The sequence below is a fragment of the Phocoena sinus genome, chromosome 14 (genome assembly GCF_008692025.1).
Source record: "Phocoena sinus isolate mPhoSin1 chromosome 14, mPhoSin1.pri, whole genome shotgun sequence".
In the NCBI taxonomy this organism is placed as follows: Eukaryota; Metazoa; Chordata; class Mammalia; order Artiodactyla; family Phocoenidae; genus Phocoena; species Phocoena sinus.
In genome coordinates, this window is record NC_045776.1 from 17,119,587 (window position 1) to 17,191,675 (window position 72,089).

General features: G+C 44.1%; 1 protein-coding gene across 1 annotated transcript; it reads right to left on the reverse strand.

The window, feature by feature from the left end:
* Positions 1 to 10,340: 10,340 nt before the first annotated feature.
* On the reverse strand, positions 10,341 to 48,532 carry ST8SIA3 (ST8 alpha-N-acetyl-neuraminide alpha-2,8-sialyltransferase 3). The gene is given in 6 exon segments (XM_032654033.1): positions 10,341 to 10,623; positions 13,136 to 13,693; positions 16,095 to 16,214; positions 17,589 to 18,089; positions 18,091 to 18,112; positions 48,424 to 48,532. Coding segments are annotated over 6 exon segments (1,593 nt in total).
* Between the last annotated feature and the right edge of the window lie 23,557 nt (positions 48,533 to 72,089).

The window sequence follows — 72,089 nt, forward strand, 5'->3', positions numbered from 1 at the left end:
TGTGAAGTGTTTTGTTTTGTTTTAGAATAACTTAACCCCTTCTCTTTGAGAGGTGATGGGGGGAATCATCAGCTTGTCAAGTAGTTTTCAGAAAATATAAGCCCTGAGTATTATAGCTGGTGTCTAAAGTTTTTATTGCCTTCACTCGAATTTAATGGGGCATCCTTTACTCTGTTTGCCTCTCCCTTTCTCTCTGTCACCTGCATCCCAACATTCCCTGGAGCTGCATAGGGTAAATGATATTCCCCTGTAATGTGTTGAACTATTTCCCCAGTAAGACTTTTAAGTTCCTTCAGGAGGGGCATTGTGATTTTGCTCATTTCGTATCCTGTTCCTATCCTGCCTGGTGTTATACGTAAGTGACCATTAAGGACTTTTGATTTGAATCAGAGAGTACTGCAACAAACCCTCTCTGATGCAACCCTGTTTACCGAAGGTGGGGTCTTTCCAACCATATTGTATTTTTTTTACCCTACATAAGTTCTCCTTTTGCTTAAAATTACAATCAGGGTGCACTTTGGTGCATTAATATGCTGGGACATTCTTAATGTTGGAGCATAGATATTGAGAAAAACAATTCTGGGACTGTTCATTCGTTCAGTCAACAAATACTTATTCATGGTGCTATCTGAGGCAGCAGAGTCAGAGCAGAGTGAGGACTTTTGGTGTCTGTGGTGTAGGCACAAAGATGGGAAGGGAGATAAAAATAAGTAGAAGTGATATTCAGACTCTATGGTGTATCCATCCATCCATCCAGCCAGCCAGCCAACAAATATAAATTGATAGCCTACTAAGTTCCTAGCACTGTTATGGGCACTGGGGGCATAGGCTGATTAAAGCAGGCAAATTTATCTGTTTTGGAGAAGGTAGAGTTTATAGTATAGTGGGAGACACAGAAAAACTATGAATAAATAAATAAATGCTATCATTTCAAGTGAGGAAAGAAAATACTTTGAGAAAAATAACACAGGATAAGGGGATGGAGGCTGATGGGGGCATTCAGGGCAGATGGTCTAAAGAGTGACTGGAATAGTGTGAAGATGCAAAGAAAAGAGCCCCGGAGTGAGAGTCAGTTTCTCATTTTAACTCTGCCACTAACAGTGCAGCATGAACCAAGTCCTTAAGCATCCCTCTCTCACCTGATTAGTGATGAAATAAAATGATGTATGTGACTGTAATATTCAAGAGTAATGTATTATTATTAACAACGTTAAGGCCTGTTGCATGATTTGCATTTAAAGGACCTAGGGAAAAATTGGGCATGGGGGAGGTATTAGTATTTGTGGCTAGTTCATGGCCGTAGACAGCCAAGCTCAACCTTTCTGGAGTTCTACAAATCTCCAAGGAGAAATCCTCAAAACACAGGGAATGAAGAAAGGAGGATGCATTCAGTGTCTTTGGATGCAGTGTGTTAGTGTGTGTGTGTGTGTGTGTGTGTGTGTGTGTGTGGCTGTGGTGGGGTCTTCCGAATGGGACAGAGACAACGAGCATTGTTTTCCAGTGCACAATAAAACAGTTTATTTAAAAACAACGCATTCAGTACTGTGTTTGGCACACGAGGCAATGAGGCAGGCACATTCACACTTAACAGGTACATTTGGGGAGCTGTTGAAGCAAATCATTGCATTTTCTCCATAAACTACAGTCACAATATACACGTGATTACCTTTACAAAAGAAAAAGATGGTTGTCCTTGTTCACCACAAAGGCAGGAGGTTATTTACATGTTCCTCAGTCCAGCATGCTGGCTTCCTTTAGGTCTCCATGGCCCTGTCAGTCTGGCAGCTTGTTTCTAAGAGCAGCTGAGGCTGCCTCTCACAAGAGATGTCAGCCTGGGTCCTAAGGGTTGAAGCTTCTTCCAAAGAGCAAGAGGTCTTCTGATTTAGCTGGGAAGGAGTGAAGTCTTCAATGCCAGTATTCAGCATAAAATAGCATTTCCAGAACAAATGCACTAGGTGCGTGGGGGGAGGGCTCCATGGTTATGACAGCACAAGAAGCACTTATTTTTCCTGACACATGCTGCCTCCCCATTTCTTTAATAACTTACATTCACTGTTCTCCTACCTTTTGGTTCCATCATTACACTATAAAGAACTTTGTAACTCATCCTACACTGATATAATATTCCTTAAAATGATGCTAAAATGAAATGGTGGAACCAAGTAGTTAAATGAGAGAAGATACCGTAAACATTCTTTTGCCTTGTTTTCTGATTTATGCTTTCACGATGGATTGTCAACTTTCCTTCTAAAGAACGGAGGCAGTATGGTGTGGTGTAGTAGAATCAGTGGTGGGGAGACCAAGACGCTAATTCCAGTTAACTAGCTGGGCAGATAAGCTTCCTACTTTGAACCTCAGTCATCTCATGTCCATGTTCACCTAGAATCTAGACCTGAGTGAGTGTCTAGATCGGTGAAGTTCTGCTATGGACTTAGGTGACTGTCCTATGTGAGTAAATGAAGAAGCATTTGGTAAACCATGGTATTTTTGTTCTGTGTCCTGGGTGAATTTCAGTGCTAATTGCTGATGTTCCGTGTTTGGATCTCAACCCGTCAATAAACCCCTGCCAGGATTCTTGGCTGTAAGGCTGCTTTCTGCCTAGTAAGGGCTTAGATCTGGATCTTGAAACGGGGTTAAAGAGTATTTCTCTCACGGATACCAATTATACTAAGTCTTGCAAAATGGTCTGGATTCTAGATTTCAGAGGGAAATCTCCCCTTCCTTTTTGAAAATAATTAAATGACTTTATTTCACCTACATACATTGACCAAACCTCTGTCCCATTATCTACCAGATTTTCTCCCTACCCTCCCTAGCTAAAGATGTTATGGAGGTGGCTGGTTCCTCAATGCTGGTTTTTCTGTCGATTTATTCATAATAAAATGGGGGCTACTGTCAAATCCCTTCTGTTTGTAACTATGGACTTAACCTCTTTGGTGTCCAGAAAAGAGCCAGAGGATGAAGCCCTACTTTGTGCCCAGGCTCCATGCAAATCGTTCTGAATACAGAAGAAAACATTTTAACATGTACCTGACTCATTTAAAATAAAATGTAGTGTGTTAAGTATAGAGAAACAAGCTCATTTTGGTAACTGTTAAGAAGAACAGAAAACAGAGGCATACCCTGGCCTTTGGAACATAGTATAGAAAATGTCCAAGTTGAGCTTCAAACATTCACAGTCTAGAAAGGTTTTACAGAACCTATAGGATATTTTACTACAGCAAGGAAAGCAGATTTGGTCCTTTATGATCTGTTTTTGATTGACTACATGCAGAATAAAAACCTATGGCCACTTATTGTATGTAAGGAATTAAGTACATTTTTTTTCCAGCATTACCTTCCAAAGGACTTAATTAAACCCACCTAAGAATGACTTACATCAGAAAACCTTTAATTTGCAAACAAAGCTTGTTCTGTGGCTCACTAGGGTATCTGATTTCTAGACACTCAGGAAATAGGGCTTTCACTTATAACTAGTGGTGAGGAAGGAGGAAAGTCGTGCTCAATGCCCAGGGACTGCAGTGGCCAAATGTTTTCTGGTAGAGTTTTTTCAGGGTCCAGCCTTACACTAGCTTAGCTGAGGGCAAGGCATCATATGGTGCCTTCCTTTACAGTTTTCCCAGTAGTATTCTTATTTAGTGGTGTTTTTAGCCCACTAGGAATTTTCTGAGTGCAAATAAAGCCCAGCAGAGTGCATACTCCAGCTCCAGATATGGGCATGATGCTTAGCTGAGTGTCCCCCTGGTAAGGCAGAGACATTTGAACTACAAAGCCTCTCCAGGTGTAATGGGTCCAGGGAAGCATATTGGATGTGTTTTTTCCCCTGCTCCTTTGCAGGCACTAATTTCTGGATGCCTGTCAATCTTGTGCCAGAAGGTTGAGGAGAGGACAGAGAAAATTAGAGAACTGGGGAAACAGGCGATGGACTAAAGGATGTAAGAAAAGATCAGCTAAACGTGGTTTCAACTGGCAGTTAAAGAATGTTTACCTGGAAGCTCAACTTTAGAAATCAGACAAGCCATGGCTAGTAATTTCCTAAGGTTCTGAGGGGTTTGTTGAGTGCTTCCTAAGAGTCATATGGCTAGGGAATATTTTGAACACCTTAGGGTCCTTAGCCTCAAGGACCAATAATATACTAAAAATTAGTAGAACTGATCAAGGTGGAAATGCCTCTCTGTGCGGAGGGGGGGCCCTTGGGAGTCCCTCCAAAGCCACTGCTAGTCGTCCTATTTGGTATCACTGACTCAGAAATTGTTCAGGCAGTGCTGTGCTGGAGCCAGCTCATAGTGGCTCTTGAGAACATATTGTGACATTTTCAGCTGGTTGATCAAGTTAGTAGTTTGAAATTGGCTATGATGAGAGTATTTACACCATGGAAACTGGCAAGTCCTACAGATCAGGGCTTCATCATTCTTCATAGCCAGTTGTTAAACATTTAGCAGCACACCAGAGAGCTAAAGCTGTCTCTTAACCCCACAGAAGGGAACTCAAAGGAGATCTTTAGTATCTCTGATGATTAAAGGCTTTGCATGTGCACAGCTATAGTAAGGAGCCTGGCCACAACTTCATTAGGATGGAGGCGCCTCATTCAACAGAGGCTGGCACAAGGCAGCCAGTGCCAACTGGCCACCTCTCTTATACTCACTTGGTCTTAGAACTTTAGCTTCTTGATTTTTTTTCTTTTTTGACTGGTTTCGTTTTAACCCGAAGATGTGTGCATTTGGGGCATTACCTGGGGGTTGAGAGATCAGACCACTTGAGGAATATTTTAGGCTCTGGGAATGACATCTAAGTAGAATCTGAATGAATCGTTTAACTTCCCTGTTTCTCAGTCTATCTATTTATAAATATGAGTGACCTGAGATCTGTCTCTTAGTTTGAAATATAAAGAGTGAAACATAAAGAGCTGGCCTTGAGGTAAAGTATGTTAAAGCTACGTTCCCCGCTCTGTCTTCAGGCTTGCATCCATTCTGACTAAATTAACCAGTAACTGTTCACTTACGAATTAGTGACTGTTCAGTTTAGCCAAAATAGTTGAATGGTTAAGTCACTAAGACTGTGTCTATATTGCCATGGTAACTCCAGGGAACAGATCTGATATTAACTGCAGGAAGAGTGATAAGCATGCAACTACTTTGGTCAACATGGCATACATGACTTTGCTCTATATTTTTGTTTCTCAAATTGTGGCCACAACAGAATCCCCGGGGAATCTTTGTAAGCTGGGCTTATTCCAGGACATTCTGAGTCAGAGGTCTGGGGTGGGGAGCAGGGATTGTATTAGCTTCTCCTGTCATTCAGCTTTGCTTGCCGGACTGTGAGTCCATTGTAATTAACAACAAGAGAGTGAGCTTCACTGAGGATAAAAACATCTGTTCAAACACATATATCTTCAATAATAAGTCATCACAATAAAAAGAAATTTTAAGAAATACTGCATAATACAATAATGACATTCTAAAATGTTTCCCATTTCAAATGTTCTATCTATGTGGCAAAGCACTCAAAGTGTGAGAGAGGCATATTTAGTCATTTTGGTCCTTGGTATCAACTCACCTGTGGCCTTGATTAATTGGGCCACAGAGCCCAGACAGGTCCAGCAGGTGGCCTAGGGGCTCTAAGTCCCCAGCACCTATGATCCTCCATCTGGGCTTTTCAGCCACATACACATAACCCCAACTTTCTTTGTAAGCAAAAGCATAGTTCTACACATTTAGGGAGAAGTAGAGGCTAAACAGAAACTTTTGCCTGGCACATTCAAACAACTGAGGGGAAAAGGACTTAAGGATCTAGAATTATACAGAAAATTGCTAAGTCTCTCATTTTGCACATGAAGACCCAGCCCAAATTATTCATTATTATTTGCACATCTTCTTAGCGTATTGAACTAAATGCAATAACGTGGAGTCTGTTGTTGCAATTACTTATAATATGGGAGGCATTGACAAAATGTATTTTTATCTCAAGTGGCCTCAACTGAAAATCATACATATGGAGAAGTACATAACCATCTTCAGTATTCAACTTTTAAATTGTGTATACATATTACTAAAACACGATTTTATTAAGACGAATAGATTATTAGATAAGAGTCCATCTGTCAACTGGGAACTGTCAGTAACTGAATTGTGATTTACCAGATTTATCAGAATCATGATTTACCAAGTAGGTTTCCTCATTTTAGGGGAGAATGCAGCTTATTACCAGTGGACTGTTGTATACCTAGGCAAGCATCTCCTTTTCCATTTTTCATTGAGAAATAATTTTTTTTTTGGTGGGGGGAGAATCTTTTTTCCTCTTTTATAACTTATTTTCTGTGCCTTGTGAACCCAAGACCATAATCACTTTCCCTTTGAGCCCATTTTTATTTGATGCTGATAAGCCAAGAAGTACTAGATGAGGAGTCAGAATCCCTCCACTAATTTCCTGTGCAATCTTGGGAAAATCACTTAGCCTTTCTGTTTCTTCATGTCTCATTTGGAAAGTCAAGAATTAGGACTAGAGCTACTCAAAGGCTCTTCCATTTCCAGCGTCCTAGGGCTCTAGAATTCTGTCCCTGCTACCTTTGCCCTCAAGTCAACACCACTTTACTGTCTGTGAGTGTCTAATAATTAGTAATTTGCCCTAAGTCAGAAGAAATGCTCTTCCATTCCTCAGCTTCCCCACCAAGTTAGGTTACTCCTGGCACTCACATTCATGGATAACTGGAGGCCTGGGCACAAGGAGGCTGGGGGAGCCTCTTCTTTTGCACATCCTGGCTGGTAACCCCATGGTCAGTGCCTGACATCAAAGTTACACACAGACAGCACAGCGGTCACAGTCAGCACTGCTAGGCATACGCACTACTAAACGCACGGCACTTGTACAATGATCAAGGACAGTTAAGACACAGGAGCAAAGGTGGAGGAAGCATAGATGTTTAATCGTCAAATATGGGGAATGTTTTCTGGGTTTGGGAGGGATTCAAAATACCACACCTTAAATCTGCCTCACCTGGATCTGCATGTCTGCACATGACACTCAGGACAACTGATGAAAACTGAGGGACTAGCATTAAACAGGTGGCTAAATGTTTGTGGTTTTTTTTTTCCTCTGCAAGTGAATTGGTCATTTGTACTGGTGTCATGTGTAGACAGACTTGGGTGCTTTATGGTGATATTTATTCCAATAGCTGGGGGTGGGCTCTGCCGTGAGTATCTGAAAAGAGGAAAGATTCTGACAAAAGGATGCACTTAACCTAGAACCAATAAAGCAAGGGCAATGCAAATGCCAGGGGTTTGTACCTGTAGCTGAATCAGGAGGGAGGACCCAAAAGGCCCGTCTGCCCAACTCCCTGCTCTTGACCACACAGCCCCGGGAGTTCTGCCTACTTACACCACTGCCTTTCTAACCTGGACTCATGGGACCCACCAACTCTTTTGGTCGTGATAGTGGTTATATAGGTTTAATCTTTGAAGCGGTCTTTAAAAACAAGAAGAGTTTTTGTATGATCAGCTAGAGGCTGCTTTTCTCTATGCTGGAACTGTAGGTCAAGGGCATAACTAACAATAAAAACAACAGTAAAAGCTGCCATGTAGTATTGAGTGCTGACTACATGCCCAAAACTGGGATCAATGCTTCACTCACATATTGAATCTAATTTTTGCAAAAGGAGGATATAGGCTGCATATAAAGAATTTATAATTATGAGAATTGTGGTTAACCACTATGGGAGGACTTGGGATTTTCTTCAGAGTGTTTTCAAGAAAAGGGAAGTATGGTCTTTTTGGATCAGCTCCCGGAAGTCCTACCTGGAAACAGGGGTTGAGCCTGATCTCTTAAGTTCTAGTTCTGGGAGACAGGTCTGTTTCTTCAACATTTTAAGTTTTTTGAAAGTGATGGATGAAATGATGTTGGGAGATGGCAAAGTCCTCTCACTCTAGGTTAAAATGGAGCCAAGAGTGAAGTGAGATTTACAAAATCTCCCTGAACTTAAAAAAAAAAAATCCCCAAACTTGCCATTCTGATATCTAATTTAAATGGTCCACTAATAGACAATTAACTGGTTTTAGGGATTTTGGTCTTTTGCTCTTTTAACGTTCCTGGTTCAAAGTGTCTACATATTTATATTTAGTGAAATCTAATGGGCACATTGGCATTAAAACTCCAGAGGCAGAAGCTGGCTCATATAGTATTGGCATTAATATCACTTAGCTGTAACCAAATGAACTAAGTGCTTAGGAAGAGCCAGCTAAACACTCCTGTCAGTTATCCATCTCTCAGTGACCCTAACAGAGAACAGCATGAGAACTGTAGTACTTTCCTCTCTAAAGTGATAGGGAGCAAGCACGTGGTTTTGGTGCCCATCAAGTTATACCATTGAACTTGAAAATGTTTTAAATAGCTCTCCTTCTAATTATTTCAAGTATCGATCTGTTTTAGTGTTTCCCATTTTAAAACATCTATTCCTGTTTTTTCTTGTCTGTTTGGATGATTGCCGTTCACACAACATTGTGAGATGTGTCACGATTGGTAACACGTTTGCACCTGTATGATTTTTCTTTCACTGGTTAGTACTGGATCTACGTAACCTGCTCTGATTAGCTTTCTGGAAAAAAATTAGAATAAAACAGCCCCCCTTTAGGACCAGGCAGAACATGAGCATAAGGACTGAGTCTTTCCTTACTGAATTTGGTTTGATTTTAGGCGTGATGATACCTTCTCAAGGAGGGGTAGTGAGCTGATTACTGAACTATAGTAATTATTTGAAACGGTATTTGTAACATGACAAGCAATCTAGATGAAGATTTCTGGAAAAGAACAAGCTACCCTGCCTCAATGTATTATAAATGTGCTTGACTGGTATTTGGAAAGAAGAAAGAAACTCTTATTAAAATTTAACATCAACTTGGCCAGGCTTTGGGCTGAACTGGAAGAACAAAGTGCTGCTCACTGTAAAGCCAGGGACAGGAGTGATGGGATTTCTACTCCTAAGGCTGAAATAATGGAAAAGAGAACAGCGAGTGAATTCCTCTGCAGCAGGCCTATACATCTCCAATTCCAAGGGTTTATTTAGTACCAATCTTGCCACTACACAGTGGCTTTTCCTTTCGAAATGCTTAATTTGTAGGTGTAAAGATCCAATTTCCGTGGCAAGAGGGAGTATGTGGTGTCTACGCTTGTCTTGAAGTTCTGGAGCAGTGCTGACGGACGCAGTGATGCTCAGGATGACCTCGCCTCACGGCTATTCACATGGGGACCTGGCCAGCCTCAGAGCAGCTACTCTGCTTTAACCCTGCTGGTTCTCAGAGGCCCTAATCATAGTTACAACACTTTAGGGGATATGGGACCCATAGCAACTTCTAAGTATTCTCCTTCCAGGTTCTTAAGCTGACTCCTTGCCTCTATATTCTGCGAGAATTCCCAGCCCAGTGCTCGGGTTGGGGCTGTGGGAGGCACTAGACCCAGGCTGCAATGCCCTGCAGACGTGGCAACAAAATGATCTGCCATAACAGCCCTCACGCCAAGAGATGAGATGCTGCCCACGGCCTAGGCTTTCTCCGTGGTAGTGAAAGATGTACTGTATTATACACCTCTCGCCAGAGGGGAACCACGCTGCTGCAGGGGGACTTCACGGAGCGGTGAGCACTTCGTGAGAGGCATTTCTTATAAAAGTAATCATAAGGGGATCCCCACCATGATTTGCTCAGTTTGTCATGAAATATCAAAGTTACCCAGAGCCTTGAACATATCAGTTACAGATGCAAGACATACAAGCAAAGCTATTTCAATAGGATTCCTAGCAAAAATATTAAACTCCACGGTGGGGGGGGGTGTCAGGGGAGTGGTTGGGGGGGGGAGAGAGAGGGAGAGAGAGAGAGAGAGAGAGAGAGAGAGAGAGAGAGAGACAATATACGCAAGCCAGTCTTTTATGTTATCATTTTAAAGAGTCTGATCCCACCCAGGCAAAATTGAAATCCTGCTCAAGTTGGCCAGAGGCCTCTGATTACGAGGACTGTATCTGAGCAAAGCTGCAGAAACTACAGCCCTAATCCTCATAAAAAACGGGAGGCAGTTTATTATTAAAATACAAACATGAAAATACTTCAGACCATTTCGTTAGCAGCATAGTTCCAAACGCAACATTCCCTTTATCGATCAGGTTTAAGTCAGGTGGCTTCCAAGCATCTGTCCTGCTAAGACCCTTAAAAGAGCAGTGCAAAAGGGGGAGAGAAGACATCTTTCCTTTCAAGTGGCAGACCATCCTTATAAGACATTCTCTAGGGCTCTATTCTGTCGACTATTCAGTGTGAGTTGGGGCACTTTTAAATCAGCCATTTGGCACTTCCTGTTCGCAGTTCCTAGGCACAGCGTGACAGAGTCAGCTTGGTGAGCCCTTCCCCGTGCATTCGGTACAACAGCTGAAACTCAGCAGGCAGCTGGTGGGACTCCTGCCACTTGGTAGTAAATTTGGTTCCTTTTTTGTCATAGTAATGGTATGGAAGATCTTCCCTTGTGTTGGGGTCAAATCCAAAAGGCCAAAATCCATACAAGTGGATCTCTTCACATATTGCTGACGCAAGGGTGTACATGAGAATACCTGTGCTCAGCCGTTTGGGTGACAAATGTTTGTTTTTCCAGTACCTGTGGAACAATAAGTACAGGTGGATTCAGAGGCCAGTGTTGAAGGTTCTGGTCAGACGGGTCACTGTGACTGGTTTGGGAAGTGAATTTATCCAGGTAACTTAACCAGTACTTGCTTTGAATCTGTCTTTTAGACCACGGAACACCTCAGGGTAGGACCGGCTACATAATTTGTGAGACCCCGTGCAAAATGAAAATGTGGGCCCTTACTTCAAAAATTATTGAGAATTTCAAGAGGGCAACAGCAGAGTATTAAACCAAGCGTCGGCCTTTCTAAGCGTGGGCTCGTGTGTTACTATAGAAGTCACACATGTTTGAAGCCATCCCTGCTCTGGGTTGTCCTAAAGAGTGGTGTCTCTGACTCAGTGGTGGTGCCATAAAAGCCCACCAGTGAGAATGACTATGCATCTCACACATAAAGGGCCCTTGGGCTAGGGAGGATGTTGTTTAGTCAAAGGGGACCTCCTCTGTTACTTCCTTATCCAAACTTAGAGATTAAATCTGTCTTCTTGGGTTTGGAAAGATTGTAGGGCCTTATTTTTTTTCTACCCGCTCGTAAAAAAATCACATTCCCTGTTCCTTTGTCTTAACCAAATGCTCCCAAGCCCTTCTTTGGCGTGCCAGAACCTAAAAAAAGTATTTACACACTTTCCGAATTTTAAAAAATGCTAAATTATGGTTGTTCCTTCCACGTTCAGATAGTAATTTGAAGCCTTCCTTCCTAAACTGCCAAATATCTGAGACTGCTGTGGAGTGAGTGTGTGTGTGTGTGTGTGTGCGTGCACACACACGTGTGCCTTTATGACTGGCTGTGCAGGCATAATCAAACTGTTCATGAATCAGGTTTTCATGGACTGTACTTCCTCCAAGTTTTCATTGAACCAGCATGTTCAAGCCCGAGCTGTTGAAAGGCTGGGGGCCAGGTGGGCCACACAGGCCGCTTCCTGAAGGTTCTATCACATGCAGTTCCTTCTTCACTACCTGAAGGCTTCATGTGGCCATTTCCATTCCAGGTGAAATTCAGTTCAGTCTTTGTTTTAATATTCTTACCTAAGGAGTTAGAATGGCTTCTGATGTTTCTTTTGGTACAGCTGTACTTAAATAGAACAAGAGGGGAGCAAAACGATGGTCAAAAGACCACAGGGCAGGTTGGCAGGAGGCCTGGCTTCTAATTCTGGTTCTGCCCATTTTGGGCAGTGATGTTGGGTAAATAACTCGTTCTTTGTACCTCAGTTAATGTATCTTTAAACTTAGGAGTTGGGTTATATCACCTCTAAAGAAGGTAACCATACATCCTGCGAAACTGGAACAGTCCCAGTTTTTGCCTATTGTCTTTGTTGTAATTCTTAATAGTGCCCTTTTTCTTTCAAAGAAAAGGTTCCAGTGAGGACTGTAAATTCTGGCATCACCCTACCTGTTAGACACATACCAGCTGATTACACAAGAATTCCTCCTTATATGAGAGGTCAACTACACAGATCTTAAATTTGGAAGACTTTAGAGGACTACAGGATACACTACTATGTACCCATCTACCATGGGATACAGTCCTTGTTTACCAGACCTCCTAGAACCCACTCTAACTTGCAGTAACACCTGGACAGGACGTTAGGACACTGGGGCTGCTCGCATAGGGGAAATTAGAGTTGAGGCAATTTCCTCAGATTATTTAAAGAAAAAATTCTGCAATTAATCTTCCTTTATAAAACGCCCTGCATTTTACAAATGCCTGCTCCCAATTCTGGCTGCTTATTAGAATCAGCCGGGGAGTTATTAAGACATACCAAGTGCCTGAGCCTCTCTCCTCCCCCACCAGACAAATTACATTAGAATCTCTTGAATTAGAGCCCAGGCAAGAGTATTTTTTAAATCTCTCCAAGTGATTCTAAGGTACAGCCAGAGTTAAGACTCATCGGACTGGACGAAAATATTGCATCCTGGTTAATCTGTCTTTCAAATTACAAGGGATAACGATGAACTGATAAAATACTTCTCACATGTTTTGGCACTCAGATCTTGAATTATAAAAGCAGATTATACAATTTTGATTTGTCTAGGTGGTTTTCTAATCTTGGACATCTAACAAACACCCTAATATCGAATAAAAAGGAACATTTAAAGTCGATTCATCTTTAAAAAAAACCAATTGATTTGTCCACTTTAGTCATTGGCATTATTGGGACATGGCTATCCATTCAAAGAAAATTGCTGATTTGTGGTGATTTCCATGACTGCTTGTTAGGCTTACCACCAAGGAAGGGGACAGGGAATGGAGAGGAGAAGCTGACGAAGCACCAGTCCCTCCATTTGACACTTGGTTACCAGCTGGGGTAGGAGACTGAACTTCTTACCTAGAATGATCCATTCATTCATTACAAAACATAAGCGTTCATTCTAAGGTACTAAGCTAACCGCAACAACTAACTAATCAGTTCGCTACCACCCCCAAGAGATTACAATATTGATTTGCCATCTGGTAGGGTATGAGTTAAAGGCAATAAAATATACACACCTGTTGACATGTTGCATTATATTTCCAGGCCAAGCCAGTTGGACCTTTAACTGACCTCTGTGTTCAACAAAAAAGTCAACTAGTGTCCTGGTAACAGTTGCTGAAGTGTGGAAGAAAAATGCAGGGATCCAAAGAATGGCCCCATCGAGCTTTTTTAAACTGAGAAAAAAGTTGTTACGGTCCTGAATGGTCAAAAGATTGTTGTAATATTTTTCCAGGATGCTGGGGTTGAAGGTGGTAAGGTTGGTTTTCCTTCCAACATCCCTTTGGAAAGCCTCCGTAGGGGCAAAATTGCAACGGAAAACAAAATCTGACTTATCTATTTGTTGTCCACACCGGCTCCCTGTCAGGATCCCACTATTTCCAACCACAGCACAGATATTATAATGCTTATTCACAATGGGTGACACATCTGGAAGCAGCGATCGGAAGTTATTGCTAATAGAGAAAACATATTTATGGCTGGAATAATCATAGTGCATCAGTTGTCCAATCCGAACACTATTCTTGGTCAAAGAAAAATTTTTTATTACATCGACATGCTGAAGAATTTCTTGCCTAAAATAAAAAGAAATTCATTAAATATATCCCATTCAAAAGAACTGATTTTCCATCTTATGTCTTATGCTATTTCATTTAGACAAGAACCATAGGCACTGAACCCAAGAAAGATTATGCATTCATAATTGAAGGAAGAACTGCTTCAGAATTTACAAACATGTGCTAGTCTCTCAAATTCTGGGTATAGTCCTTTGAAGCTTGTAAATGTTGTAATTTATGGTTTTTAGCTGCCAATTCTTTGGTTTTCTGCTCTACCTGAAAAGTGTATTTGATCAAGGGGGAGGCATAGGCTAAACTGTGTCAGAAAATACAGGGAGACAATTTACACAGGCCCCAAAGAGCTCACATTAATGCACAAACATTGGTGGCTAAGAGTTTGTAACTAGGGACTACTTGTTCGCTATTGGACTGCAGCATTCAAGGAATATCAAACATCACTGGTGTCCAAATAAGAGCCAAACAGATATGAGTCAGTATGGTCCTAACTATTATTAAGATATGAAAATGGTAGTAGCAGTGGGTGTAGTTGAATATTTAATAGAAATGAGATGATAATCTCATTAATGTCCTTTAAATAATGAAAAAGGAACATTTTTCTACTTGATTATATAGAAACCCATTTAAGTTAGAGAAACCTAATTCTTAGAAAAAGAAGCTATTGTAAATCCTGAAAATGTGTGCATATTCTAAGAATTCAGAGGATAAACAAGGCAAGGGTGATACTTAGTACTAATTTCTGGTTGCTTTCATGTTGAGCATTAAGTGTAATTAAGCGTATCCTCTTAAAGTCTCTGCTATTTAAAATATTTAAGAGACACCGGTCATATGTTACTCTTCTAGTAGGTTCTTCAGTTCTAAGAAACCACATTGAACCTCCTGGGTCTTTTGCCTAAAAAAAATAGCAGGAATGAAACTAAATGCTTTGCATATCATCATTTTACCTGGAATCCTATTTTTTAAAAATTACTTCATTTGACAAAATACAGAGAAACATAAACTGAAAGCTTTAAGCCAGAACTTCCAAAGTTACTAACAGTGTTCATTACAAACTGTTACAAAGGTAAAGTAAGTTTAAAGTGATACTGGGGAAGTTAATTAAAGCTTACCCAAACGGATTAAAAGGAGGCAAGTTTTGAGAAGGCAATATTGTTCTAACTGGTTATTTGGGTCACATGGCCTAGTGTGGGAAGAATATTTTTATTGAGTCAGAAATATGTTTGGGGAAAAGGTATACTGTATTCGACCCATGAAAAATTTCTGGGCTGTCTATAAAATTAATATTGGATTAAAACCACAAAAGTAAAAAAAAAACTTCAGAGTTTTAGAATTAATCAATTATTGTCATGGACTAACTTCTAATTAATGTTTAAAAATTTTTAACCATACTCATGTGACTGTGTGTCAACCTTTCAAGTAAATATTTTCATGACACCATGGATAGCTACTGAATTTGTTTTAATTCCATCATTAGATTAAAAGAGTGCAATAACTAGAAATTCTATGACCAAAACCCAACACCCTAAATAGAGTGGTAAAATAAGTATTTGTAAAATAAGTATTCATACCCCTAATGAATACACTAGATGGCTCACATTCCATTTAGCAGCATAATAATCCCACCAAAGAGGGAGGAGAAATGACTTATCTGGAATTGCTAAGAGTTGACCAGATATCACTGAGGAGAATAAATACTTTTGTATAAATCTCATCCTTCTTCCCCCACCTCCAAAAAACAAAACAAAACAAAAACCCACACACATAACACAAAAACTCCTTCATGTATAAATGAAGCTGCTACAAGACAATTAAGAACAATGTTGGGTAGCTTTTACAATATGTTAAAAGCTATAAAAATTTAATGAGAAGAAACACGTAAAAAACCCAAACCATAAAATACCGGCATATATTTGGGCAGAGATTTTCACTAGTAATTTGTTAGGGATGAAGTGTAGTGTTTTCTGTGCTTCAGTGGGACAATACTTTTTTTACTTTATTTAAAAAATTTTATTTCTAGTCAGGGAATGAAAATGCATTGTGTGGTATTTTTGTACTTAACTTTTTTTTTTTTAAATAAATGACTTTGGCAGTATTAGCCATAATGTTAACTATACATCATGGTGCTCAATTAAGCTCAAGTTAGGGAGGATACTGGAAATATCTTTTTTCCCTTCCATTCAAATTGGCCTTTTTGAAGTTTTCTTTTTATGAGAGGGTACCACATATTTAAATTAAAAAAGATTACTAATCAGCCTGTGTTCAGTCAGGCCAAGAAGACAATGCAAATACATCTCGGGTTGGGGGGGGGTGTAGATTTTTGTTGTTTTGTATTATTTCGTTTTGTTTTGTTTTTGAGCTCCAGAATTCAGAACACCTTTTGGATCTTTTCCCCCTATCCTACCTTTGATGTAAAAACGCTGTCCGATTAAATGTCCACTTAGGTCTGGCTTGGAGTTCATGAGTCAGAGAATGCGGAAAGGGCACAAATGACGGATCTAGAAGCTTCAGCGCAAACTGTGACCTGGAGAGGAGTATGAGTACACAGACAAACGTGCTGGCCTCAGCTAGGGGAAGCCAAGGTAGCCATTAAAGTCCAGCCGGTTGGGAGCGGGGCGGGGATGGGGGGCGGCTGGAACACGTACTGGCTACATCCCGCCCCAGAGCCCCTTCTCATCTGGTCCACCTTCTGTCCCCACACACACCCGGGAGGAAGAAAGAAAACGAGGGAAATCCGTCTCCATTGTCCATCCCTGCGGGTGCGGGAAAGACCATAAAATGGCCGTCTTACGGAGAGCAGGGGCGGGAGCCCGGCGCTCTGCTAGAAACGGATGCGCAGAGAGGACCAGGGAGTCAGCACCGCGGACAGCGGCCGCACCACTGCTAGCCCTACCCGCGCCGCCCCCGCGGTCCGGCCGGATTGATTTTTGTAGAATGGACAGATGAACCGGAGACCTAGGGGAAGGCTGGGGGTGGCTCCGTCCTTAACCTCTTCCTTCCCGATCCTAGGTCTGGTTTCACTCCCTGTCCCCTGACTGGGGAACCCCCTGGAGGCCGCTGGCCAACTCCACTCCTTTGCCCAGGTGGGGTTTCTCTAGGTTTCGCGTTCTGGCCTGGCCTGGACCACAGGGTGCACTCTGTATTTCCTACCCGCCCCTCAGAGGCTCTGCTGGGGGAGCTCCTAGTGGGGCACACTGGGGCAGAGGCTCTCGACGAGCTGCGCCAAGCTTCGCCCGGAGCCTTCTCAGTCCTGACTTGCGCCCGTTGGTGACTTGGAGCTGGGATGAGGGTAGGCGGCCCTTAAGAGGCTCGCTTCCCGCAGAGGGCGGGGGAATTGCAGAAATCCCGGAAAGGCGGGGGGGTGGGGGGGCGATGGCGCGGTGTGCGGGGGAGGGAGGGAAGGATGGAGGTCGAATACCCCAGGGGCTTCCGGAAAACAGACCCGCGCATCATCTGATGGGGTGAAGGGTTGGGGAGAGGAAAGGAGGAGAGCGCAAGAGGAGTCTGGCGCCTGCGCCATTAAATCGCCCCGGACCGCCCGGACCCCGGCCGTGGAGTCTGCGGACAGGGGCGTGGGGTAGGCACTCACCTAACGCATGTCCATCTCTCCATGCCCCTTCCCAAATACACACAAGGCCTCTCCCTCCACCATCATTCTCCTTAAACCCTTCCCCCATTTTTGAAATGGGGGAAGGGATGCCGAAGAAGAATACGATAATGCAATCACATTGATTAGGACAACGGCTTTTAGGGGCTCTGGGTTAAAAAAAAGCACGGGAGGGGTGGTGGTGTAAGAATCAGAGAGACGAATGGAAGGACCACGCAGTTTTCTTGCCCAAAGTGTCTCGGAGAAGGCAAAACACCCTCCTCTGACCTCCCGCCCCCATAAACCAGATACCTGAGGGCACTCAGAGGCCCGCACTCACCGGAATCCGCGTGGAACATGTACATTCGGGGCGCCCCCGGGTTGGCATACTTGGGAGTGGTGAAGATGTTCTCCTTTTTCAGGGACACGTAGCTGATGAGCGATAAAATCAGCAGGGCGACGCTGAGCATAACCAGCCCCAGCACACTGGCGACCCGGGCCATTTTGCAATTTCTCATCCCGGGCTGTGTTGGGATCAGGAAAAGCGGGGAAAGCGGTCCATTGAGCGGCCAGCAGCTCGCTGGCGTGTCAGTATGTGTGAGTGTGTGTGTGAGTGTTCGCGCGCGCGTGTCAGCGTATGTGCCGGGGGGGTGGGGTGGGGAGGGAACCGAGCAGGGGAGCCGCGGAGGGCCAGGGCGTAGGGGCGGGCAGGAGCCCCAGAGAGAAGCCAGGCCCCCAAGGCAGGGGCAAGCGGGCCAGGAGGCTGAACAGGAAGATGGAGGGTCTGCGCGGCGGCGTGGCGATGTAGCTGCGCGCCGTGCGTCTCCGACCGCCGGCTCAGGCTCCCCAGCGCGTTTCCAGCGAGGCTGCCGTCTCCTCTGCAGCCTGCAAGATAAATGTGATTGGAATAACGTTACAGTTCGATCTAAGCACAGGATTTAATTAATGAACTCTCATCTCCCAAATAACCGGGGGAGGGGCGGAAGAGGGAGGGATGAAGGGGAGGTGGCAGAGGGAGGGGAATTGAGGCTGGAAGGCTGCAGCCCACGTCAATGGCCTTCCCAGCTGAGGGTGCGGGCGAGGAGGTGTCTCTGGCCAGACAGAGGCCCAAACTTAGTTCAATGGACAATTCATTACTTTATAAGTTAATCGTGGAATATAGAGATAAATAACTGGAGTTGCTGTCCTGGAGGATCACAGCAGCTGGGTGCTTATGAGATGCAGGGAGAGTGGTTTTAGGAGTAGAGATTTAAAAGCTTCTCTCCTCACCACAGAGCACAGCCCCGGGCCCCACGGATCAGCACCTGCCCCAACACCCCAGCAAGGAAGCCCTAAATAGCGGCTGGGCCTTGTGAGCGCTTAAAACCTCCTTGGAATCTTCTGTAATCTCTCCCGTATCTGCTTCCTATGCCCAGTGCATGCTACGCTTCTCTCTAAAAGATGGGTGGTGCCTAGCAGAGTTGTAAGGTGAGCTGTGAGTGTGGAGGGCCCGGCTTCCCCTCCCTTTCCTCCCAGTGTCTGACTCCCAGCACCCTGTGCGTAGACAACCAGCATGCCCCAGAGGTAACCAGGATGGAGCAGTTCCCTCTGATTAAACTCTCCATTGCCCACTTTTCTGACTCATCCTGTGGCAGGCCTTCAGGATGGGCCACTCAAACTTTGCCCTGAAGCTTAGCTTAGCTTAGACCAGGAGCTGGGGCATCGTAAACCTCTGTCCATTATAAATGCCCAGAACTCTCTTTTGGAGGAACTTAGGAACCAAGTAAGAGATGCCTGCCTCCGAGGGTGGAAGGAAAAGCTCACTGCCTAACACTTGTGTTGCTGTTTCAATTTGTTTTAGCATATTCCCATGTTACCTGTTTTAATATACATTGGAAATAAAAGTTTAATTCATTTTCGGTCATGCTGTTGGATGCTCAGAAGGCAATCTACATGTTTCTTTAGCTCTGTCCTTTGCAAGTAACTTGTGAAGTCTTTCCCCATAGCTTTACCCTTGGCCTGGTCCTCCCAGGACAGTAAGCACTAAGGAAAGAAAGAAGCTGGAGGTGAGAAATCGGCCTTCGGAGCCTTTTCCAATAAAGCAAGTTGATGTTTTCCAAGGTGGCTATGATTTCTTTCTCTCTTGAACTTCTGATTTTATGGGCTTTGGTGGACCTGATGTTATGGTCTGTCTGTGGGCTATGAATTCTTCAAAGCAGTGAGCTCCTGGGCTGTAAGCTCCTGCAGATCAGGACCATGTCTCTTCTGCCCTGTTTCTGCATACTCCCTGCATACTGTCTATGGAGAGGCATGCTTAATAAGTGTTGAGGACCTAATGAGCTCCCTGTGAAACACGTTCTGGTTGTGGACAGCAGTGCACAGAATGCAGCTGTCTTTTTCCATTGGAACAGAGAGTTAGAATTTTGCACCTACTCAAGGATTTTTATCAAAATCTAAAAATGTAGGTAAGAGAACACAATCTAGTTCCCCATGGGACCTTTTAACTATGTAAAAATTTTAGGAAGTCTTACATGTCCACGCATGATGAATACTTGAAGCATATTTTTTGAATAAATACTATTTTTTTTAAAAGAAGCTCATATGAATATTAGTGTAAAATGCCAAAAGGGAATAAGATCTTATGAGAGCTGTCTGGGAATTACACATATTGGAAAAACTCTTCTTGAACAAGAAGTAGAGGGACACACCATGGAGGCCAGAGTACTGGTTACAGCTCCAGGCTCTGAAGTCAGCAGACTGGACCTCAAACGCTGACTCTGTGACCTTGGATAAGTTGTCAGCACCTCTGTGCTTCAAGCTCCTTATCTACATAACTGAAATAAGAAAACCTCCAGGATTTTTGGGGAAAATTAAACAAGGCATGTAAAGTCCTGGGTACAGCTCCTGGCTTGTATTAAGCAGTTAATAAATACGAGCTAAACAGCTTGGGCAAGTTGTTAGTGTCTTTCTCTGACCCCCCTAAGTATCCTGCTTCAGAATGCATAGAAAAGGATGTACTTGGTGAGGCATTTTTCCTACGGAAAAATGACAAAGATCGAGAAGCTCTTGGGTTCTCATTACAGCATTACAGGCTTTCCTGGAACGTATTGATATGGGACTCATTCTGCCTGGATTTAAAACTGATGTATTTACCTTATGCTCAGCACACCTCTGTGAGCCCTCTAAAGAAAGTCCTGCTAGGATAATTCCCATATTGCATATGGATCACTGAAGGTCATGTGATGTAAAGGAACCAAATTAGCCAGAAAGTAAACAGGCACGCAGGAATCCTATGCCAGGCCTGAGGGTGACGATGGATTGCTCAGTAATTACCAGAGGAAAACATCTTGGGAATGCTGCTTCACAGAGTAACAGCAGCTACTGAATATGGTATTTTTCAGGCCTGGGATTATAGCTACTTAGTAAATTAAAAAAGAGGGTACTTTTACAAAATATCACTTTTTCAGATTTCATTGGAAACCAGACCTCTATAGTAGTTCAGGAGGGCAAATACAAGAAATACAGAAATGGAAGACTCCTTTGACTTAATATTTTCTAGGGGAGTTTTCTTTTTTCTTTTTTGCGGTACACGGGCCTCTCACCGTTGTGGCCTCTCCCGGACCGGGGCACGAACTGGCGTCCCCTGTATCGGCAGGCAGACTCTCAACCACTGCGCCACCAGGGAAGCCCCAGGGGAGTTGTTATTTTTGGATACAAGTACTTTCCCACTTTTTGTTTGCAAAAAGTACCCACATTTTGCAAACGTGGCTCTGTTGCCCTGTGTAGTTCTTCACCAACCCATGTGTAGTTCCTCACCAACCCATACCTACCAAGAATAATTTATAGGCACCACTTGGATGGGAAAGCTGGGAGGGATAGTTGTCTTTGTTAGAAATGACATCATTCATTCATTTATTTCTGGTTTTTTTTCATCAATTCATTAAATCAAATGTGTTGGTTGTCAGACACTCTGATATGCAGACTCAGGGCTTATAAAATTATCTTGACCTCATAATGCTCACGGTCTTTGTGAGGGGAGAAAGGAGGAAGCATTCTGGCAGTACTATGTAACTGGGTTATAAACTGTGTCTGGAGAGGTGGTGGTGGGGTTCTTCATAGAGGGCAAACTCTGAGCTGGATTTTAAATCATGAGTGGGGTTTCATTAGGTAAAGAACTTTAGAAAGGATGTCCCAAGTAGAGGGAAAACAGGAGGCAGGGAAGATTATGGTGGCTTGGGGAACAGCAAGAGTGTGAGTTGACTGCCACAAAGAAGAGCCCACGAAGGCTCCTGATGAGATGCCGTATCTTCAGCAGTGCTGTTCAGAACTGTCCAAAGTTTGTAGAGAGGAACCAATCAATCGCATTTGAACCGAATGGGTGTAGGAGCAGCTGGAGTCAGGCCCACGGAGAGATGGAAACAGCGACTGCTCATGTGGACGTCAGCTGATGTGTCCAGTGGCCCGCCAGCCTGTTTTGTGCCTTAATTTATGAATGAAAAAAATTGACCATTTTCTGTTATGAAACATTCTTTTCTTTTTTAAAATTTTATTTATTTATTTATTTATGGCTGTGTTGGGTCTTTGTTTCTGTGCGAGGGCTTTCTCTAGTTGCGGCAAGTGGGGGCTACTCTTCATCGCAGTGCGCGGGCCTCTCACTATCGCGGACTCTCTTGTTGCAGAGCACAGGCTCCAGACGCGTAGGCTCAGTAATTGTGGCTCACGGGCCTAGTTGCTCCGTGGCATGTGGGATCTTCCCAGACCAGGGCTCGAACCCGTGTCCCCTGCATTGGCAGGCAGATTCTCAAACACTGCACCACCAGGGAAGCCCTATGAAACATTCTTGAATAAGGCATCATGGAGTTGACTTTTGGAAGGGCAAGTGACCCCTCCAGATGACAGTCCACTGGGAAACTCCCAAAGAGCAGTTTCCCAGTGGACTGTCCCCAAGCCACATGTGATGGAGTTCTTTCTGTACACTGTTGCCTGACTCCTTCATTTCTACTAGGTCTAACAGTGGCCACAGAGGAAAGATCTTGGGGTCCTCTGGATTTCTACCTCCTATTTCCCCACAGAAGATAAATACTTCATGAGTTCAGAGGTGGGAAAAGCCATTGTGGTCAAAGAGAGCTTCATGAAAGCTCTCAGATGGAACTGAAACTAGAAAGATACATGGAAGTTTCCAGAGATGGAGATGGTAACAGGGGCAAGGCAGTCAGGGACAACGAGGCTGAAAAAAGATGCAGAGGCAGAAGAGAGAAAGGCGTGTTGGGGCCAGTGAATAAATCAGCCCCCTTGGAGTAAGGTGAAAACAGCCAACATGTATAGAGCACTTCTTAAGTGCCAGGTGCTTTTTATACATTTTCTGTAATCTTTGCACCAATCTGGTGAGGAAGGTATAATTCTCCTCACTTATAGCTGAAGGAACTGATGTTAAGGATTTGCTCAAGGTGAAACCTCTTTGACTTTAAAGCCCACCCTTTCTACTGCTGCATACTGCTTGTAAGCAGGTCCAGAGACAGACAGCTGGAAATATGTGCAGGCCTGGGAAGTTTGAAAGCATCATCCTTCGACAGTAAGAACCAGTTAATGCTACTACCATTGAAGATGATGATGATTTCGTCATCTCACTTTTATTGCACACCTGCTATGTATTGGGTATTATACTAGGCATTTTCACATAACTAATCTCATTCAATCTCCGTTCCATCCCTCTGATGGTATAATGACTGCCCCATTTCAAGAATGAGAAACTGAGGTTCAAGAAGTTTAAGCAACTTGCCAAGGTCACACAGCTACTGACTTTAATGTGTCCACATGGTATTCCAGGGCCAAGAGGAAGTGGGCTTTAAACCTCCTCCCTTGGTCAATTGTGTCTCAGGGCTACTGAGGAAGAGGATGCATACTAGCCTCTTTAAAAAACATTAATCACAAGGTTGGGGGGGGGCGGTGCGTGGCAACAAGGAAAAGACCACAGTGATTACATCTGAAAGGCAGTGGCCTGCTCTGTGGCTGGGAGAAAACTGAGTAGGGCTGGAGCCTGGGCACAGGGGTGGGGGGAGGTGCCCAGCCATCCCGTGGGGACAGTCAGGAGACAGCATCTTATTTTCATTGTGTACTTTAGTGGCAGCACAGCACCCAACACAGCTGATGCCCAGTGTGGAAAGAAGGCAAGGAGCTTCTCTGCTGTATAGCATACCTGAGGTGCAGGTTAGGGAGAAGGTCGGTTTCCAGTACTGATTGTAGGGAAAGATCATTCACCTTGAATGGGATGCACGAGTTGGCTTGCTTACTGAAGAGAACACGTTTAATTAAATACAAAACATAAAGCACAGGAGGGATGCACTGAACAGTGAAACGCCCTCCTACCCTTATCTCCCTAGAGACAGCTACTGTTACCATCCAGAGATGCTCTGTGCATTCATAGGCATTTGAGTATGTATTAATTTTTATTTTATTCTTTTTAATATATATATTTTAAATTTTATTTATTCATTTATCTATCTATCTATCGTTGGCTGCGTTGGGTCTTCATTGCGGTGTGCGGGTTTCTCATTGCGGTGGCTTCTCTTATTGCGGAGCATGGGCTCTAGGCGCACGGGCTTCAGTAGTTGTGGCTCGCAGGCTCAGCAGTTGTGGCTCGTGGGCTCTAGAGCTCAGGCTCAATAGTTGTGGCACATGGGCTGCGTTGCTCTGCAGCATGTGGACTCTTCCTGGACCAGGGATCAAACTCGTGTCCCCTGCATTGGCAGGCGGATTCTTAACCACTGTGCCACCAGGGAAGTCCCCTGAATTAATTTCTAAAACATAAATGCTGAGACCAGTTTGAAATGATTTTTGTTTCAAGGTTTTTATCTGTATCTTTTACAAAAGACATTTTGCATAAAATTTTAACACTTCAGATGTTTGCAATGATTACATTTTCCAGAAGCTGAGGAGTTACTCATTTTGCACCTACAGACTTCTCATAAAGCTCAGTGAAGCATCTCTATGTGAAAGGAATACAAGAACTTCAAATAGCCTTTTCTTCAATGAATAAATAAAATATATTTGGAAAGCCGTCTTAAGGCTTTTTGCGGTCCAATCCCTAGGAAATCGTTGGGAAGAGCTATTACGTTCAATTGTGTTAATCTCCTGGGTCCTTGTATAGAATTTCGACTTTTCAAATGTTTGCAGCGATTACTTTTTCCAGAAGCTAAGGTATTATACTTGGAGAAGCTACTGCTTCTTGAAAAATAATCTTACAGTTAAGCTTTAAGCTATTCTTATGTCTATTGTGTCTCTTTATCGCACTGACTGTGGGTACAGGAAATCATCCATGGTGAGAGCAGCCACAGTGACATTTCCTAGGTACCATCAGGGGAGGTGTTTTTTAAAAAAAATCTCATTTTAGCCTTCATCTTGAGTTTTGGGGCAGTGTTTTGTTCCTTGTGCTTCTGAAACTGTAATTGTCAACAACATATCTTTGAGAGCAGGGGGAAAAACACTTGTTTGTATATTATTATAACAAAAAGCGACAAAACTTCCACGTAATTAAAAAAAAAATGCACTACCACGTGCTGATTTATTGATGAGTACAGCTTCCACAGAGGAAGTGGTAGGAATTGTTGAAGGATGGACTGCTAAGTATCCCCTCCCCGGTCTGTGGACCCCCCTCTCCCGATTATAAGCGCATGCCTCTAGCTGAGATTTCTCATATTGTGTTCACAGGAAATTCACAGGAATAAGTGGTCACTGGACTTCCCAATATTGAAAAACTCAGTCTCAGTAGGGCAGTGGGGAGACTGAGCTACATCATGTTATATACTATGGGCCTCCACGTTCTGTGTCATGTTCACAATAATGCTATATGATAGTATTTTATTCCTTGCTGTAGATAAGGGAAAAAGAGACTAAGGGGGATTAAATTACTTGGCCAAGTTCACAGCAGCTATTTTAAAAATGGGATTTTAATATAGGACTGAATGACTGCATAGTTACTCCTCTTTTCACCAATCCTCCTTGCCTTCCATGCCAGAAGCTTAGGGTCTATACACTGGGGCATGAAAGATGCTTCCTCAAAGTGAATATTTCTCATTTAAAAAGGAGTCAAGGATATAGTATCCACCTTGGCTTCTGTATCCCTTTCTCCTCATGGTCAGCTTTTTACAAGGATGGTTGAACATGAGGAAAGTGGCTTCTCAATGGATGAGATGATCAATGTAAACTTGGGAAGAATCCTTTATATCTTTATTTCAAAATTCTATTTTACTTGGTAGTTTGACATGCAAAGACTCTAAGTCCTGTTGGAGGTGGTGTAAGATGAGGGAGTGTCTAGCTTTTGGTGTCTGTACTTGTGTTTGGGGGAGGGCAATTTTGACGTAAGCCTTTTTTGCAGGTAGAAGAGGTTGGGTGGAGACTTGCAGGCAGATGGAGAATGTAATTACCACCTTCTCCCTAACAGCAACCCGAGTAGAAGGAGCCAGGGCAGGCTCAGAGGCGAGAGGGAGGTAACTGATCTTCCCCAGCATCTCTCCCATGCTTACACCTGTTACCTGACACCTGGCTGAATTCCCATGGAGGAGCTTTATTCTTGCTCTGAGTTCAAGCTGCTCATTAGAAAAAAGAAACTCAACCATTATGTATGCCATGTCCTTCACAAAGAATTGTATTGATCTTGTATTTTTCCCAAAGGAAAATGTCCAACAAAAGTGAGTAGAGAGCATGTTGTAATGCTCTTTTTCTCCTCTGTGATCATCTAGGATTACAGAAAGCCTCCCAATTGGACCTTAGTCGCCATCAACAGGTACCACTGCTCACCTGGGGACAGGTGCTACCTCAAGGGCAATCAGACTCCAAGGTGGTTACTGAATTCTGCTGGTTTTGGCTTAGACTTTGGACAATCTTTCCCCATCTTCCGGGGGAATTAGGCTTTTCTGACCCTGCAGCATTGTCTGCACTCCCAGATGTCCCCCAGTCTGTTCTCTGCCTTCCCCATTCTCTATGAGAATTAGGACTGACAACTCAATGGGGACCTTGTAACATCAAATTTTTAATCTTTACAGCAATATCCTTCAACTCTTTAGTTTTATGTTGGATGGCTGTGCATTTAGCAATTTTAGGTAGGATTGCAGAACTGTGGAACTTCATCTATCATAGATCTGGTGTAAAGACGAGCTGTGAAAAGTGAGGGGTTGCAGACAGCATTAGACCTTTAGATAGTGGCTGTGAGCACTTATCAAAGGATGCTCTCTTTGTGAGCTCAGAGTGGAAAGGGATGCTGGTTCCACGTAGGTCATTACAATTGATAATCGCGATCATTGGGGCAAAAAACTGACAACCATATAAATCTTACATTTTTACAGCACTTCAATCTTTTTTCAAAGTACTCTCACATCTATTATCCCATCTTGACCTCCCCAGGAAAACTGTGAGTTGGGCACAAGCAAGTATTTCTATCCTGATTTCATATTGATAAGACACAGGAGGTTAAATCCCACAGCAAGGCGAAGGAGACTGAGACTAAACATCCATGTCTGATGTTAAGGCTGCTAGTCTCTCCACTATAAAAAACCCTCTCCTTCTCTATTCTCTGCAGTCTAGCCTATATGGTTGAAATCACTTTATTTAGAGCAGTGTTTCTCAACTCGCCCTGCACATTTAGGTCACCTGAGCAACCATTAATACCATGCCCAGACCACATCCCAAACCAGTTGCTATGCACCTGGATCTTGGCAGTAGCTCCCAGGCATCTGTATGTTTTAAGGTTCCTCGGGTGATTCTGATGCACAGTGAGGACCAAAAAACCATTGCTAGAAAGCTGCCCAGTGGCACCCTCCTGTCAAATTCAGTGGCTTTTCCTTCACTATAGCCGGTGAGCCAATGATGTTAATTTATCTTTAAACCTCACTCCTCCTTCCATAAATGACATTCTCTCGGTTCCCTGTTCTTCTCTGAGGGCGCCCCTCCCAGTCTTATTTCTTCTTCACCATCTGTATTTTGTCTTCCTCAATTACATGACTTCACCCTCTCTCTTTTCTCTGCATGGTCACACAGGATACGGGAACAGTGTAGGGTTTGTGCAAAGGGTCACTTATTTTCAAGGGCTTAACATATTAGGAAGCAAGCCAAACAAGAGCAGAGGCCTCATTCTGATCACTGCTGCAGCTCTAGAACCTAGGACAGTTCTAGAACCTAGGATAGACACGTGCCCAATAACTGGATGATCATCTACTTGACTGAGTCTCGTATCTGTGTATACAGTCCTGACCTGCATTCCAGTCTCGTCCCTCTAATGCATCTCTTGGATGTGCCATCTTCTTAAACCTAACTTGTTCAAAACTGAACACATCATCTTCTTTCCTCCTACAAATTGGTTCTTTTAAATGTTTCCCAACCATTTCGTCACTCCCAAGGGCCTCATCCTTTTCAACCTGTAAATCAGCCTTGAATCTTCTTCCTCCTTTACCTAGGCTTACATCATGAACACCCCATTTGGCTGACACTGCCCTGCCTGCAGCTCTGGTAGGGAAGCAGTTCGAGGCTGTGCTCTGTGTCACTAACTGGAGCAGAAGTGGGTCCACACCATCCACTGGCTGGTTGCCCCTATGGTGACCAAGGAGAAAGGCTCTCAGTTCCCTTGGTAACGTGGAGGGAGAACATGGGGAACATTGACTGGAAGAGACTGAGGAACTACCAGAGTGACTTTGGCATGCCAACTTGCATGGACACTGAATGGCTTTCTAGGTTTGGTTCTATGTCCTGTGAATCCTTTATAGACATTCCATTTTCTTAAGATCTGCTGGCATGAACTTCTGTTCTGGTAATACCCATAATCAATTATATCAGTGTTAGTGATAGTATTTCTTCCTTTGAAAATTGTATATTTTTTTCAATTTGCCTCTTCCTTTCTTTTTGTACACCTAACCAAATTCCTAACCATCTCCTACCTGAACCAGGTAATCACTTTCTAGTAGGTGTACTTGAACCTTCTTGTCTCCTTCAACTCATCTTATTTGCTGTTGCTTCTGCCTAGACTTCCTACTTCAGTGTAAACACATGGGGAGCTTATGCTTGTCCCCTTTGGAAATCTTTCTCAAGATTAAGGAGAACGAACAGTCCCGGGGATTGAGTAAAAGAACGGGTCTGGAATCAGCCTGCCCGGACTTGAATCCAGAGGCCAGTTAACTAACTTGGTGACCTGGGAAAAGCTATTTAACTTCTCCACGCCCTCAGTCTCCTCACTCAAATGAGAAAGAGTGATACATATGTCATAGGGCTATTGAAGGGATTAAATGAGTTAATTATGTAACGCACCAAGCTCTGTGCTGGGCTACAGTAAATATCAAGATATCTTGGCTTTGTTATTGGCATCGTCCTCTGAGAAAGCATCCCCAGTTTCCTGTTCATATCCCCACTCTCTACCAAAGAGTTAGAATTAGGGCACTTGTTTTCTCTGTTCTCATCAATGATATATTTTTCCCATTATTTTATAGGCTAGCAATCTTATGCATTCTGCATTTCACGATGGTCATTACATTGAAATTTGGCTAACTATGCACCTTCTACCTAATACCTCAGAATGGCGTGAGATTCTTGGCTGGTACCTGGAATAGGCACTTTGGCAAACTCCCCAACCCTCATCTCTTGCTCAAGAACAATTCTCGATGAGTCTAATCTCACTATGGTGATTTCATTCTCTTGCCACATTTGCTTTGCTCTGGCCAATAGGATATGAAAGGAAGTGTCTGGAGAGTTTCTGAGAAAGATTACCTCTGTTTTAAAATGAGACCTGAGGGAAAAGCAGTCACTCTTCTTCCCCTGGACATTGTCATGTTTGTCATGAGGTTTGGAATTTGGAATGGTGGCAGCCACCTTGTGACCGTGAGGGGAGATAGCTGAGGACAAATCTAACACTGGGGATGATAAGGTAGAAAGTCAGAAGGAACCGGGTCCTTGAGGATATTGCAAGGAATTGATTTAACTGATCTTGCCGCTTCCCTTTACCAGGACCTCTGGCTATATGTGAAATAAATCTTCTTTACTGTTTAAACCAGTTGAGTCTGGGCTTAATTTGACCAAAAGGCATCTTAACTGACATAATATGCCATGCCAACAATTGTTTAAACTCTGATGTTTATTTTTTTAAAAAATCTGGTCCCTCCTCTGATGTCCCTGGGTACCTCCTAAAGAGAGACTTTTGAAGTCTTAAGAGAGGCAGTAGTGCTAGATGAGGCCAGTGTTTCATTACCCATGGGAGGAGATGAAGGAAAGACTGAAAGAGAGAAAGGAAAATAAAGGGGAGTGGGGAGAAGAGAGTGAAGTGGCTCTGAACAGCTCCTTGCCCCCACCCAACCTATATGAAGGACAGAAGCTCCCCAAAGTTTCTTTCTTTTTTTTTTTTTTTGTGGTACGCGGGCCTCTCACTGTTGTGGCCTCTCCTGTGGTGGAGCACAGGCTCCGGACACGCAGGCTCAGCGGCCATGACTCACGGGCCCAGCCGCTCCGCGGCATGTGGGATCTTCCCAGACCGGGGCACGAACCTGTGTCCCCTGCATCGGCAGGCGGACTCTCAACCACTGCGCCACCAGGGAAGCCCCCCAAAGTTTCTTATAAGGACCCCCAGGGGCATAGCCCAACACCTCCCCTACATGTGGACTCAGCTCTTCCTTTCTGGCTAGTTAGCTCTTGTCAGTAACCTGCCAAAATAACATAAAGCGTCAGGTTAATTTCCCCCTTACTTTCACTTAAAGAATTTTATGCTCCTAATACATTCCTCCAAAGCTCTTTGAGCTCATCTGAATAGCAGGCCCTTTACCCACTCTTATTAATGAGAACATACTCTGTGCCCAAGTTCCATGCTCTGGGGATCTAGTGGCGAACGACACGCACAAGGTCCCACTCTCATGGTGCTAATACTGTGGGAGCATATGGTGCTAAGTGCGATGTAGAAACTGTAAGAGGAGATGTGATCAAGGGTGTGAGTTTAAGCTGATGCCTAGAGTAGAGCAAAGAGCCAGCCAGGCGTTCCAGGAATAAGGAAACAGCAAGTGCCAATGGGCCAGGGGTCAGACTTAGCTTGGCTTGTTTGCGGAACGGAAAGGTTGGTGTGGTTGGGAACGTGGTGAGGGTGAGGTTGGGCACCAGATCCGTAGGCCCCTGTAGCATGTGGAGTTGGACTTTATCCTGGGTGCAGGGGAAGCCCTTGGTGGTCTTAGCAGTGGAGCAGCAGGATTAGGATGTGTCATTTTGGAAGCCATTCCTGTTACCACGTGAGGAATAGTTAACAGGACAGGGACAGGGGTTGAAGCAGGGAAAACGGTTGGGAGCCCAGCACAGTGGTCCAGAGGAGAAGGGTATGGTTGATGAGAGGACTGGGGTCCCTGTGTTCACAGGGCTCATTGTCTGGTTGGGGACATAGATAAACAAAATGGACATTCTGATAGAGCACGTGCTGCAATAGGAAAGCTTACAACCCGGCATCCTGTTGTTCCTCTATTACGCCTCCCGGTTCTGTGGGGACCTGGTTTGTAGGGGACCTAGTTTGGCAAGAGGCCCAGGGGCTGAGCAACTGGAAAGCAAATTTCTCCTTCTAGTAGGGAGGGAAAGAACTCAGCTTCATCAAGCATGTGTGAGGCACATTTCGTGCTTTTTGATGTGCACATGCCTTGACTTTCAAGTGAGATTTTAGGTCTTTTGCAGTAAGTGATGCTTTTTACTTTTTGTAACCTAAGTGGAAGCTGGTATGTGTTAACCGTTCAATAAATACTAGTCAGTGTTTGTCAGTGATTCCTGCACTCAGTCAAGAGATGATAAGAGAGTCTGGACCTTACTAGAAAAGGAACTCAGTCAAGGTCCCAGGAGGAAACAGTAGATAAAACCAAACGAGGCATTTGAAGAGAGTTTAATAAAGATGTGGGCAGGGATTAGGGAGACCAGTAAGGGATGGGGAAGCATCACAGGGCTAACGGCCGTGGGGAGCTCTTACTCCCCTCCTGAAGGGCAGGAGAGCAAGGGGCCACCAGAATCCAGGGAGGGTGGGTGATGAGGAAGCCAGCCTGCAGGAGCCGTGGCCTCCAGTGACCAACTCATGGCAAAACAACTGCCTGACTTCATGCTGTTGCCCAGTCTCTGGTCTCCAGCTGGGGTCTTGCCTTAGCTGAACCTAAAGCCAGAAGGCAAGTGAACCCACAGATGCAGTCCAGATCCAGGCCCGCATCCCTGGGCACGAAGCAGAGTGGATCAGAGTGGAGAGTGGCTGTGGAGGTGCAGACAGAAGACAGCTGACACAGGAAACTTGCCCCTTCCCACTCCACTTCCTTTTGTAGCACCGACTTTAGAAACGGCAGGGACTGTGTTTTGTTAGAATCAGAGTAAAGCCGTCATCCCCATCGTCATCATCATCGTCATTCCCATTTACACAAAAAGGAACCTGAACAGTTCAAGGTAATGCGATGCATCGGGACAGAGCGAGGATAATATCGGAAGCCTTGGGACTCCTGGTTCAGAACTTCCCACCATCGCACCCAGCATCTCCCCAGCCATCCTGCTCTTGTCGCCACGTGGACGTCTCATCGTCATCTTCACAGTTACCCCACCTCGTGCCTGGCAGGTCACCACAGGGTCCCCCGAGTCTGCACACCAGGCAGCTATTCGCGATTTCGTCTTTGTACCACAGGCAGCATCACTCTAGGCCCCTGGGAACTGGGAGCCCAGGAACCGCACCAGGTCCTAATGAAATTCCAAGGCAGGGACGGTAATGACCAAGGAGCTACCTGATCGGAATGGTCTCTCCTCTCAGCAAGCGGGACACGGTGTTCTGTGGCCGTGCCCGCTGCTGGCCAAGGCTGCCTTCCAGGAGAGACTCCTCCCGGGCATGTGCAGGGGGTTGGCCTCAGCGGGCGTGGCTCCATTGGTTTTGAGGTGAAGGGGCTGTTTTCTAGGCTTTCATCCTAAGAACTGTAAAATGGAGACACCGTGGGACTTCACTCAACCCTGTCTGTTAGAAATAGTGACAATTCTTGAATTAAGAATTAAGAGCATTTAGGAGAGTGGCCTAGTAATGACAAATGACAGGCTAATATTTATTGTGTTGATTATGTCAGGCACTATTCTGAGCACTTTTTCATGTGTCATCTAACTGAAGTTTCTCAACTTTGTGCCGGAGGTATGGGCATTATTCGGGTGGTCCATCTGTATTTCCCGGGTCCTTTCATCTGCTCCACTCCTGTGGATGCCTGGCACACCTTCTCCTCTCTCCCTAAGCCTCTGCACCACCTTCCTCATTCCAGCTCTCACCCGATGACTTCTCTGAGAAACTAAAAGCAACCAGAGCAGAGCTTCCGCACCTGCATATCTTCTACCACTGTGTTGCGTCAACACGATACCATCTACCCTCCCTCTCATCCATTCCCCTGGATGAGCTGCAGCCCTGGAACTTGTGCACTAGACTGTCCCTGGCCTCGCCTACTCCAGGGCAGTGGTTCAGCCCTGCTCCTCTCCTGCATGGTCAAAATGTTGCTCTCTGCATGTTCCCTCCCAGCAGCCTGCCAACACACTTTAATTTCTCCTACTTTAAAAAATTCGTCTCTTCACAGATGTAGAGAACAAACGTATGGACCCCAAGGGGGGAAAGCGGCTGGTGGGTGGTGGTGGTGGTGGGATGAATTGGGAGATTGGGGTTGACATGTATACACTAACATGTACAAAATAGATAATTAATAAGAACCTGCTGTATAAAAAAATAAATAAAATTCAAAAATTAAATAAAAGTAAAAAAAAAATTCGTCTCTTGACTCCATTTACTCGTCCAGCTGCCACCCCAATTTTCTGTCCTCTTTTTTTTACTATACATTTATTTATTTTTATTTATTTTTGGCTGCTTGGGTCTTCGTAGCTGCGCAGTCTTTCTCTAGTTGTGGCGAGTGGGGGCTACTCTTTGTTTTGGTGCGAGGGCTTCTTACTGCGGTGGCTTCTTTTGTTGCAGAGCATGTGCTCTAGGCACGTGGGCTTCAGTAGTTGTGGCACGCAGGCTCAGTAGTTGTGGCTCGCGGGCTCTAGAGCGCAGGCTCAGTAGTTGTGGCGCATGGGCTTAGCTGCTCCGCGGCATGTGGGATCTTCCCGGCCCAGGGCTCGAACACGTGTCCGCTGCGTTGGCAGGCAGATTCTTAACAATTGCACCACCAGGGAAGCCCTTCTGTCCTCCTTTATAGCAAGACTCCTTAAAAAGAGTTGTCTATCCTTTTCTTAGAAAACTTCATTGAGGAATGATTGACAAGTATAATTGTATATATTTAAGGTACACAACGTGATGATTTGACATACATATACGCTTGGAATGATTGCCAAGATCAAGATAATTGATATACCTATCAGCTTACATAGTTAACATAGTCAGCTTCCTCCCCCCTCTCTTTGTGGTGAGAATGCTTCAGATCTACTCTCAGCAACTCTCAAGTATACAATACCTTACACTTAACAGTGGTGTTGTATACGTGAAAAAAGTTATATGCTTTGATGTCTCCAGTTCTCCCCAGAACCCACTCTAATCAGGCTTTCCTATTGCTAAATCGAATGGTCCATCTTTAGTCCTAAGCTTACTGGGCCATTATCATCATTTGACACGGACGATCACTCCCTGCTTGGAACACTTTTGTCTCTGGATTCTGGGACTTCATGCTCCTGTGAGTTTTCCTCCTTCCTCACTGATTTTTCTTTCTCGGTTCTTTGCTGGATTCTCCTCATCGTCCTAATCTCTCAACTGCGGGGAACCCCAGAACTCAGAACTCAGACTACTAACTTGTATCTACACTCATTCCCTGGATGGACTAAACCGGTCTCATGACCTTAAATACCTACATGTGCTGACAATGTTCAAATTTACGTTTCCAGCCTGCACCTCCTCCTATATTCCTGGCTTATTTCTCCTCCGTAACACTCATCACCATCTACATATTTTACTTATTTGTTTATTTTCCCACAGTCACATGTAAACTCTGGGAGGGAAGGGATAATTTTTTTTTTTTTTAAACATCTTTATTGGGGGTATAAATTGCTTTACAATGGTGTGTTAGTTTCTGCTTTATAACAAAGTGAATCAGCTATTACATATGTTCCCATATGTCTTCCCTCTTTGCGGGAAGGGATAATTTTTTAGAACTTTGTATTATGAAACATTTCAATTATACAATAAATCCCTTATATCCATCATCCAGCTATGATAATCACCAACTCCTGCTGAATTTTATATCATTTACACCATCCCTCCAACCCCACTGGATTAATTTGAGGCAAATTACAGCCATCATACCATTTAATCTATAAATAGTTCCATATGTATCTCTAAGATATAAGAACACATAAAATACAACTATAGCAATTCCTTAATACTGTTGAATATCTAGTCAGTGTTCAAATTTCTCTAATAGTCTCAAATGACTTTTTAAATTGTGGGAAAAATATACATTACATAAAATTGACCATTTTAATAATTTTGAATTGTGCAGCCTGGTGGTATTAAGTACATTTACATTGTGCAACCATCACCCTCATCCATCTCCAGAACTTTGTCATCATTCCCATCTGAAACTCTGTACCCATTAAACACATAAGTGACTTTTTACTAGTGTGTTTGTTTGTATCAGAACATGTAAGAGCCATAGATTGCATGTGATTATTTCTTTTAAGTTCATAGGTTCCCCCTCCCTCTTTCTCACCCCTCTCACTTGGTAATTTTTGTTGAAGAAACTGGGTGGTTTGTCTTGGATCTTGCTGGTTATATTCCCATCATTGTCATTTAACATGTTCCTCTGTCCCCTGTATTTCTTGCAAGCTGGGAGTTAGACCCAGAGGCTTCTTCAGATTCAGGTTTGGTCTTTGGCTGTTTGACAGGAGTACTTCATTGGTGCTCTGTGTCAGGAGTCACGTGGTGTCCGGTTATCTCTTTTGTGGGGTGTGAGAGGCCATTGACGATCATGCCCAGATTTATGGACTCAGTGGGCATTGTAAGATGGTGATATTTTATCATTTCTTTACTTTCCAGAACATTCCTGTAGAGTGAAACATCCCCGCATCAACTGTTTTTTTTTTTTTTTTTTTTTTGCGGTACGCGGGCCTCTCACTGTTGTGGCCTCTCCTGTTGTGGAGCACAGGCTCCGGACGCGCAGGCTCAGCGGCCATGGCTCACGGGCCCAGCCGCTCCGCGGCATGTGGGATCTTCCCGGACCGGGGCACGAACCCGTGTCCCCTGCATCAGCAGGCAGACTGTCAACCACTGCGCCACCAGGGAAGCCCCCCGCATCAACTCTTGAGTTACCTTGAGATACAGCTCATTTAGGAAAGTTGAATTAAATGCTTGATTTTTTTCAGTTTTCAGAATAATACATCTAGCAGCATCATAATGTAGCCATTTAGAAATACCCATGAGTATGAACTGATGGAGTTTTACAAATGTGATGCGTTTCAATCCATTGCCAGCGTTAGTCTTATTGATGCTGTTCCTCAGCTAGCGGAAGCCCCTTCAGTTTGGGTCCCAAGATCTTTTGACAGGACTTTGGATGGCTGCCTTATTTTCTGGGGTGACAAGATGATCCAGGCTCATCTTGCACATATTCTGACCTGGGATCTTTATCTGTTTTGTTCGTTGCTGTATCCTCAGCATTGTTGTATGTGCCAGAATAGTGTCTGGTGCATAGCAGGTGCAAAATGAATACTTGTTGAATGAATGCATCCATCCCCATTTAATAAGGAAGCAGGCTGAGAGAGTTGGGGCTTGTTCACAGGCGTGCAGCCAGCACATGGGAGAGCAGGGTTTGGACTGAGGGAGTCTGCTTTCTGACTTTGTGTTCTTAACTGCAACACATGGTCACTCACTGGGCCTTAAGATGGGCCAGAATGAAAATACAAATTGGTCAGGAAGGTGTGGCACACATTCATGAATGGTCAGTCCAGAGGGGCTCCTGTTTCCGTGGGCATCCCCCAGCACTGCTCTCTACAGGGACCTCACATTCACTGTGCACCGAAGTGGACACTGATACGTGTGATTTTCTTTGCACTTCGCAGCAACCCTGAGAGCTATAGTATCTGAATTTAACAGACGAGACAGCCGTGGCTCAGGGGGTGAAGTGGCTTTCTCTGGGTCACACAGCCAGAAGGTGGAAAAGCCAGCACTGGAGTCCAGGCCTGATTCAAAGTGGTGGCATGTTCTTCCTGTGCTTTCCTGTTTCCAGCAGACTTTGGGACAGGATATTCATTAGGGCCGTCCCTTAAGGCATATCTTATTAAATGTTTGGAGACATTTAGCCCCTCTGCTGGGAGTCTTATTTCCCCCTATCCCACATGTCAGTGTCCTGCCCATCCTTCAGAGACTGGCTCAGACCCCAGGACCTCTCCGCTCTTCTGTCATCGCCCTGTGGTCCATCACTTCTCTTGCTTCCTGGCTGCTCCAAATCTGAGTTCTGGGTAGCGGAGGGCAGTGGAGATGGAGTGCTCCGGAGAGCAGACTCTGTGCTCGGGCTGGCCCACCGTACCCAGCACAAGGCCAGTGCAGAGCGGTCACTTAGGCACTTGGAATTGTTGTAGAACGTGTAGCTGGTCCTTTGAGTTGAGGGCGATAGTTAATCCTCTCATCTCTTCTTCCCATTCTCAGACACATTCATCCAGGTGACAAAGACATTCCCATCTAAGATTAATGGCTGAACAGAAGCACAGCACCTCAAACAAAATGTAAAGAACAAAAGAGTAATAGACAACGAGGTTGCTTATAGCTGTGGCCTCCAACCTGGATTGTACCAGACAATTGGCTGGAGAAAGAAACATTAGATCTTTTATTTGTATTTAATTTTCAACTCATCCTTCAAAGATGCCTATTTTTGAATACGCTTTATAATGTACGAATATATAGGTACCATTGTATATAATTTATAAGTTTTTAGATACACATATATTAAGAGTGCATCTAACATATTTACTAACAGAGATGAATGATCAAAAAACTTTGGAGACCACTGATTTTTGGAAGTTCCTGGCTGAAACCATCAGGAAAATTCCAGGCTGTCCCTCCTGGAGTAGAGGGGGAAGGAAACATTATTCTAAGGCATCAGTGCTTTGAGCAAATGTTTTTGCAAAATATGCCGATAGTTGGTTTTTCCCAAGGGCCCAAATAGCTGGGTTGGCTTCTCTCTGGAGAGGTGGGTCAGCTTCTGCCTGGACCAACATTAGTGGGAGGTGCCAGCCCTTCCCCACCGGAACTGAACACCTTGGGCCCCTGGAGAGACAACCGGCACAGGTATCGGGGCTGCTGGCTGCCTGCCGCGCGGTTTTGCCACCACACCTCTCCCAGCAGCATCCAGTTCGTAGTTGTTCTTTTGTTGCTCTGCTCAACCCTCTGCCCCACCCTACCCCATTTTTCATCTCTCCAGCTGCCCTAGGTGTTCTCTTTGGCCAGATTTATCTACATACAAATGTTGGGGGGAGGGGTCTGGCCAGGGTATCCTGATCCAACATTGTCCCCTGGGCACTGAATTTTGGGAGGTGGTGTCAGAAATGCCCCCTCCTCACTGGTGCTGGGAAGTATGGTTCTGTGGGTCTAAGGACAGCAACAGGGCGTCCTTTAGAACTAAGGGGGTGCGTGTGTCTGGGTTGAAGGAACTGCCAGGGCTGTGAGCCTGAGAGACGACCAAGTATAAACGCAGGAGTGACAACTGGGGACCAGAAGCAGGCGCTGAGAGCCAGCACAGAGGGTGGGGGGAGGAGTCCTGAGGGACCCCTGCTTCGCTGACTGAGCTACGTGTACCCTCCATGGGAGGTGTCGTATGTGCTGGGGGTACTTAAAGCACAAGAGGAATGCATTTTCCTGGGGTACCAATTTTACTTGAAGAATGAGGGAAAGATTTTTACACTAAAATAAATATGGAAAGAGTATGGAATAAAATACAAAAAGCACATGCATTTTAAAGGTGAAAACAGATTTTTCCTGCAGATCTTTTTATGCCTCTTCCCAGACCCCAGAGGATTTGCCTCCCTGGCATCTGCTTGTGGGAAGCACTGCACCAGAACATCTGCCCGTGGGTCTGTTTGGTGTGAAGGGCCAGAGGCGGAGACAGGCCGTCTTCTGCCCCAGGATGTGAACTCGAGAGGAGCTGCCCTGGCCTCCTACACAGCAGCCCAGGCCGTGAGCAGAGCCTGGGCGTCAGGGTCAGTCTTTGCCAGGGAAACCCGATCCCACCCAGGCGTGTGGTTTCAGTCTCACCTCTCTGCAAGCAGCTCTTGCTTCTTGGTGTCACTTGGCCGGGGAGCTGGAACTAGGGAGAAGTTTCCACTGTGTCAGAGCCAGGGCCTTTTCTAGGGGAGGGAAGAGTTCTTTCTAGACAGGGTCAGGGCTGCTCATTGGGCTGTAGAATCACTGAAGGTCAGAGCAGTGCGGACCTGATAAATCCTCTGCCTAACGCCATTGTCACGTAGGAGCCTCCTGGAGCCCAGGGAAGCAGTTGGCTGGTTAGTGGCAGAGGCAGATTCACAATGCATCTTTCTTTTTAATTAAAACAATGTAGATTGTATTGTGATAAGAACACTTAACATGAGACCTATCCTCTTAACAAAGGTTTAAGTGTACGACCACAGTATTGCTGTCTTTAGGCACAATATTGTACGGTAGGTCTCTAGAACCTATTAATCTGGCATGACCGAAATTTTATGCTCATGGTTAGCAACTCCCCAGTTGTCTCTCCCTCCAGCCTCTGGCAACCAGCATGCCTTTCTTTGTTTCAGTGAGTTTGACTATTTTAGATACCTCATATACGTGGAATCATATAGTATCTGTCCTTCTGTAACTGGCTTATTTCACTTAGCATAATGTCCCTCAAGGTTTCATCCATGTTGTCACTTATTACAGGATTTCCTTCTTTTTAAAGGCTGAACAGTATTCCATTGAATATACATGCCCAGTTTTCTTTATTCATTTGTTGATGGACAGTTAGGCTGTTTCTATATCTTGACATCGTGAATAGCGCTGCTATGGACATGGGAGTGCTAATATCTCTTGAGATCCTGATTTCAATTCTTTTGGATGCATACCAGAAGTGGGATTGCTGGATCTTATGGGAGTTTTTATTTTTAATTTGGGGGGAACCTCCATGCAGTTTTTCCATAATGGCTACACAATTTTGCATTCCCACCCACACTGCACAAGGGTTCTAATCTCTCCTGTAATCCTCCACAGCGCTTTTTGTCTTTTTTTTTTTTTTTTGATAATAGCCATCCTAACAGATGTGAGTGATATCTTCCTGTGGTTTTTATTTACATTTCTGTGATGATTAGTGACATTGAACATCTTTTCATATACCTGTTGTCCATTTGTGTGCCTTTTTTGGAGAAATGTCTGTTCGGGCCCTTAGCCCACTTTTAAATCAAGTTATTAGGTTTTTTTGCTGTTGAGTTATAGGAGTTCTTTATATATTCCGGAAATTAACTCTTTCTCAGATATATGGTTTGCAAACATTTTCTCCCGTTCTGCATGTTGCCTTTCCACTCTTTTGATTATTTCCTTTGCTGTGCAAAAGTTTTTCAGTTAGATGTAATCCCACTTGTCTATTTTTGCTTTTGTTGCTTGTGCCCTTTGTGTCATATCCATGAATTTATTGTTAAGATTAATGTCGTGAAGATCGTCCCCTATATTGTCTTATAGGAGTTTTGTAGTTTCACATCTTACATTTAAGTCTTTAATCTATTTTGAGTTGAGTTTTGTGTATGGTATTAGATAAGGGTCCAATTTCATTATTTTCCATGTGGATATCCAGATATCCCAACATCATTTGTTGAAGAGACTGTCTTTTCCCATTGTGTATTCTTGGCATCGTCATTCCAGGGCTGTTTGCACTTCTCCAAGGCCTTTCATTTGAGAGTAATTAAAGGGTCCATCTGCTCCAACAAGGCAGTGGTCAGAATTTCCTAGAAGAGTCTTTGCTAGAGATTTATCATAACGAAAAGTGACTCATAGAAAAATATATGCACACGGATCTTTATAGCAATGTTATGGAAAAAGTAAAATAGAGACAAATCAAAAGGCAGATTGGTTTTATCCATTATGTAACAACCTTCCAATGTAATAATTTATGTCATTTAAAATATTCTTGGGGAAGAATATGCACCGGCTTAGGGCGTCAGTGATAATAAATACAGGGTCAGTGGAAACAGTGATGTGACCCTCTGGATGCTGGACTGTGGGTGGTTTCTACTTTCTTTAGAATTTTCTGTATTTTTCAAGTTTTCTGCAATGAACATGAATTATATTACTTTCAAATTATTTTACCTTTTAAAATAAAAGGGAAATGTCTCTTTGACTGACTATAGTTACTCCTTAATGAAAGTTGCCAATGTGTTCTATAATTTCTGAGTTCATTGGGTAGCCCACATCTTACCTCTAGTTTGATTTTTCTTTTTGCTGAAAAACACCTGTTAAGTGATTTATGCAGAGAAGGAGCGTGGGTGGTAAAAACGTATTATTCATTTTTTGTACACTTAGGATGTGTTTATCTTGCCCTTACTCTTTCATGGTCATTTAGCAGAGTGCATCTTTTTTGTTACATTTTCCTTCAGCACTTTGAGAGATATTGTCCTGCTGTCTTATGGCATCCATTGCTGCTGTTGAAAAGATTGAGGTCAGTTTAGTGAGCATATTTTTGTAGGTAATCTCTCTCTCTCTCTCTCTTTCTACCTTCATCTCTCTCTTACAGCTTTTACGATTTTGTCTTTAATATCCTATAGTTTCACTATGCTGTGTCTAAGTGGAGATTTCTCTTTGTTTATTCTGCTTGGCAGTTGATATATACTCTCAATTTGAGGATTCATCATCTCTCACCAATTCCTAGCCATGTCTTCTTTGGATATTGCCTTGCCATCGGTTCCTCAGTTCCCTTCTTCTAGAAGTTTGAGCACATGTATACTTGAGTCTTTCAATTTATTCTCTAAGTTTCCTAACTATTTAAAAAATTGTTTAATTGAGGTAAAATTTATATACAGAGAAATGCATAGACATTAAGTGTACAATTTGATAAATGTATGCACCTGTATAACCACAACCCCCATCAGGACTTGGAACATTTCCATCACCAAGAACATTCCCTTATGCCTCCGTCAAGAAATTCCCACCTCTCATAGACACTTGTTCTGATTTTTTCCACCATGTATTAGTTTTCCTGTTCTTGAACTTTTTATAAATGGAATCATGCAGAATACAGTTTTTGTGTGTGGTTTCTTTCACTCAAGATATTTTTGAGATTCAATCATGTTGTATGTACCAGTAGCTCATTCTTATTTATTTATCTATCTATTTATTTTAGTCAGAGTAATACTTCATCATAGAAAAATACCAGAATTTGATAAATCTATTTTCTTGCATCATCTGGGGAGAATGGGGTCCATTCTATTGAGTACTTTTCTCCTTGAATATTAGTCATGTAAAATTAGGAAAAAAGCTATTGAAGTCAACACTGTGTCACTTCCACCTCTCATTTCCTCACTCTCTACCCCCTGTTAGTACCTAATGTTCTTCTCTTACCCAGCTCTTGAGTGTCTCCCCTGATCTCCCCTGTCACCTAGCTGGGGAGAAATATGATTGCATCATTCACTCATATGAAATATTGGGGAATGTGGTAGATAGAATAATGCCTCTCCCCAAATGTCCATATCTTAATCTTCAGACCCTTTGAATCTGTTACTTTATATGGCAGAAATAACTTTGCAGATATAATTCATTTAAGGATTTTGAGATGGGAAGATTATCCTGGATTATGGGGTGAACCCAATGAAATGACAGGAGTCCTCATAAGAGGGAAGTTAGATGGTCAAAGGCAGAGAAGGAGACAAAGGAAGCAGAGTCAGAAAAGGCAATGTGATGATGGAAGCAGAGAGACAGAGACAGAGGCAGAGACAGAGAGACAGAAAGAGACAGAGACAGAGATTGGAAGATGCTACGATGCAGTTTTCAAAACGGAGGATGATGGCCATGAGTCAAGGAATGCAGGCAGCTCTAGAAGCTAAAAATAGCAAGGAACAAATCCCTTCCTAGAGCCCCCAGAAAGAACGCAGCCCTGCTGACCCACTTTAGACTTCTGACCTCTAGAACTGTGAGAATAAGTTTGTGTGGTTTTTAAGCCATGTTTTTGGTAATTTGTTACAGCAGCAAGAGGAAACCGGTACAGGGACAGAAGGTTTGACCTCCCTAGAAATGTTTTGAAATCTAAAGAGACCCAAAGGAGAAGAGTATTACTTAATTCAAATGAATGACTCTGTAATGGTGGGTTTCAGCCACACAGGTGGCCGCCATACCTTACCTACAAGGCCTGCGTCTGGGATGTTCTTCACGCGTTGTAATGCCTACACCTCCTTCATCAATGCCATTGCTTTGGAATATGGCTTTATTTCTCTAAGAAGGCTCCTTCCTTAATGCTATTGAGCTGGGAGGGTCCTAGCACTGGGGTAGGTTTTAATTTATTAGCATCCAGACAGATACAGTGAAGGGAATAGGCTGTGAAACTATGAGAGGTTCTCAGCCTAGAGGCTAGAGGCCTTGTGGGGCCCTGGACACTTCAGAGGGGATGCCAGGTTGGTGGGAAGGAGGCACCCAAGTCCTCAGCTTCATCCGTTGAGGTCTCGCCCTTCAGCCCTACAGGCCTAGTGAGGTCACATAACTCCTCTAACAAAGCGTACAGAGGAATGAGTTGCAGGAAGAAACAAAGGTGATTTTGCTTCCGATTCTTCTGAGACAGCAATATGTCAGCAGCCCCCAGAGAGGCTGAAAGTAAATGAATCAGTGCTAGAAAGTGAAGGATTACCATCCGTGCTGAATGGTGAAAAGGACTCCTGAACAGTATCTTCATTGATTTTTTCTATAATTGACACAGCATCTTGGTTTGCCTTCGGGCTTCAGGAGGAGAAAACGGGGAGCCTGTGTACACAGCTTCCTTGGGTTGGAATTTAATAAAAAAAATTCCCCTGAATGAGCTTCCTTCCCTCCATAATTTCTCTTTCTCTTTGTATCTTCTCTCTACTCTTCCCTTCTTTCTGCTTTCTTCCTTCATTTCTCCTTCCCTTTCCAACCCCCTCCTTGCCAGTTAGCGTCTGCCCCGACCCCCGCATTTCCTTTTGTACAAATAAGCGTTTAGACAATAGGTACCACAGTACGAGTAACCTATTTTTGCTGGATGTGACATGGAGAACCTTAGGAGAAAAAAAATAGTACATTCCATCTTTTGTCTGCTTAAATCTCATTGGGTCAGAAGCTCATTTTCTTGTGGAAAAATCTCTCTCTCAAACATTGCCATATCTGAGCACTGCCACCCTGGGGTAGGATGCAGGAGAAAGTACCTGGGCTCCCTTCAGGGCTCCCAGGGGTCCACTCACAGGAGATGGAAGGATCATCTCCCAGCTGATGGGGCAGGCTCCCCACCCACCACCCAGGCCTCGGTGGGCAGAACCTTGTTCCTGGCTCTGTTACTGGTTATGGATTTTACAAATAGGAAGAGCGGAGGTCAGCCAGATAATTTTCAGGAGAGCTTCCTGAAATGAGTCCCTCCGTAGGGCAAGTCTGGCTCCTAAGCCAGAGGGAAGAGCTGTCAGCAGATTTATCAGCAGCCACCGGGAAGATCCAGGGAAACAGGATCGGGTGCTGGGGAAGGCAGATCATCTGATACCCTCTCTCTGTACCAGACATGCTTGCCTGAGTGTGCTCAGAGGAACGGGAGAGCATTTCAGACATTGTAGCATAAAGATATTCCATCAGGCACCAAACTAGTCTTGGCCCAGAAGAGGTTCAAAAATTATTTAACACGGCTTCCCTGGTGGCGCAGTGGTTGAGAGTCCACCCTGCCCATGCGGGGGACGCGGGTTTGTTGCCCCGGTCCGGGAAGATCCCACATGCCACGGAGCGACTAGGCCTGTGAGCCATGGCCGCTGAGCCTGCGCGTCCGGAGTCTGTGCTCCGCAACGGAGAGGCCACAACAGTGAGAGGCTCGTGTACTGCAAAAAAAAAAAAAAAAAAAATTATTTAACAAAAAGTAAAAATGAACCTGAGGGTTTGTTGTTGCTTTTAAGAGTTGACTACAAATTCGCCTTTGTGAACCATGTTCACTCATGCAACAAATATTTATAAAGTTCCTGCTAAGTGCCAGGCACTGTGCTTCATGTTGTGAGCACAATGGTCAGCAAGAAATCAGAACATCCTCTTTTACAAGAAAATATAAAACTTTCAGTATGCTGGGTGCTATGGAGGAGAGATGGTGGTGGCCACAGGAAGGATAACAGGGGGGACTGACTTGGTCAGGGAGGTCAGGAAACAGCTCCCTGAGGAAGTGGTGACTCGGTGCTGGGAGCAAAAATCTGCAGGAAGAGCAGGAATTAATCAGGGGAAGGGAGTGGAGTGTGTTCTAGGAAAAAAAAGGAAGGCATGTGGGAAGGCCATGAGGCACGGTGGTTTCTAGGAATGGGAAGAAGCCCCACCTGGCTGACCAGTGCTGAAGGTGGAAAATGGTAAGAAACAGAGCTGGAGATTCAGACCAGGGCCCAGGCTGCGGTGAGGATTTCTTTGGTCTTTATCTCAAAAGCATTTGGAGCCCTTGTTAACAGCTTTAATGTGTGTGTGTGTGCGTGCGTGTGCGTGTGCGTGTGTGTGTGTGTGTGTGTGTGTGTGTGTGAAAGAGAGACAGAGAGACAGAGAGAGGGGGTATCATGAGATCTCAGTGGTATTGGCTGGGACTAGGGTGGTGGTGGAGAGGAGTGGATGGAGTCCATAGACTTAGATATTTTTAAGGGAAAATTGGCTGTATTTGGTGATAAGCTGGATGAGAAAGGTGAGCGAGAGGAAAGAGTCAATGACTTCTGGGTTTCTGGCCTGAGCAACCATGTGGACGGATGGATGGCGGTGCCATTGGAAGATGCAGAGATCCACGGAGAAGGAGTGGATTCAGGATGGGCATGCATTTGGTATTAATCCTGTTGGGTTTGAGGTGCCTTTGAAAAATCGAAATGGAGATGTCAGGTTAACGTCCCCACGTTCTCCATGGTTCTTCATGACACTGACAGAGCTACCGCCATACGCAGTTTCATCTGACCCGCCATAATATGCAAGTGGGCAGAGCAAGGTTTATCATCCTCACCCTTAGGCTCAGAAAGGTGAAGTTGTTTGCCTGAGGTCATGCAGCTAGAAATTTGTAGAACTGGGGTCAGTTTAATTCTTTAGACCCCGGTGTGGGTCCCCTCCCACCTTACAACGCTGCTTTCTAGTCCCACCACGTGAGTAACGACGGGCTTCCCGGCACTGTGGCAAACTGCTGGGAGAAGATATTTTGGCAGATGGGTCTTCTGCCAGGTGGCCCCGTAGACTGCCTACAAATGAGGCTGATGCCACAGGACACCCTAAGTGCTAGTGGTAGAAACTGATGGTGTCAAACTGCTATCACAGAACGTTTAGTGTGTAGTCAGGGTTCGAGGTCAAAAGTCACATTCAAGGTTCAAAATTCAACTAAGAGGACTAACATTTATTGTTGACTCATTTATTCTTCACGACCGCTCTGTGATGTGGTGGAGGTGGGTGTCATGATCCCCGTTTTACGGACAAGTAAACTGAGCGACCTTTATATAAGTTACATGTCCAAGGTGGCTCAGCTGGAAAGTGGTCAAGCTGGGACTAAAACTCAGGTCGGTCTGATGGCCAGTCCGTGCTCCTGGAATGAAGCCTCACTGATTCCTCATGGAATGGAATTCCCCATTTAATGATTTGAATCATGAAAAGACTGTTAGGAAAAAAAGTAGCATCGAACATGATTCTAATGTGAACGGTCTGTTGCTTTATGTTATTTTTCCTTGAATACCAAGGGTCACCTCTGTGGTTGTGTGGAATACTAATGACCATTTTTGCCTGATCTTATATAAAAAAATCAAGCTCCAAATAAAGCAATAAAACAATTCTTATGGTGCTGTCTTACCAAGGAGAAATTGGGCTATTCTACTCCCTTTTTCCTTCCTAGCAGCCTGCTTTGAGCTTGGTGCTTCCCTAGGATTTACTAAGGAAGAGTTAGAAGTGGAAAGATTTAGAAGTGGCTTAAGGAACCAGAAGCAGGACAGATATCAGGCACCCGCTTCGAGTGGGGGTAAAGTTTCCCCAGCCTCTTCTGCCTTCCTCTTGGGACTTCCTCTGCCCTTTCCTCTTACCTGAGTGTGTCCCCAGTACCCCCTCCTCCAAGATGTGGAGAGTGTCTTATATCAGTGAGTTGCCACCCCAGCTACACATTAGAATTGTGTGGAGGACTTTAAAAAAAAAAAAACATATGATGGGCGCATCCCAGACCAATGAATTCAGAGCCTTTGGCATTGGGGTGGATGATTCTAATGTCTCACCAGGGCTGAGAACCACTGCCCAAATGTTTGTGCCCAAAAACCTTCTTGGGATTTTGGGGAAGAGCTAGTTAGGAGGTGGGCATAGGAAGAGGAGCTAGTGAAGGCGACTGAGGCTAAGTTTCCGAGAGGTAGAAGGGGATGTAGGTGTGACCGATGATGGAGGAAGGTGTGCCAAGGTCAGGGGTGGTCAGTGATGTCTCAGGAGAGAGACGGAGAGAGCGTAGGGCGACTGGGGAGGAGGGAGCGCTGGTTCCAACCCTTAGGAGTTCAACTGGAGTCATCGTAAGGGTGTGATGGGGGGATGGAAGCCTGCGTGAAGTGACACGGTATCAGGAGCCAAGAAAGCAGGAATGGGGAGGATTTGCTTCTCTTTCAAGCAAGTTGGTGGCAGAAGGAGAAAATTCTTGAAGCAGTAGCATGCTGTGGACAAGGTGAAGGAACTCTTTCTATTAAAATGGAGCACTTGAGCACGTTTATGCGCTGAAGTCAGCACCAGCTAGGAGGGGAAAATGTGAAAGTGATGGACAAAGCTTCTTCGATCTTCCTAGGCCAGGATCTGGTTTATTTTCAATCTTGTTACTTGTCTGTGCCTCAGTTTCCATATCTGTGAAATGGGGACAATAACAATAGCTGCTTCAAAGGGTTGTGGAGAGCAGAGTGCGCCTGGCACATAGTTAGCAGGATATGACACGTGCTTGTTATCGTCCCTCCCCCTCTCCCCCCACCTTCTCCATCATGCTCTTCTGTCTGCTCTTCTGTCCCAGGCCACATCCACCTGGGAGCATGGCGTGGGAAAGTGATGGTGGATGGGTGGCCTGGATGGGTGGTCTGGACGTGCTGCAGAGCACAGGAGGACAATTTAGCTGCCCTGCCTCTAACTCTGGCTTTTTGATGATTTCCTTTAACAGTCTTTAGTAGCCTTGCTAATTTTGTCACAAAAATCTATACTTGGTCCTTGTGGCATATGGTGCAATGACAAAACTCTCAGTGTAGCAAAGTGAGGGGGAAGGCTCACCGCCACGACTTTTCATTAAAAAAGGTGTTTTAAATGTGGTTAATGACACCCCTAGTCCTTGTCTGGCTGTCAGTTCCCGAGTCTGTCCCTGAGTGTGGGGCTGTGGAAAGACCTCAGGGCTGGGCAACAGATGACCTGGTCACAGCCCTTGCCTACCAGCAAGCAGCTGTGTGACCTCCGGCTAGTGGCTTCACGTCTCTGTGTCCATGTGACTTCCTGTAAGGCCACTGGATCTCTGTTCCAATGGCCGACCCCCATTTCTTGACCTTCCGGGGCTACTGCCCACTGCTGCCACCCACCCTGGGATCAGGGGCTTCACATCTGTCCACCGAGGCTGCTCAGCAAGGCCAGTGTTGGCCATGAGAGGAAGCCGTGAGGAAAGGCGGGGCGGGGATTTAAGGAGATTATAGAAGGCCTGGCAGCATCCCCAGTGGACCCCCTTCTCATCAGGGAAATCCATCATTGGTACTTGATTCCTTTTGTGTCAAAGCCAAGGTCTGAGGGAACAAGGCATCCTATTTCAAGTCCTTCCCATCTCAGCAGGGATAAACGTCAGGTGCTTTCCCAAGAGCACCAGGGCCTTGAGGGGAAGGTCTGCTGCGTGGAGAGGGTGTCTGATCACAGAGAGGGGAGAAGGGGGCAAAGGACTCTCAGCTCACAGTGGTTGGGCCAGGGGAGCGTCACGTCTGTCACCTGTGCTGACTGTAACTATCTTTCATTATCATCTGAGTAGTGTCTCCAGTGCTTCAGAGCTGGACAAACTGGGTTTGCGGTCCTGGAACAACTTACGAGCTGAATGACCTTGTACTGCTTCATAAATGCTGCTCTGTGCTTTGGCGTCCATATCCACAGCCTCCCTCATAGTGACAATGACAAACACCTGGGTGGCACTCGCCATGGACTGGGGTCTGTTCAGTCCTCACAACCCCATTGTGTTTCAGCTTGATTACTATCCTCAATTTACAGACCAGACCAGGAGACTGAAGCTCAGAGAGGTCACATGACTTACGGCAAGTCACACAGAGAATCACCGTCCGGGCTGGGATGCAAACCCCGGCAGGCTGGCTCTGGCCTGTGCGCTTGGCTGTTAGGCTTGTTGCCCCCTAAAGTCCCGGCATTGATCTTGCGCCGTCTTCCTCTACCACCCCCTTCCCCTCCACGTTGCTGACATTCACCAACCCTGCAAACATCCCCTTGTTCTTGAAGCCCTTACCTCCTGCTGGCCATCACCCTAGCCGATCTTCCTGCCATAATTCTTGGTAGAGGATCCTTTCTACCTTAGCCCGCCTGCTCCTTGACCTCTCCGCTTCCAATCCATCTCACCCCACCCTACCATCCTCCCAAGTCATACCCTTGACTGTCATTACCAGTCACCAGCCCCTCGTCTCCAGTCATCTTACTCTGTGACCTCACATCTCATCTACTCATTTCACTCCGTCTGTTCCCCAAATCTAAGAAGTAACCCTGACTCAGACCCTGCAGTTGACTGAGCCTCTCCCATCCTCTCTCTGGCCCTCATCTCCTCCCATCATGGCCGCACTCCCTCCTTACCCACCTTCAGTTCTGTGGCCCCATAATTATATTTACACCCTTACGTATGTGCTCCCCTTGCTAGCTTCTCTCTCAAAATTCCAACCCTGGTTAAATCCGACGGTCCCCTTGCCCTGTAATTGCACTCATGCTGCTGAACAGGACGGGAGAGATATACACAGCCCCTGGCCTTGAACTCACGCCCACTAACTTCCAGTGGGCAGTTCTGCTACATCTCTTGGGTCCACTTACACTTTCACATTTGATGAATTTCTACTTTCTCTCTCCTCAAACCTTCCCCATGTACACTACAGTTGATGATCTTGGCGCGCTATTTCACTGAGAAGGTGGAAGCCATCAGAATAGAGCTTGCATGCATTCTCACTATCAGATCCATCCACCAACACGCATCTGTGCCCAGAGCGAAAATCAGATGCAACATGGAGACCAGACTTGAAAACTCCCTGAGCAAACAAAACCATTTCAGCCACAGAAGCAAAACTAAATCTAGCTTATGGACACAAGCAAAACTTAACTTAGGTTCTTTCTTTAAATGCCTCTGATCATCATAAAAGAAACCTGATCATTTTCTTAAAAGGGTATGAGATACTCACTTCTAAATAATTCCCTGCTGTCCCCAACCCCACGTGTAATAGCCTGTCATTGTAAAGGTTAAACAACTTCCTCATTTTTACTTTATAAGTCGTGCTGTAAAGAAACTTGCCATTTTCCTAAAATGGTATGAGACAATCACTTTTAACCAATCCCCTGCTGTCTGGAAACCCCCACTGTGATAACCAAATATTGTAAAGGTTAAGCAACTCTCTCATTTTCACTTTATAAGCCACCCTGTAACATCACGCCCTGAGTTTCATGCCAGTTTTGAATTTGACAGCTCCTAGTTCACGAACTGTTCTTATATGCATAATAAACTCTTACTCATACGGTTTTCTTGAGCTGGCGTTTTTAATTTTGCTACTTCTGGATTTTTGACAATTTCTGACATCAGAAGTAGGAGTCAAAAAAGGTCGCCAATGACTCCAAGGCCGTTGGGCCACCAGGTGCTGGTTCCCACGGAGCCCCTGAGGTCACTGCTTTCTCACCGACCTGAAGTTGGGGGCAGGTCTCTCTTGGATCCGAGCTCTGCTCCCTTTGCGTTTTGAGTGCCCCGACTTTATTGTGCATACTTATGTTTTGTTGGCTGTAGCTTCTTGGTAAGTCATCCTATTCTGTTCAAAAGGCAAGAAACACTGATTCCCTGTGTTTTGGAGTGGCTGTTGAAAAATAGGGTCTCTCATAGTTAAAACATCTTAGGGAATCTAAAGACAAAGATGGGTTCCTCTGGATCCAAACTCTTTCTCCCTTGAAAACTCCTGCTTCCCGTTTGTACACTGAATACGACAGGGTCCTGTGGCTTTTTGGAAAATGCATTCTTGGATCGGTGTGCAGAAGCTTCTAAAAGACAAAATGACTCCAAAAACAGCTTCTCTAATTAAAAAAAAATCCTTACAGCATGCAAGTAAAAAATCTGTAGTAAAAATCTTTGGCATCTGAGCAGCTAATCTTAACTTAGTCCTTCTGCCAGAAACACGATTTGGATCCAGCGATTCTTCTGAGTTTCGTATTATTGTACTTGAGACATGGCAAAAAACTTTAAATGAAAGTTATAAGGTCTCTGTGTCTGTTTATATGTTTGTGTATATATATTTATGTATGTATATTACATATATGTGATGTTTTTAAAAGAGCACTACTAAATTGGCTTGAATACAAATAAGTACTTATATAAATTAAGTATTCCTAAAACTCTTAGAAATGTAGAAACTAACCCAAATGTTTTTCAAGTTTACACAATCTAGGTGTTTTTGTTTGTCTGTTTCTTTGTTTTTTACGACTATGTAACTTTCTGTATTTGCCTTTGAAATCTTTTGTCACTTTGGTTGAATGTATAACTGAGTATTAGTTCAGTTATCTGTGATCCTATTTGAACAAGTGTTTTAAATCTTTTGACGTTTTTGACGAACTTCCCCAAATCAAATTCTGAATTCTTTTTGACTTCAAACTAACTTGGGTTTTCCAGAAGATTTCAAAAGATTTGCTCTCTCTTCTTATAAAAGAGCAATATATGTATTTATATAAGTTCAATAAGAATCTGTTCTCTTTGTAACAAGACACAATTAGACAAATCCTTAACTTGGCTTCTTAGTCTAAAGAGACTTTTTAAGATCTAATCTGAGATTCCCTATTACCAGGCAATTTTAGGGGACTGAGGTTGACTTTATGCCAATAAAGCCCCTTGGATAGTACCAAAGCTTTGAGCGGAATGTCATATTTGAGAATATGAGTAGAATCATTATGATTGCTAAATTTATGTAAATAATCAAGCCACATTTAATAGATCTAGACTTATTTTACAGACAAATTAGTTTCACTGTAATTATCTTTGATAAAAACGGGATGACTATAGAAAAAATTTATGTTTTAATAGAAAAACTATAGTGTACCTGTTATCAGATTCTAGTCCTGTCCATTGTCTTTGAGGTTTTGTCATCTACCTGTAAACCTCAGAGAAACCACCACAATGGATCGTATATGGACAAGCTTCATGCCTGCTGCTGTGTGGGCCACTCAAGAGAGTTCACCAGCACACACATCAAAGACAGTCAAGCTGCAAAGAAGGAAAATCCATCAGATTGAAACGGCTTTCCTCATTCCACCATCTAAAGATGCTTCGAGCTCAAATCTAGGAATGTTCTCAACTGGCTGCTCTCCAAACTCAGAAACTGAGTTTATAATTTGTTCCAACTACTAAGCCTTGTTTTTCTTTCATTTCCATAGAAATGCCTTTATTAAATTACCTGATTGATCACACCATATAGTGGCCTTATTTATGTGGAAGCTCACCTGTAAGATCACCTCCTAAAATAAAATATCCCCTCATGTTTATCCTGTCCCAAGTAGTCATGAGGACAAGTGACTACTCGTATATCATGTGTTCCTCTCTAAATAACTCAGAAAAAAAAAGAAACCCGGTTACACGTTACCTAAAAAAATGTAGGTTGACTTAGAAAGATAAAGCCTGAATCTGATTGTAACCTATTTGGTTTATTTAATTGGTTAAATACTGGCCCCTGGGAATCTCTGTTCCAGGGAACTTTTCAATCCCTGGCTATTATTCTCTTTATAGTTGTCATATTAACCTCTCTAGTACGTTGTATTCTTTCAAGGGTTTTAAATACCTTTAGGCAGCCACTCACACACCAGGATCAGACAACTGGAAGAACTCAACAATGACCGTACCAATGATGGTAACAGTGATGACGTGACCCTCTGTCCAGATGAGTCAGCTCGTGGAAACAGTGATTATGTTTTTCTTCGGCCTGACTATATTGGAAGTGGTAACTGAGAGTAACGCCCTGCTAGTTGGTCATACTTTCAGCCTGCTGAGAGAATGGCCAAAAGGGGGGAATTATTAAATTTAAATACAAAATGGAGACCAGACTTGAAAATTCCCTAGCATGCAAAACCATTTAAGCCACCTAAGCAAAACTAAATCAAGCTTATTTAATGAACAAAAGTGGAACATAACTTAGGTTATTTTTGTAAATGTCTCTGATGATCATAAGAGAAACCTTAGCCATCTTCCTAAAGTGATATAAGGTAATCACTTTTAACCAGTCCCCTGTCATCTGGAAACCTCCGTTGTAATAACCAATTATTGCAAAGCTGAAACCACTTCCTCACCCTCTAACATCGTGCCACTGAGTTTCATATCAGTTTTTTTTAAAGACATCTCATCATATATTTGTATTTATTTTTTTATTTTAAATTTATTTATTTTATTTATTTACTTCTGGCTGTGTTGGGTCTTTGTTGCTGCACGTGGGCTTTCTCTAGTTGCAGTGAGCAGGGGACTACTCTCCATTGCGGTGCGTGGGTTTCTCATTGCCGTGGCTTCTCTTGTTGCGGAGCACGGGCACTAGGCACGCGAGCTTCAGTAGTTGTGGCACATGGACTCAGTAGTTGTTGCTTGCAGGCTCTAGAGCGCAGGCTCAGTAGTCGTGGTGCACGGACTTCGTTGCTCCGCGGCATGTGGGATCTTCCCGGACCAGGGCTCGAACCTGTGTCCCCTGCATCGGCAGGCAGATTCTCAACCACTGCGCCACAAGGGAAGTCCCTCATATCAGTTTTTGAACTTGAAAACTCCCAGTTCACAATGGGAGTTGCAAAACTCCCTGTTCTTACGTGCACAATAAACTCTTAGTACTATTTTATTTTTTTTGGTGCTTTTAATTTTGCTGTTTCTTGATTTTTGACACCAGAAAGTTCTGCTTTTCCTCCTTTTGCTATGGATGAGCAATCTGTGTTCCTTTTGGTCCCAAATCTCAACTTTTACACTAGATCCCATCATCTCTCTTCTATTCAAGGACATAGTTCCTGAAATTAGCCTTCTCTCTCCTGCATTATTAAAATTCCCCCTCCTTACTGGGTCATTCCCATCATCATGTAAACAAGCTGTAATTTCTTACATTCTTACTAAAACACAAAACTCTTGTCCATCTCTAGCCATTGCCTCATCTTTTTGCTTCCATCCATGGCAAAATCTCTGAAAGGTTGTCTATACTTGCTGTATTCAGTAGCTATCCTCCATTCTGCCTTGAATCCACTATAATATGGCTTTTGCCTCCAACAATCCAAAGGTATTGCTCTCATCAGGTTTGCTGATGATTTCCATGTTGCTAAAACCATTGAGCAATCCTCAGTCCTCATTTTTTTTTTTTTTTTTTTTTGCGGTACGTGGGCCTCTCACTGTTGTGGCCTCTCCCGTTACGGAGCACAGGCTCCGGACGCGCAGGCTCAGCGGCCATGGCTCACGGGCCCAGCCGCTCCGCGGCATGTGGGATCTTCCCGGACCGGGGCACGAACCCGTGTCCCCTGCATCGGCAGGCGAACTCTTAACCACTGCGCCACCAGGGAAGCCCCTACTCAGTCCTCATTTTATTTGCCACAGAACTAAAGTGTATCCCCTTTGCTCAGTGTATCCCTCTCTCCTCTGTGACACGTTTTCTTCACTTGGGTCTTTGTCACTTCACTCTTCTGACTTCCTTCTTACTTTGTGAACTACACTTCCTCACAATCCTTTGCTGGTCTCATCATTCCTCCAGCCCCCAAATGTTCGCATGCCCCAAGGCTCAGTCCTTGGACCTCTAATCTTTTCTGTCTTCTCTCTCCCTCAGTCATCTTATCTAAGTTCCTGGGCTTAAATATCATCTATATGCTGATGTCTCATAAATTTCTATTTCTAGCCAGGTTCTCATCCCTGAACTTCAGACTCGTATATTCCGTAGCCATCTCAACGCCTCCACTTGTCATCTTCGAAACTGAACTACTGACCTTCACCTCCAAACTTGCTCCTCTCACAGGCTTCCCCATCTCAGCTTCCACATGGCAGTTGCATCTTCCAAGGGTCCAGACCAGCCTGGGTCAGAGACACAGTTAGATAAGCATCCCTTCTCCAGGTTACCTGGATGGCCCTGGGGAACTGACACATACTGTGACCTTGAACTAAGCAATGGAGGTAGTTCAAGGCAGCTAATTTAGGTGCTCCTGAGGGGAGAGAATGTATAGCAAATGAACAAATGAAACCCAAGCCAAGAGCAGAGGCCAGCTCCCAGGCCAGGCAGTCAGGAAAGTTCCCATTCTGGGACCTATTCATGATAATTCCTATTGGAATTCCAAAAAAGATCAGGAAAAAGAGGCTGGTCCTAATATTACTTGTGTCCCTCATTGACAGTTTTGAGACCAGGAGCCATACCTTATTCATCTAGCATGGTGCCCAGCATACAGTAGGTGCTCAGGAAACCTGTAAAAGATGAATAAATTATTCAGAACTGTGTCTTTGCCAGGGAGCTAGAGAAAGTGAGAGATCTGAGTGCTTATTTAAAAGGGAGTATTGGGATGCAGAAGTGTTGTCTCTATGAATCTGGTTTTGGGCAGGGGTGGTTCCACACCTGAAGATAGTTTTAAAAAGTCTATTTACCCAGAGCCTGTTTGTGTGCTGGGGTGTGAAACTCTATGAATGCACTATCACCAGGGCCTTAGGTGGGTTGTATGATTTGCTTTGGCTAGAAGCAGGCTACTTCTTCACACAATCCCTGGGGGCAGAGAGACTAGCCAGACCACCTGCTACTCTAATGATCCACACACACGTCCGCAATTAATGCAGGAGATGTTTTGGTCTTTAAAGGAACAGTCTTAGCTTGCTCCAAAGGTGCAATGTCCAAAATGGTAACCTCTAGCCACATGTGGCTATTAACACTGGAAATGTGGCTAGTCCAAATTTAGATGTGCTGTGGGTTTAAAATAGCCACCAGGTATTTAAGGCTTAGTACAAACAAAAGAGTGTAAAATCTCTCATTAGTAATTTTTATATTGAGTAGACAATGAAATGATAATATTTTGAGTATGCTGCATTAAATAAAAATTTTATATTACAATAATTATTATCTTTTATTTATTTTATTTATTTATTTATTTTTGCGGTACGCGGGCCTCTCACTGCTGTGGCCTCTCCCGTTGTGAAGCACAGGCTCCGGACGCGCAGGCTCAGCGGCCACGGCTCATGGGCCCAGCCGCTCCGTGGCATGTGGGATCCTCCCGGACCGGGGCACGAAACCCGTGTCCCCTGCATCGGCAGGCGGACCCTCAACCACTGCGCCACCAGGGAAGCCCTATTATTATCTTTTAAATGTGGCTACATAAAATTAAAAATTTCTAAATATGTGCTCACATTATATTTCTATTGTACATTGCTGCTTTAAAAGATACTTTGTCAGGGAGCCCATTCCTAGAAAGCTTGTATTTCATTTAGGTCTGGAAGAAATTATAAACTCTGAATAGATAAGAGGAAAATAAGATCTTGCACGGGAAAAATGCAGATACCTGACACCACAAGGTGTATTTAGCAAAAGAGAATAGCCCTGTTGGCCACAAACCCACCCCTAGTTTTCTCTGTATTTGATCTTGTTTTCTGAGGACTCAAGTGTCAGTTTCACCATCATTTCAATGTGCAGGGAAAGAAAGCACGATAGTGACAGCTAACATGATCGAGCTGGGAACTTTCTATGACTTTTCTGGCTATGTTCTATCACTGAGAACTTGCTGTGTGCCTTGGGCTGTACTAATTACTTTACCTACTTTTGCATTAATGAAGTAGGCACCTGACTATCCCCATTTTACAAATGAGCAGAGTAAACAGATGGCACACAGAAGGATCAAGACGGTGGAAGTTACAAGAAGTGGGGGGTAAGGGACAGAGAGTAGTTATGAGTGTTGCCCCAGTTCCTGGCTTGACTAGTAGGTGAACGTTGGACCCGTGCCCGGGTGGGAGATGCCAGGAGGGACCGGTTTCCTTGGTGTCCTCCCAGCAGACACCTGGCAGAACGCCTGTGTGTAGCATGTGCTCATTAAACATTTGTTGGTTCACCACCTGAGCCTTCTCCCTTACCCCTCACTTTAATGATGCTCCTTCCTTGTTCCCATCACCTCTTCCCAGGAAAACTCCTCCTCTTTATTGCTGTGTGATGGACAACGGATGTTTGTTAGAGTCAGATGGACTCAGGTTTGGAGCCAAGTCCTGCTACTTACTGGCTGAGTAAGTGGAAGGAAAGTCCCAGTTAGTTTCCTCCCTTGTAAGATAGGGGGAACTAACACCCACCTCCCAGGCTGTAACGGGATCCTAATGACATGTTGAAAGTAACAAAACTGCAGGCATACGGAAGGTCCTAATAAGTATTAGCTAGTGTCACTATTTGTTCTTTTCTTTTTTTTTTTAACATCTTTATTGGGGTATAATTGCTTTACAATGGTGTGTTAGTTTCTGCTTTATAACAAAGTGAATCAGTTATACATATACCTATGTTCCCATATCTCTTCCCTCTTACATCTTGGCTCACCTCTGGTTCCCTCTCTAATTTCCTGCTCTGAGTTGCTGGAGGAGGGGGTGAGACTGATGGCCTGGGGGACCAGGGACCAGGGATTCGAAAGGAGTGACTTCTGTGCTGAGGTCCACTGTGACCTCCACCTCAGGCCAATTCACTTGTAAACTCCTTGAGATCTAAAGAGAGCCAATCTCTTGGTCTAGAAAGATATTTTTTTCTTAAGCAATTCTATCTATGAATATTTTGAGGACTTTTCTTTCTTTTAAATATCTATGTATAATTAGCGAGCCTGGGCAGCTGCCCTTTGGAAACTGGTGACCTGCTTTGCATGTGCAGGTCGCAAACAGAGGACAGAAGCCACGTCAAATGTGACTTTCTTCTGGCTCTCCATTGTCATGGTCCTATGAGCAGCCATGTGTCACAGACACAGAGGAGCTGACCGAGGACACTTCCTCCCATTACAGCACATGCTGAGGGGGAGCCCGGCCTAGGGCTAGCGGACCTGGATCTCCGCTCCGGATCCTGCACTCAGGTGCAAGATGGCTTTGGGCAAATCTCTTTTCCTCTGTGGGTCTCGGTGTCCTGTTTGGGTCTTATGGTCTCAGCTCCTGAGCCCCTTGATGGCGACTCCAGAGGCAGAGACTGACTGTATCCTTCTGTTTGTAGCTGGGTCCCTCGTGCCTCACATAGTATCTGGCATTTAGTAAGTACTCAGTAAGTGCTTGTTTAATAAATGACCCTCAGCAGTTGCAGCTGTGACCATCAGTAGACGCTGCTGATCCGTAAACATTTCTTGGGAGAGATGAGTAATAAGGGGACTTAACAGATATACGAGATGCTTTGGGCAAGCTGAGCGGTTCTTACCATTTTTCATCTTTCTTGTCCATATGCTATGTTCATGCTCTGCCTGAATCTACACGGAGCATAAAATAGTAAAAGGAGGGATAATAGTAAAGCTATTTAATTCAGTCAAAACCTCCTGAGTGTATTGAAGACAATGAATAAGCTGTACATATTTAGTTACTTTTTGGTTTAATATATAAAAAGTACTATCTGATTTGGAATCAAGAGAAGGAGCCAGCAAATGCTTAATGAATTGTGTCAGTTTGTATATATGGAGCATCTCACGTAAAGGCTGAATTTGGTTGGCGGAACTGAGAGAGAGGTTTCCTTCTCAGCACCTCGCAGACCCCTCTCAACGTGTGTGCCCCTGAAGGTGGGCAAGAGTAGCTGAGGGGACCCACAGACTCTGTGAAGTCCATTAACTCTCATCCCTTGACCAAGCCAATGCCTGCAGAGCCTTCCCAAGGCCATTCGGTGGACGGGGAGCCCATGGGATCCTCCTCTTTCAGTGGAAATGGTGCTCACTTGAGCATTTGGTCCAGGAAATCGCTCAGTGTTCTCAGCACAAAGAAGAGGGCCCTGTGCCTGAAATTATGAGCTGTCTCCTGGACAGTCAGGATGGGAGAGGATAGCAGGTTGGGTGCTGATCTCAGACCTTGAAACCAGGCAGGCATAGCTCAACAGCAGGGAACAGATGAAACAGGGCCTTGGGCTGAGGAAGAACTACAGGATGGGGCCCCGAAGCTCCTAGATTTCTCTCTGGCTCTCCCTCCCACCCTCCTTGCTTCCTTGCTCTTCTGAATCTCTCTCTCTCTCTTTACACACACACACACAGCCCAACCACTCTGAAGACTTGCCAGACCAGAGCAGTGAGATACACACACATGGAGATGCACAAAGAAATCACACAAATGGAAGGGGCGTCATCCAAACAGGATGATTTTCCTCCTAACCCCTGTCTGATTTTATTTGCGATTTATGGTCATTGTCACATTTAATCCTTTCTATTTTCTAAAATGCTTCCCTCTGAGAGCCCAAGAGGGATTACTTCTCTCCATCCTCCTTTCCCAGTTCCCAGGGGTGCTCTGGGCGGTGCTAGAACAGGAGCAGGCTGCCCTAGCCGCCCCAGCTGCTGATGCGATGTCAGTGCTGCTGGCTGCAAGTGCCCAGCACTCCTGGTGGACAGTCCCATTCTGCCTCAGGTCGCTCAAAGGCCAGAGTAGTGGGGCTGCAAGAGAGACAGCCCCCTGGGAGGCAGGAGCTGCAGAAAACTTAGTGCGAGCCCCCTTTCATTCTGAGTGATAACAAGTCCCTGCCCTGGGCATTGGATGGACACCACAGGGGAGAAAGCAGGCTGGATCTGCGTGATTTTCTCTTTAGTTACAGTGTTATAACTAGAGTTGCAGAAAATGTCTCAGTCTGCCAGAGAGAGGCTGGGTGGATCTGTGGAGCTTGGCCTGGGCTTTGAGTCTGGGGACTGGACTTCTGACCCCACCAGCTCTCAAACCTTAAGCCAGACCTATCGCCTCAACTTCCTTATCATTAAGTGATGAGGATGGTCCAGACCGAGCCACTGTCCTGAGAGATGCTCTGTGAAAATGGGGCTCCAGGATCAATGTGGCTGACAGCACAGCTCATTCTAGTAATAGCCAACACTTAAATAGTGCTTGGCTTGGTATCAAAACATATTAACTCATTCAATCCTTGTGAAGCAGCTGCTGTTGTTATTCTTATCTTACAGATGAGGTACAGAGAGGTTAAGTGATGTACCCAAGGTCACACAGCTGGTAAGGGGCAAAGCTGGACTCTAGCTTCCGAATCTGTGCTCATCACCATCATGCCCCCTCCATGCACACTGCAATAGTGAGGCAGGGCTCTGAGAAGTTTTGCAGCAACAAACCAGTTTAACTTCGTTTAACCCAGCAATTCCCAAACTGATTTGACCAAAGAGCCCTCAGGAAGCATCAGAGTATGGTGGCTGAAAGCGCAAAGTCAAGAGTCGGATGTGGCTGGGTTGACATCTTTCCCTTCCACTTATACAACTGTTGTGACCTTGGACAGTGCTCAGCCTTTCAAAACATCATTAAATCTCTAACATGGGGATGATGTTGATAACAGGGTTGCTGAGCGGATTAAAGAAACCAATGCATGAAAAATTCTTTGCAGAGTGCTTGGCTTATTGTTTGGATGTCAGCCTTTACTACAGATAGATAAATAGATAGATAGTCATACACATAGATGGACAGATGAAGAGATAGAAATATATACTGTAAAGATATCTATATGCTATATATATAGATATATTTATCTTTATATAGGTCTGTATCTGTATATTATATATAATTATATATTTATGTATAAATTTTATATATCATTTAAAATATCTTAATATATAATTTATATAAAAAGTTATATATAATTTTAATATATAATCTATATGTAATATATAGATATAGATAGATATATAGATAAATATATACACACAAACACATATGTATACACACATCCTATTGTGAGTCTGAAGAACTAACATTCCTGAAACATGTTTTGGGAAATGTTAGTCTATCAACCTCTAAGGTCCTCTTCTTTTCGTTTCCCCCTGTTTTGATTTCTAATTTTGAATTCTAAACTTCCTAAGATCTTATTAATGCATATGTCACTTCCTGTGTGGAAAGAACTCACGTGCACAGGACGTTATAGCTGGAAGGGCTTTAAATAGAGATCATGGTGTCAGACTCATCTGTCTCTTGGCGAGCTGAGGCCTGAGGAGGTTCATGACTTGTCTAAGGCCACTGTCCACGGTGCCATCATTGGAAAACAATGTAACTATATGAATTCATGGAGTTATAGGATAGCACCTCATCCCCTCTCTTGCCCTGGGATGGGGTGGGACTTCAATCCCTGTGAGCCTTTAGAACAGTGACCCCCAACAGCCTCAGGGTAGTGTGCTCTGGGCTTTCCTGAAAATCCACTCACGAGGTTCTCACAGGTTAGTTAAGGACTCCCTAGAACCCCCTCTTCCAGCTGAGCTCCTTCTGGCCTCTCTTTGATTTCCTTCAGGAATATGAACATTCTCTAAGATCCAAACAATGTTTAAGGAAGGGGTTGCTAACTCCTTGGCCTTCCTGGCCAAGCATATAACTAAGATGGGTGTTGGGTCTGTTTGAGATACTTTAAGAGATTGTCACTGTGGCATCAGAGGAGTGCAGGCCCTCTCTGAAGTCATTCCAGTCCCCAAACTCCACAGTGCTGGTCACCAAGGCTGGCCTCTGCCTGGATGGAGATTTCCAGGCTTACGATCTGTCATCACCGTGTAAATAGCCCTAAAGCACCTTGCTCTTTCTTTCCTCCTGACCTCGGTCTCAGTAGTCCATATCAGACTCTAGCTCTTCCACTGTGACTGTCTCCTGAGTTTTACATGATGCTGTGCTGGGCCGACCTCTGACCTTTGTCCTCCGTGGCTAACTTTCCACTAATGTTTTGTGTTTCCGTTTTCAGAGAGTTGTTGCTGGAAAGTGGCTGACCCGCCAGACATCATAGTTCTCATCCGCTTGCCGTCTAGGTGGGGCAGTAAACTGACTTTAAGCCAATGGGATGTGGGAGAAGTGAGCCCCTTTCGACCCTGAACTATATAAACCTTCCACGTGACCCTTGCCCACCTTCTCCCCATTTGCTGGGTGGATGTTGAAGCTCTGAGTAGCCTTGAAAGGCATGTGTTGGGGATAATGGAACCCCTCACAGCCTGGAACCCTGAATGACTGTATGGAGAAGAGTCCCATATCCATCCCCACTGCCCAATGGCCTTTATGTTAGCAAGAAATTAACTCCTATTATGTTAAGGCACTGATATTTCAGAGTCTTTTGTTACTGTAGCTAGTGTTCCCCTAATACATATTCATATTCCCTCAACCAGTGATGTTTCCCACCCCTAACTCCAGCTCAAGTCCACCTCTGTTTCAAGTCCTCCTGGCCCCCTGATCTCAGTGGGCCCCGACCTCTGCATTTCTGTACCTTACATTGTCACACTCAGGCTGTTCCCACTTTGTTACACATGGGCTTGTAGCGCTAATTGAAGAGGACAGAGATCTTGTTCTCTACTCGTTCTGCATCTCCCAAAATGCCCAGCATCAAGCCCAGCAAACAGTAGGCACTCAATCAATACTTGTTGATCGATCTGAGAGAGGCTGGAATGATCCATATCAAACTCCAAGCATCATCTGGGAGCTCGCTGATTAAACAGATGAATCTTGCAGCCTTTCTTTAACGCTACCAACCCAGCCTTTGCTGCGGGGGAGCCCCACGTCTGAGCCTCTAGGCTGCAGAGCCATCCTTGTCAGCCAGGTCCTGGCTGACTTCCCAGGATCCAAGGCACCCCGGGCCTTTCTCAGATGGCCAGGGCATCCATCAGTGACCTGTCGACTGAAGGTTATTCTTTGTTCTCTTTGACCCTCCTGCAAAACAAACAACCCACAGTAGACCCCTCTCTCGAGGGCTCTTGTTTCTCTTTCTCCACCTATCTGGGGAAGAATGGACTAGAAGTATCTTCCAATTACTGTACCTGTATTTTAAAAAATATATTTATGTTATAAGGTCTCATGGACGTGTCATGATGAGGGGTCTTGGAAGCTCAGACCCAGAACAAGGGGCTTGAATACTGGTTAGCAGCATAGCTGGCACCGGCCGTTTCTGCTCTAATGCTATAGCTGCTGACAGGTTAGTGAGAATTCAGCCATCCCAGGTAGCTGGAATTATGGTGATCAAACATACTTTAGAGCCACTACACTTAGTTTCATTCATATATTTATTTTTTCCATTACTTTTTGTAGAAGAAGCAATATTTGTTTAATGAAAAATGAGAGAATATGGATAAGCAAACAAAAATTGTTGTTCACGTCATGTGAATTTCTCTGAGTCAAAGAGAGCTTACTCTGAACACTTTGGTGTACATCTTTTCCAGACCTTCCAATGCCGAAATATACATTTCTAATATACATACTCTACACATACTGTTTTATAAGTTGGTTTTTACGTAAGATTTTTCTATCATAAACAGTACCATTTTAAAGGACTTCACATTATTCCATTTTACAGAAATGCACTGTAGTCCAGAAAACTATTTTTATCTATTGTTTAAGTGTTTTTCTGTTTGTTTGTTTTGTTTTGCTATTATAAATTCTTTGATGGACATTCTCGTAAGCATGCAAGCTTAGGATAAATTCATAGAAGAGGAATTCCTAGGTCAAAGGGAATGTAGATTTTAAAGGTGTTTGACACCGGTAGCCATAAAGGTCACACCAATGTACCCTCCTGCCAGCATTCTAGCTAGTTTTAAGTTTATTCAGTCAAATAGGTTTGTGTATGTGGATACAAACAGGGGAGAAGTAGGATGGGGAGAAAGAATTTAAAGTTAATGTATTTTTAAAGCTGTTTATCTTAATTCAATCTGCTCTGGTTGAATTCTGCTGCTCGTTAGAACAGACTTATGGGTTTAGATCCAGTTTTTGTCTGATTCTAGGTTTGTCTGATGCCAAACATCTGAAATCATCCCTTTGCATGAGTATAAAGGAGATAGGTTTGTTTTCAGCGTAATTCAAATGGGCACAAGCCCTGTGATCTGGAGAGCCCTGGGTTGTGGTGTGCGTGTGGGGAGGTGTGTGAATTCATCTTGTAGTTCACAGTGCACCACCCCTCTGGCCCCTAAGTCAAGGGGTGGTTGCTTCAAAAGGAAAAAAAAAAAGAAATCTTATTTTGAGATGCTCAAGGAAAAGAAAAAGCAAGGTGATGTGTGAGCTGTTTTATCTTGGCAGGAAGAATGTAGGTGCGGGGAAGAGCTGCATTTGGGAACTGGCTTTTTAGTGTGTGCAGATGTATTAAAATTCTTTTACTTAATATGTCAAAGTAAAAAATAGAAGCAGTTAGTATCTCCCCCTCTCTCTTCCCTGCCATGCTCCCTTCTCTTGTCTGCCTTTTGATTCCCATGCTGCCAGGCTGCTGTCAGATGGTGAGAGGGTCACTCACTCAGTGTCTGTGGTGGGCTTTGCAGCAGGGAGCACCTCTGCCTGGGGACAAGACCCTTCACACTGCCCAAGGTCGCTTGTTCTGATTAGCTTGGCCCCTGAGGAAGGAAAGGAGTTGGCTTATTAATGAATCCCTGGGCAGGATCACTTCTGGAAGTGGGGCCTGAACTGTCGTGTGGAGAGGAGCCGGCGAAGTAGCTCTGGTTAAACCCTATTCTGGGAGGTCCAGTCAGTTGTCCAGATGATGGGTTTGTGCTTCTCACAAAGAGACACTGGAAGAGAACTGGAGTTGAGCCAGGAGTCTGGTGCGGTGACTTTGCCCAAGCCAATAGCTCTGAATCTCAGTCTTAATATGTCAAACGGTGATGACAGGGTTGTTGGTGAAGATCAGATGGGCTAATCCTTCTGGGCCCACTGACTCTGTGATAAAAATATCCCTTGAATTTCTAATGGAAGTTTTCCCTCCCGTCATTCCCTCTTTGGTACTCTTATAGCACACTGTTAATGTAGCTCTTATCACACTGAGTAATGACAATTTTCATAGTTTCTGTTCTTTGCCGGACTGTTGTGTGAATTAGGGTAAAGTTAGTGACCATGATGAATAAAACCCTCAAGTTTGAGAGCCTTAGCCCAATAGTTGTATATTTATCAATTACTTGATTGATGAGCACTTTCATGTAAGAATTCAGGGACCCAGGTTCCATCTATCTTGTGGCTCTGTTATCCCCTGGATCCTTGGAGTCTTATACACTTATAAAGTATACACTTATACAGCCAGAAAACATGGGATGAATGTATGGAGAATGCACACTTGCTTCTTAACTCTCTTGGCTTATGAGTGACTCGTGTCACTTCTGCTTACGTCTCATTGGTGAGAATCATCACATGGTTCCACCGAGATGCAAAGGAAGCTGGGAACTACAGTCCTTGGCTGGGCAGCTGCACCAGAGACAACTCTGTTCAATGAAAGGGCGAGTCTTAGTCTTTGGTGAGCAGTTAACTGTCTCTTCCACACCTGAGATCTCTGTGAGGGTAGAAGGCTGTCTTTCCTAGTCTTAGCACCCTGCATCATTCCTGACACAGATGTTCAATCCAGTAGACTTGCATCATCTGTTTATTTAATTTTTGTAAATTTAGCCACACAGAGAAAGGGAGGGAGAAAACCATCAAAATAGTGCCTGTGGTTTTGTTTACCAATCCCAGGCAGTGGGTGGACAACTAGAAGATGGGTCTGCCAACTACAGATTGCAGGTCATACCCTGCTTGCTGTCTGTCCTTGTAAATGAAGTTTTATGGGAACACAGTCATTCATTTACATATTGTCTGTGGCTGCTTTCCTGCTACAATGGCAGAGTTGGTTGGGTACTTGTAACAGTGACTGCCAAGCCTAAAAAATTTACTATCTGGCCCTCTTCAGAAAAAGTTTGTGGACTCCTGCTCTAGAGAGAGAGTATGAGATGATAGACTTGAACCTGCTGTTCTTTTGTTAGTTTTCATCCCCTTGAGCACCTGAGAATGAGCATCTCGTGGTGCCAAATGTGATTATCAGCCACGTGTTTAAAGATGCATGTTTTTAACACAATATAGTGTCCAAATGCAAACCAACTCCTTGGTGAAGGCACAGACCACGTATATGGTACTTTCTAGGTTATTTAAGAAATTTTTAAGGTTCACGTTTATCTTACACACTCTTAGAGCTTACTGCTCCTTATGAAATGTAACGCCACTGTAAAAGCACGTTGAATGAATGCATAAGTGAATATGACAACCCTTTGGAAAGTTAAAGGGATCCTACAAATCACAGTATTACTATTACTTTCATTTCTTATTATATTTCAGAAAACAGAGATAACCCCTATCTGAATCCAAGGAGATGCTCTATTCAATGAAAGGGAGAGTCTCAACCCCAAGATGCTCATTAGGAGTTTGTATTCTGCTGGTTTTGTGATTGATTGCCTCTCTCTTCTTGGTTAGTGCATTGTCATAAATAGAAAATAATAGCTTTAAAAAAAAAGATGGGTGGGGACATTACAGTTACCCTGACTTGCAAATAGTGAAAAGGAGTTTGACTTCTAAATACATGCCACAGCGGCAACATTACCTTATTGGCTTCCTTTCCTTCCTTCACTCAGTTTTCTGCACTCTCACTGATGCTTCCTGGGATCACCTTCCAAATAAGCCACTTGCACTCAAATCCTTGTCTCAGGGTCTGCTTCTGGGGGAACCCAAATTAAGACAGCTTCTCCTTTTTAAAATTTTTGTTGCTCAAACTAACCGTTGAATATGGACTCTTGGAAATGGAAAAGGAAAAGAAAGGAAAAGTTGAAAAAATTTTCAGTTTCAGACTTTCTCAATCTTGAAGCTTTTCATGGAAAGAAACCAAAGAACTATCCAGGGAAAAAAAGAATAAAAGAATACAAAATCAGACATCCCCAAGTTTGAGGACACGGAGCACAGTTGTGTTGACAATATAATTTGGAGAATTATAAAAATTATTTCTTCAATGAGAAAATCAGATTGCCCCTAATAATAGAAATAGTCACTCAACAAGAGTTTTTTAAAATTACCACAAGTAATCCTTATGTAAAGCCAGGACGGAGAGTTACTGCTCTATATGTTTAAGTCCATGACGTTAAAATGACATCATAATAGCTAGTGTTTATTTTCGGTTTCGCTGAGCCAGACAATGTGCTGAGTCTTTGCAAATGCTGTCTCATCTATTTCTGACAGCAACTGCCGGGGCAGGATTTTTTGTTATCTGCACTTAATAGATGGTGGGCCTGTACTGAAGGAAGTTAAGGAACTCGCCTGAGACTGCACAGTCCTTGCTCTGTGTCTGAAATTCAGGCTGAAATTTAGCTTCGTGCCTTCCTCAGTTACCATGTGTTCAAGTACTTTCTCTTTCTTAGTCAAACTTGCCAAAGATTGGTCTCCTCAATGTACCAGTTTTATTTTATTGATTAATTTATAATTTCTTTTTTTCTTTTATACTTCCTTCCTTCTACTTCCTTTGGATTATTTTGTTGTTTTGTTGTTATTTCTTCCTGATCTGAAAGTCAAGTCCCTTTATCTTCAATCTATATTTTGTATTGATAAACTTGTTTATTACTATTCATTGGCTTCTCAGTACCACTTTGGCTGCATCCCATAAATTTTGCCAAGTAGTGCTTTTGTTTTTGAGTTATAAATAGCTTGTAATTTGCTTGTATTTCCTCTCTAGCTTGGGAGTTACTTAAAAATATGTTTTAACATTTTTAAGTGTCAGAAATCCAGAAATAGCAAAATTAAAACCACCAGATCAGTAAAATAGTATTTAGTAAGAGTTTATTGTGCATAAAAGAATAGTTCTTGAACTGGGAGTTTCCAAATTCAAAATTGATGTGAAACTCAGGGGCATGACATTACAGGACAGCTTATAAAGTATAAGTAAATGAGGAAGCAGTTAAACTTTTACAATGATTGGTTATTACAGTGGGGGTTTCCAGGTGGCAGGGGATTGATTAAAAGTGATTATCTTATACCATTTTTTGGAAGATGACTTAAATTTCTATTATGCTTATCAGAGATGTTTACAAGAAATAACGTAAGTTAAGTTTCACTTATTTAATAAAAAATAAGCTAGATTTAGTTTTACTTACATGGCTTAAATGGCTTTGTGTGCTTGGAGGATTGTTAAGTCTAGTCTCCATCTTATTTTGTTTTAACACAAGTATAGATATTTTTTGTAGTTAACTTTTTGTTGTTCATTTCTAATTGTGTTGCATTGTGGTCGGTGAAAATACTCTACATGATGACAATTTTTCATTTTTGGTCTATAATAGAAAAAGGGAGGTTCCAGAATTTCCATCTGGATAGAAGAGAAAGCTCTGTCTCCATAGGGTTCATAGATTTTACCTAAAATTGAGAAAACATAAATTATCCAAGCTGAAGAATGGAGGAGGGTGGCTGAGGGAGATTATAGGAAGACTAAATCCTTCTCCTTGCCTTCAAGCCTGCCAGTGATACCGACTTAATTGTGTTTGTATCCCCTCCTCACCTATTGTATTCTCTAGCTTGGGGACTTGGTCAGAATACATCGTTGAATTGAATAGTTACACCCATCATAAAATAATTAACATTATATACTAATAGAAGAAGTATCAGCAGTGAGAGCAAGAAGAACTAGAGTTCAGGGTGACCAGGTGTCACCGGGTGCACGAAGGAGGAAGTGAGGCTAGAACAGGCCCTGTGGGATGATTAAGATGAGGCCAAGTGGAAGGGAAGGGAGAGCGTTTCTAAGGTGGAAAGAAGCACCATCAACCTGTAGGCAGGTTGATGAGAGCAACCTGAGAGCAAACAATGTTCATTTGCATGAAGGCAGAAATATAACAAGTAGAGTTTGACTGCAGCAAATAATTCATGCTTTAGAGTATGGGAACTCTAGGTGATTAAGCAGGATAGGGCTGGCATGTTTAGGGATATTAAGTTTAGAACAAGGACGGTAGTTTCACATGGGAAGTGGGAATCGCTGTTGGAAAGGCTCAGGGAGTGTTTAAGGTGGCAAATCCCTCAGTGATGAGCAGCATGAGTTAGTAAGGTGAGAATGGGGTGGGCATGAGGGGTAGCGTGAGCCTGGGAGACGTTCTGAAGGAAGAATCAATAGCAGTTGGCTTCTAATTGAATGTGCAGGCTGAGTGTAGAGAAGAGTCGAAGATGATACCTTGGTACCCAGCCTGGTAGGCTTAGAGATGGTAGTGGTGTTTAAGACACAGGAAAGTAGGTTTGAAAGGGGGACCATGAGTTCAGCTATAGATATGTTGAGGCTGAGAACATCCAAGAGGAAAGGTTCAGAAGTCATCAGACTGTAGAAGAAAGAGGTGGTAGAAAGGCTGCAGAGAAAGCCACAGAAACCAGAAGAGGGAATTTCAAGGAAGTGTGTCTGGAGGTGGGAGGGGCTGTCAAAAGTGTCAGATGCTGTAGAGAAATGAGGGCAAGGTGGTCAGGTGAAGCACCTGAGGTTTGGCCTTAAAGAATACAGTTTCAGCTAATGTGGTGGTGACAGTCAAGTGGCAAAACAAAGGCAGAATAGGCAGCAAAGCAGGAGAGGCCATGGCCCTAAAGGGCACAAGTAACGTTACCTTGTCTAACCACCTGCTCCCTTTCATTTCACCCACAGCTTTAGACAAAGACCCGAGGAACGGGGCAGCACTGGGGAGCGAGGAGCTGGAAGAGGCTAGGAGGTAAGCCTGCCGGGTGCCACGGAAACCAAGAATGACTTCCAAGATTCGGAGGTCACTGGGATCACAGCAGGGAACAGAGGTCTGTGGGCCATTGCAAAGTTGGGGTTAAAGGAGAAATTAATCCACTGGAAGCTTCTAGGCTCACGAAAAGTGGGTCTCAGGGGCAGTAGGGAAGGTGATGAAGGGAGCAAGCTGGGGCCAGTGTGGTGGGCGTAGACTCTGCATGCTGGGCGGCCGGTAGAAGCTGGTGGACTCAGGGACTGCCTCGCCTTTGGAGAAACGGGTTGAGACGGGGAGGCAGCCCTCCCCACTGTGGCAGCAATAAGTGTGGTGATTTGGGGGTTTCCGTGGTGATCAGAAGTCACCACTCACGCCCCAAGAGCTTCCACTTGTGGAGATTGCTGTCTTGAAAGGCCCTGCTGGCTCATTAAGGTGGGGGGCAAGAAAAAGCTCCGCACTCTGATGGGCCTGAAAAGTTCATACTCTTTCCTTTCAGGTCATACTTAGCCCAGATGTTAGATGTTATTAGCTGCACCTCAGTGTGAGAGGAAATCTCTCAGGATTAAATATTTATGGCTCAGGAAACCTAGGGCTCTTCCCAGAGGGATTAAGTGGGGCGACGTCAAGTCCTTGGTGCAGGGAGGGGTCTGAAGGGAGTCGGTCAGATTTCTAAGAAAAGGAGGTCTTTGCTTCTCCTGCTGCGTTGCTGGGATGCACCCAGGTCTGTCTGTTACACATGTGCACTCATGTTGCAGACACAAGCACGCTGGCCTGAGGTTGGGAGGACTTGGTTTTAGATATAACTGGGTGCACTTGGCTTAGTCATTCACCCTCTCTGGGCCTTGGTTTCCTCACCTGTAAAATGGTGGGCCTGGCAGCGGCATGGAAAAGTAACCTATTGAGCTATTTTGCGAGCTAAAGCTCTCTGTGAGTCCAGGAGGAAGCCACTGTCACCTAGGGAGGGGGAGAATGGAGCAGTCCATCTGTTTTGCAGAAAGGCCCTGGCCAGGGTCCAGGCCCAATTCTGCCATTGTCAATGGCAAGTCACAATTCCCTGCCCCCAGGCCTGTCTGTCTGACTTAGAATAGATGGTGCAAACTACTGTTTAAAAATGCATAGGAGTACTGTGGTCCTTTTGTAAGAGACAAAAAGCACATGGCTTAGAAGCCTGGTGGAACTTAGCCCTCTGAGATATCATAGGGCAAAGGCCATATAAACACTAGGAATCCTTGCATCGGGGATTGGGGCCGTCATTTCCTATGAAAGGAGACCCCTATGCTTCATAGAAGAGGGGGTTCAAACATCATTATGTGATTGGTTGGCCAACCTTGATAGCTGGGTGGTATATCAATGTCAAGGAATAGCTTTGGACTTTACTTTTTTATCTGGAGAATTTTCCTGCCAGATAAACCGTACACTGATGGCTACATTATCGCTTGTGTATATGTGTGTGTAGGGGGGTTGGGGAGAGGAGTGTACATATTTAAAGAGGATGTTCTCTGTAATCATACGTCTTGAACTTTCCCATTTCTCTGATGGAATCATTTTAAAACTGGGAGAGACACCTCTCCAGATCCTGTGTCCCCTTCATCTGTCACCCTGTTCTTTCCTCCCTCTCACAGACAAACTTCTCCTCGATCATATTTGCTATCTTTGGTTCTTCACCTGGTGCTCATACCTCACCCACTCCTGGCTTCCACCCCCATCACTGCACAGAAATGTTTCTCACTAAGTTCTCTGTGCAGCTAGGTCTAACAGACATCTCTCCTTCGCTTAACTCCTCAGCAGCATTTAACAGAGTTGAGTTGTTCTGGATCACACTTTCTCCAATGCAGTGGGCTATTGTGTTCTTCCTCCTTGTCTTAGCCTTTCTCCTTGTCCTTTCGGGTGCTCATCGAGTCACTAAATGGTATTGTTCAAGAACCTTCCAAGGCTCTCATTCCTGTCTCACATTATGTTCCCTCCCTAGGCAATTTCATTTATACCCTCGGCTCTCATAACCCTCTAAGTGCCAACTGATACCCAAATTTGAATCACGGCACGATCCTGCGTGCTCACCTCGGGGTCAGAATGGCTTTCCATTTCTGGTGCCAGGGCCCTGTGAAGGCTGTGAAACATACATGATTCCGCTTAAAATCAAATCATCTCTTTTTTCTATTCAAGCAAGCAGAATACTTGGTACTTTTGATCAAGATAACGCAACGTATAATGTTAGGGAAAAGCTTGGCCTCACTCTGAAGAAGGCTACAATTCAGTTGGAAAGATCAATTATGCGTATGTGAAACAATACATCCCAAGGCAAGCTGAGAAGGAATTTACAGAAGAGGAGAGGCCGTGAGCGATATTATGGAAAAGAATAACTGAATCTGACTGAATGAGGTGCTGGAGTTCTTCCCTTTGCACAAAGACATCTATTAGTCAGAAAGAGAAGCCAGCATTCTATAGTGTTCTATCAGAAATTAACACCATCACCAGCTCTCATCAAAATAACACGTGAACAGTACATCTAAAAGCTATTTAGCAGAACCACTCAATATCACATGCGAGGTTTGAAGATGCCCACTTTGAAATTGCTCCTTTTAATCACGGACTGGAAGCAACAAGATGTAGGAAAAATTATTCTTGCCTCAAATTAATTAGGATTCTCCCTGGTTGAAAGCTTTTTCAATGAAAGAAAAGGAAAAATAATTAATGCCGCATAAAAGATGATGATGGAAGAGGGCTGTGTACGAACGCAGACTGTTTAAACCACTCGCTGCTTGCAACGCATCCAGGACATCCTTCAGGGACGCTGGTCATGGATCCACTGAGGAAGAGGATTCCTTTTACTTCTGAGCCAGCGGCTCCTAGAGCCTGTTAGAAGTGGGAGGAGCAATGTTGTAGCCATAGATTTGAAATTGTCCAAA